This window comes from Mesoplodon mirus (assembly GCF_964341445.2).
Source record: "Mesoplodon mirus genome assembly, chromosome: 11".
NCBI lineage: Eukaryota > Metazoa > Chordata > Mammalia > Artiodactyla > Ziphiidae > Mesoplodon > Mesoplodon mirus.
This window is the reverse complement of record NC_138987.1, coordinates 36,747,638-36,818,687: the sequence shown is the minus strand read 5'-3', so window position 1 is coordinate 36,818,687 and position 71,050 is coordinate 36,747,638. Positions and strand designations below refer to the sequence as shown.

Here is a 71,050-nt window from a genome sequence, read left to right as displayed (position 1 = left end):
ACCCAACACAGCCAAAAATAAAAATTAAAAAAAAAAAAAAAAAAAAAAAAGAATCCACCTGCCAATGCAGGGGACATGGGTTCGAGCCCTGGTCCGGGAAGATCCTACATGCCACAGAGCAACTAAGCCCGTGTGCCACAGCTACTGAGCCTGTGCTCTAGAGCCCGTGAGCCACAACTACTGAGCCCATGTGCCACAACTACAGAAGCCAATGCTCCGCAACAAGAGAAGCCACCACAATGAGGAGCCTGTGCACAGCAACGAAGACCCAACACAGCCATAAATAAATAAATAAATAAATAAATTTATTAAAAAAAAATCTTGTAATAACCTATAATGGAAAAGAATCTTAAAAAGTATATATATATATATATATATATATATATATATATATATATATATATATATGAATCACTTTGCTGTACACCTGAAACTAACACAACATCACAACATTGTAAATCAACTATATTTCAATAAAACAAAAAAATTTTTTTAAAGACCTGGGTTCTAATGCAGCTCCACTGCCTGTTCCGGTCATTTCACTGTGCTAAGCCTCCGTTTCCTCATCTGGAAAATGGGGATGATCCCTGTGCAGTCATCATGTTGATATTAGTGTGGAACCTGGACGTCCCCATCCTCTCCCTTCCCCTCACTCACTTCCCGCCGTGTCTCCATGCCATCAGAGGGATGTGGGGAGGCAGAAGCTCAGTAGGTGGTCCTCCGTCTCCACTCCTCCTCTGGGGCCAGGCTGCCTGACAAAGAGGCTGTGGGAGGCTGGAGCTGAGAGAGGCCAGATACAAGATTAGCCACCCCAAGGCAGGTGTTGCCTTACAGATCTGCTGTCCCCTTTCACCCGGGACCTGTTTGGTTCTGGGAACAATCGCTAGGTCTGTTATCCCTTTTGGCAGCTGCTGCCTGGCCTGTGGGAACTACATTCTCCCCTCCCTGGGTCATCTCACGCCTGGCCCTGGGTCTCCAGTTGAGGAGTCCCCTGACCTGTGATGAGGGCCAAGCACCTGCCCTGCCAAGGCTCCTTGGGGGCCAGGAGCACGGCAGCACCACAGGCGGAGTGAGCTGGCTCAAAGCTTTGCCTTCAGGACTTCCCTGGCGGTCCAGTGGTTAGGACTCTGCGCTTTCACTGCCGAGGGCACCGCTTCCATCCTTGGTCAGGGAACTAAGATCCCACATGCCGCCTGGTGGTGTGGCAAAAAATAAATAAATAAATAAAGCTTTGGCTTCTTCATCTGCAGAATGGACATGAGGTGACTGCCTGACAGCGTGTGGGCTGGCAGCAGAAGGATTCCATAAATGTTAGTCCCCTTCCTTCCTCATCACCTGCCAGATGAAGTCACCAAACTTGGCATCCTCTCCTACCCTCCCCCACATGCTCTTCATTCATTCATTCATTCATTCAGCCATTCCTTCATTACTGAGCCCCTCCCCAAAGCACACAGCAAGCAGCCCTCTGAAAAGCTTGTAGTTTCTCCAACTTTTCTTATCTCTGTGCCTTGGCATATATTAGCCCTGCCCAGAGAGCCTTTCTGGAAAAACTCCTACTCATCCTTCAAGACCCAACCCACATATCCCCTACCCCTGAAGGCCACTCTGGTTCCCAGAGGCCTTGCTCATGCCCTATTTGGAGAGTTCCCACCTCAAGGCCTTTGCTGCTACTGAGGGTCCATGGCTGTTATCGGATTCTCAAAGGGTGGGGGACCAAGCTGAGGGACTCCTAGGCTCTCCTGGCTTTTCAGAGGCCCCTCCCCCAGTTCTTCCACTCTCCTCCCACAGTAGAGGATCCTGTGGGCTCCCAGATTGCCCTCTCACCCCTCTATGGCTCTCACCTGCATTCTTGCCATAGCTTTTCCACTGGTGCTTCTGCTCCTGCCTCAAAGAGCAGTCAGTGTGTTTCTGGAAAGCACAAGTCAGACCCCCTCCCTCCTCTGCTCAAATTCTGCTGTGGCTCCCATCTCACCCAGAGTGAGGCCAGAGTCCTTCAGGAGCCACACGGGCCCGCCTGGTCTGAGTTGCTGCCTCCCTGCCCCGTTCTCCTCAGCGCTCCCTGATGAGCTCATCTGCTTCCTTCGGGCTGGCTGTTCCCTCCTCTGGAATGCTCTTCCCCAGGGGCTGCAGGGCTCCTCCCCTTCCCAGTCTCAGTGCAAATGCGGGGACTCCCCAAGCACCCTGTTAGGTGCAGGCTTCCTGATCGCTCTGCCTGCTCTTCTTTTTTCTTAGCACTTTTTTTTTTTTTTGCGGTACGCGGGCCTCTCACCGCTGCGGCCTCTCCTGTTGCGGAACACAGGCTCCGGACGCGCAGGCTCAGCGGCCATGGCTCACGGGCCCAGCCGCTCTGCGGCATGTGGGATCTTCCCGGACCGGGGCATGAACCCACGTCCCCTGCATCGGCAGGCGGACTCTCAACCACTGTGCTACCAGGGAAGCCCTTAGCACTTTTTTTTAATGTCTTTATTGGAGTATAGTTGCTTTACAATGGTGTGTTAGTTTCTGCTGTATAACAAAGTGAATCAGCTATACATATACATATAGCCCCATATCTCCTCCCTCTGCGTCTCCCTCCCACCCTCCCTATCCCACCCCTCTAGGTGGTCACAAAGCACCAACTGATCTCCCTGTGCTATGTGGCTGCTTTCCACTAGCTATCTGTTTTACATTTGGTAGTGGATATATGTCCATGTCACTGTCTCACTTCGTCCCAGCTTACCCTTCCCCCTCCCCGTGTCCTCAAGTCCATTCTCTACATCTGCGTCTTTATTCCTGTCCTGCCCCTAGGTTCATCAGTACCATTTTTTTAGATTCCATATATACGTGTTAGCATACACTATTTATTTTTCTCTTTCTGACTTACTTCACTTTGGTTTTTTTTTTTTTTTTTTGCATTTCGCGGGCCTCTCACTGTTGTGGCCTCTCCCGTTGTGGAGCACAGGCTCCGGACGCGCAGGCTCAGCGGCCATGGCTCACGGGCCCAGCCGCTCCGCGGCATGTGGGATCTTCCCAGACCGGGGCACAAACCAGTGTCCCCTGCATCGGCAGGCAGACTCTCAACCACTGCGCCACCAGGGAAGCCCCTTACTTCACTTTGTATGACAGTCTCTAGGTCCATCCACCTCACTACAAATAACTCAATATCGTTTCTTTTTATGGCTGAGTAATATTCCATTACTTAGGTTGCTTCCACGTCCTGGCTATTGTAAATAGAGCTGCAGTGAACACTGTGGTACACGACTCTGTTTGAATTATGGTTTTCTCAGGGTATATGCCCAGTAGTTCACCTTCTGGCACACTAGGTAATTTCTTATTTTCCTTTCTTCCTTCCTTTCTTTCTTTCTTTCTTTTTCTTCCTTCTTTCCTTCCTTCCTTCCTTTCCTTCCTTCCTTCCTTTCTTCCTTCCTTTCTTTGCTGTGCTGCATGGCTTGCAAAATCTCAGTTCCCTGAACAGGGACTGAACCCAGGCCACGGCAGTGAAAGCCCAGAATCCTAAACACTAGGCCACCAGGGAACACCCCCTCCTATGTTTCTTGTTCTTTGCTTGTCTCCCCACTAAATATAACCCCTAGCAAGGCAGCGATCTTTGTCCTGACCCTGCTGTTGTCTCCCCAGTACCCACAAGCCTGGCACATAGCAGCTGCTCAGTAAGCTCTGTTCCATAGGAAGGAAGCCTCACCCCCGTGTGGGTTTGGGGGACATCCCTCAGCTGTAAGTGTCTTCTGTGTGGGGCTTGAGGGCTGGTGGGAGCCTAGAGAGGGAAGTGTCAGCCTTCCAGAGGGAGTGGGGTGAGGGAGACCTTTGGATGGAAGAGTCCTCCCATCAGGGCCAGGGCGGCTGTGTGGTTGTAAATGGATGTGACCCAGGAAGCCAGTCGCTTTTTGTACCATGAACTGCACACTTAGTTGGGCCCCAGCAACCTCTCCTAGAAACTTGAGAGCCTGTTCCATCTCCACCTCCCTGCCTTCCCCGGAACCCCCCCAAGCCTCACACACTGGAACGCCAGGTGAGGAAACTGATTGACAGAGCCCACCCGACAGCTGAGGGCAGAGCCAGGACTCAGACTCCAGAGTCAGAGCTCCAGCCACCAGGGGCGGGTCCCCCCCGCAAGTTCTCTCATCCATATCTGCAGACCCCATTGAGAGAGGAAGGAGAGTACATTTGGGCGGGGCTGAGGTTACATCTATGCATTGATTGAGCACCTACCATATGCCAGGCCCTGGGCTAGATGAATCAAACTCTTTCCTGCCCCCAGGAGAACTGAGACATGGGGAACAGGGGGTGAGACAGAAACACAACAAGAGGCAACCGTGCCATCCCCCTGCGGGGCTGGGAAGGTGGAAGCAGCATCTCAGCCAGGCCTCAAAGGTTGGGGCAGATTTGGAAACTAGCAAAAGAGGGGAAAGGGCATCCAGGCTGAGGATGGACAGGGAAGGGACTGGTTAGAGCCAGAAAGTGTGCAGGGGACACAGTGGGAGTGATTCAGCCTGAGGACCCCCACAAGCTCCAAGGACACCAAAGGTGCTGAGAGCTGGACTGTCACCAGCTGAGCTAGTGACCCCCACTGTGGCAGATGCCAGCCCAGGAGGGGGGCCTGCTGGAGTGAGGCTCGGGGGCCAGGTCGCCAAGGGGAACGCGCTGGGTCACACCAGTGGTCGTGCCCACAGAGAGAAATACACACAACCACACCTGCATGCCTATGCCTGGCACATGCATGGAGCAGGTGTATCCGCTGGGGACTCCCCACCCTAGTGTCACTCACACATACACACCCAGCCTTGTACACAGAGACCCACAGACACACCCCATGTGTACACACACAGGATACACACCTTGCACCCACAAAACACTGCTGGGCACTCCCCACAAACTCACCCGACAACATTCCTGTGGGCCAAGGGGCCAGGGCCGTGAGGGCAGGACTGGGCCCCGCCCACCCAGAGCCCCCTCCTCCTGCAGCCGCGGCTCCCATCCATACCACCAGCACCTGCCTTGGCAAATGCGCCTTGAAACGCCATGAACAGAGGTAGGGGCACAAACCTACGATGCTGACGTACGGCCTGTCCACCTGATGGCAGCTTGCACTCCTGGGGCCCATCAGCGAGGTTCCATCCTCACAGCTGCTGAGCCAGGACCTTGTCCACAGCCCCTCGGTCACATTTCCCATGCCTGGAAGGCGACCTTTGGAACGTCCAGACTGTTTTCACTTGTCTGAGCCTGAAAGCCCCGGGCCCAGAGGTGGTCCTCCAGGGGTCTCAGAGGTCCTCTGGCTCAGCAGCCTCTCTGGTCCTTTTGACACCAGAAATGTAAATAATGAGGTGCTGCGGGGAGCCCTGGCTGTCCAGCTGGAGCTGGGCGGACGGGTGGGAGTGGAAGAAAAGAGGAATTCATCCTGAAATCTGTTCTGTGGTTTGGCCACAGAGAAAGGCCCCGGATGGGGCTGGGTCTCCACCTGGGGGCCCAAGCTGGCAGCTGGTAACCTCTCACCCATGTGCACCCCCAGGCTCCTGTGGCTGCCCAGATGTGGCTCGACTGAGCCTCACGCGCAAGGTCAACTCCTCTGACCCCCGTCCCAGGCAGCTCTGCTTGCATGCTTCCTGTGACATGGCGCTCACTCTCTTCCACAGCAGCTCTTTATTGTGGGACAGATTTGGCTGTTAGAAAGAAATCCTAGATCCCGCCAACTGGAACTGGTTAGAGCAAGTCAGTTTCTTCATGAATGCCACGGTCCTTCAGAAATTTGGCAAGAGTCCCTGCACCGCTTCTCCTCCCAGGTTCTTTAGCAGCTACTCTTAAGACAGGGTTTCTAGAAATTTCCATTCCAGCCACTCTCCCACTTGCCCCTGCCCTTCCCCAGATGCAGCCTGACTAGTACAGACAAAGGCCGAGGGCCTCTCCCCTCCCACTATGAGCCGACCCTCCGGTTTACGCTGCCTGTCCTTGCGGTCAGGTTTCTGACCACTCTTGTACACTTCCTGCCAGCTGCTACCTGAAGTTCAGGGACTTGGCACTTGGAAAGGCTCAGGTGCTCACAAAAATTCTGGTTTAAAAAAAAACACCTCAGGGGCTTCCCTGGTGGCACAGTGGTTGGGGGTCCACCTGCCGGTGCAGGGGACGCGGGTTTGTGCCCCGGTTCGGGGGGATCCCGCATGCCGTGGAGCGGCTGGGTCCGGGAGCCATGGCCGCTGAGCCTGCGCGTCCGGGGCCTGGGCTCCGCGGCGGGAGAGGCTGCAGCGGCGAGAGCCCCGCGTACCGCAAAAAAAAAAAAAAAAACAAAACACCTCAGCCACAATATGGTATAGGATCATGGGTTAGAACATAGGTCAACAAGGCAGGGTTTGAATTTTGCTATTGTTGTAGCTTTGGGCCAGTCATTTAACCTCTCTGTGCCTCAGTTTCCTCTTTTGTAAAATATCAGTAGGAATAAGAATCGTATCTACTGGGAATTCCCTGGCGGTCCAGTGGTTAGGACTCTGCGCTTCCACTGCAGGGGGCACGGGTTCGATCCCTGGTCGGGGAAATAAGATCCTGCATGCGATGGGGTGCAGCCAAAAAAAAAAAAAAGAATCGTATCTACTGCATAAGGTTGTTGTAAAGATGAAATAAGTTTACACGTGTCAAAATGCTTGGAACATAGCAAGTGCCATTATTACTACTACTTGTAGGTGGTTATTGTCCAGAAACTCCAGCCACTCAGAGCCCCCCTGACTTCTCCTCCCTTTCTGAAAGTTTAGGGTCATGTAATCTTCCAGATGGAAGGGTCTTTGAAGACCACTGAGTTCCAGCCTACCCCCGTTACACCAGTGAGGAGACAGGGCTCAGAGAGAGGCTGGGGCCTGTCCGAGACCATACGAAGCTGCTAGGACAAGACCCCATAACCATGGCCTTCAACCTACAGCTTGTGTGTGGCCCCAAGGCTCTGAAGCCCAGACCACTCGCCCGGGCTCTGCACTGCCACCTTCATAATGTTTGGCCCCTGCCTCCCGCCAGGACTGGGGCTGCGGAGGTTGGGGTCGTAGGACCCGAAGAGGCCTCGCCAAGACTGGGGCCTATGCAGAAGAGACACCCTGTTTCTGGCACCTTCTCTGGAGGGCAGAGCACCCACCCTCAGCCTGGGACCAGGGCCTTCAATGAGTCCAGACTTTCGGGGGCCTGCTGGCCTTACACCTCTTGAGAGGATGCTGGCAGCCTGGGCAGGGTGTAGAGAAAGCCAGGGTGGGAGCCAGGAGCCAGGGTTCTAGGACAGCCACACCCCTTGACTCACCATCAGGAACCTTGACAGTGAGGGCCTTGGCCTTGGCAGTTCCTCAAGGAGCTTTGCGTCTCTCAGGTCACAAAGCCAATTCTCAGGCTTGTCCCTAAAAGGGGGAGGAGGTAACCAAGGCTGGGGAAGGGGGATGACAGGGTAAAGGGATGCAGCAGGGCAGGGTGAGGCGTGGTTGAGCAGGGACCCTCCTGCCCCAGGGTCTGACTGTCCCATGGCCTTAAGCCTGCCAGCATCTCCCACGTGGGCCCCTCTCATTCCCTCTGCCCTGGGGCAGCCTGGTCTGGCAGAGAGGGGTCAGGAAAGGTCAGAGCCAGAGGACTGAGCCCAGGGCTCAGTATCCACAGATGGGGATGTTGGCAGGACAGGCTTCCTGGTGCCCACCAGGACGGCCAGCATCACTGCCCCTCCCCGCATGCCCCTCACTCAGGAGCTGCTGGACAGTCTCTGCCAGCTTCTTACCCGGCCCTGCCAGGGCTGCCAGCATTCCCTGGGCTTGGAGTCACACTTGTGTGAAAGAAAAAACCCTTGTGTTTTGCTGGTGGGAATGTAAAATGGTGCAGCCACTGTGGAAAACAGTAGAGCAGTTCCTCAAAAAATTAAACATAGAATTAGCCTATGATCCAGCAATGTTACTTCTGGGTATATACCCAAAAGAATGGAAAGTGCGGACTTGAACAGGTAGTTATGCATCCATGTTCACAGCCTCTTTAATCACAATAGCCAAATGTAGAAGCAACCCAGGTGTCCATTGATGAATAAATGGATAAGCAAAATGTGGTGTCAATATGCAACAGAATATTATTCGGCCTTAAAAAAGAAGGAAAGGGCTTTCCTGGTGGCGCAGTGGTTGAGAGTCCGCCTGCCGATGCAGGGGACGTGGGTTCGTGCCCCAGTCCGGGAAGATCCCACATGCCGCGGAGCGGCTAGGCCCGTGAGCCATGGCCGCTGAGCCTGCGCGTCCGGAGCCTGTGCTCCGCAACGGGAGAGGCCACAAAAAAAAAAAAAGAAGGAAATTCTGACAGATGCTACAACATGGTGAAACTTGAAGGCATTATAAATGAAATAAGCCAGTCACAAAAGGACAAATAGTGTATGGTTCCAGTTCTATGAGGTATCCAGAGAAGCCAAATTCATAGAGACAGGATGGTGGTTGGCAGGAAATGCAGGGTTATTAGGTTGTTTTTTTGTTTTTTTTTGGCTGCACAGCATACAGGATCTTAGTTCCCCAACCAGGGCTTGAACCCGTGCCCCCTGCAGTGGAAGTGCAGTCTTAACCACTGGACCGCCAGGGAAGTCCTGGGGAATTATTGTTTAATGGGTAGTTTCACTTTGGGAAGATGAAAAGAGTTCTGGAAATGGATGGTGGTCATGGTTTTACAACAATGTGAATGTACTTAATGCCACTGAATTATACATTTAAAAGTGGTTAAAATGGTAAATTTTATGTTATGTATATTTTACCATAATAAAAAAAAAAAAAAGGAAGGAATTAGGAGATGGGGAGCAGACACTGCAGGAGTGGATGGAGCATAGGCTCCAGAATGATTACTAACTGTGTGAGCCCAGGCTAGTTACTTGACCTCTCTGTGCTTTCATCTCCTCATCTGTAAAGTGAGACTAATAACAGAGCCCCCTGCCCCTGGCCCACATAGAGTTTTGGGGAGGATTAAATGAACTGCTAGATGTAAAGTGCTGAGAGCAGGGCCTGCACAGAGTGGTTACATTTGCCCTCCCTTCTCCCCATTTTTTAGATGAGGCAACTGAGGCACGAGAGGTAACTTTCCCAAGATGGTACAGCTAAGAGTGGCAGAGCCAGGACTGAATCCACAGCCTGTACTCAGGGGCCGCCGTGAAGTTTCTGAGGTCCTCAGAGGCTGGAGGTGGGGGAAGGGCTCGCATGGTCTCCTCCCCACTGGCCCCCTCGGGAACATCACTATCTAGGACTGCATTTGCTCAGAACCTGTGAGGCTAGGGTGGGGCCGAGGTGGCACTGCTGGAAGGAAGTTTCTCAGTATCAGGGAGGCCCCATCAGGGCAGGGCTGGTGGCGGGCAAGGCCACAGCATCTCTCCCTGCCAGCGAGGCACCCCCAGCAAAGCCAAGGCAGGGAGTTGTCAGAGTGCTGTCACCAACAGGAAGAGCAGGCCCGGCCTCATTCCCCACTGGGGCTCACTGTCTCACTCCTTGCGGGGGAGCGGGGGGCAGGGAGCAGGGCCTTAGGAGGGGGAAAGACCCAGGAGACTGGAGAGAGAGGGCTCTGAGACCTTGGGTCCCCTTGGACCTGGCCAGAACTCGTCTACCCTTCTCGTCTCCCTGCAGCTGGGCCTCCGAGATTCCTGGGTGCTCCCTCCTCCGCATTCTCATGAACCACCATCCACTCTCCCACCCCTTGTCACACAGAAATCTGTCAGCCGGCAACAGTGACTCTAAGGCCGGGGCCCTTGGGTGGAAGTATGTCTGCCAAGATGGCTGCCAGCAATTGCTCCCAGCCCTGTAACTCGCCCACAAGGCCCACCATCTCCTCTCCCCTGGAGTCTGGGTGGCCTGTGTGCAACTTGCCTTGACTAATAAGATAAGATAGAAGTGACTAATAGGATAAGATTCCAGGCTTAGGCCTTAAGAGGCCTTGCAGCATACATTGGCTTGGGAGCCAGAGGCCACGTAAGGAAATTGGATTACCTTGCTGGAGAAAGGCCACTCTGCACTGAAGAGAAGCCCTAGAGCCAGGAGGGAGGAGAGTGACCCAGCCTGCCCTTCCAACCGGCGCATTGGACGTGTGAGGGAGACCGGTCAGGCTGCCCCAGCCACACTACACCCAGCAGAGACAAGCAGTCCCTGCCCAGCCCTGCCAAACTGCAGAGCTGTGAGCAAATCCATGCTGGTGTTTGAACTGAGGCACTAGGTTTGGGGCTTGTTTGTTACTCAGCAATAGTTAACCAATACACTTCAAGACATGAATCTTAAGGCCCTGAAATCTCAAGATCACAGCAACATGACAGTCAGACTGGGTTCAAGTCCTGCTTCCACTGGTGGCCTGGGCCAGTAACATCACCTCTCTGGGACTTGGTTTCCCCCACAAACAGGGATAACAACAGCACCGCATGGCCTGGCGTGAGGGTGCAGAGTGAAGCTGGCCCAGAGGTTGTGTTGGAGAGACAAGAGGTGTGGAGGCCCAGCCACTGCTGCTCCCGGGGTTGGGGGGTCCCTGGGCCAACAGCCCTCCCCGCAGAACGATGGTCCCTCCCCACCTCTTCCTGAGAGCACCATGGCTGATACTGCTGCTTCCACCCAACCTGCTGAGGGGGCTGCTGTGGGAGACAAAGGGGGTCATTCTCCTTCCTCATACCAGGAAAGTCATCAGGATCCTGGAGTTTGGGTCTTTTGAATTAAAAAATTCTCCAGGACTGGGACTTCCCTGGTGGCGCAGTGGTTAAGAATCCACCTGCAAGTGCAGGGGACGCAGGTTCGAGCCCTGGTCCTGATGCCGCGGAGCAACTAAGCCCGTGTGCCACAACTACTAAGCCTGCACTCTAGAGCCCGCAAGCCACAACTACTGAGGCTGTGTGCCACAACTACTGAACCCCGTGGGCCCTAGAGCCTGTGCTCCACAACAAGAGAAGCCACCGCAATGAGAAGCCTGCGCACCGCAACAAAGAGTAGCCCTTGCTCGCCACAACTAGAGAAAGCCCGAGCGCAGCAACGAAGACCCAACAATGAAGACCCAACACAGCCTAAATAAATTTATTTATTTATTTATTTATTTTTTTATTTATTTATTAAAAGTTCTCCAGGACTGAATCAGGCAGACCCCTCTCAAGCTGGCCAAAGTCTCCTGGGACCCGGAAATACCAGGATGCTCTCCAGGGCTATTGCCACAGGGACCTATTAGCCGCCATGTCCGCACAGGAACACCACCCCTTCTGAGCCTCCGACCGTCCTGTGAGACGGATGATGGAGCCCCAAGTGACAGAAGGGGAGGGTGAGGCCAAAAGACAAAGTGACTCCCCGACACCACCTAGGCCTGTGTCTCCACGCCTGTCCACCTTCCCATCCACCTCCACCCTTTCCTGCTCTGGGAAAGACGGAGACGAGCCAGTGGCCCCAGCCAGGCTACTCAGGGGCAGCAGACGGCCGTCCACTGCCACACCTCTGCCAGTCCCACCAAGCCCCTGTGGTACCGGGGTCCCTCTTGCGGGGCCAGGTGTGGAAGGGCTGGGCTGAAAGGGCCCTTGGAGGGCCTTGAGTCCACACAGCAAGAGGGCAGCGGCCTGGCCCACGTGCTCCCCCGGGCGCCGCATTCCTCCCCTCGCCCACCAGCCCATTTCTGGCTCTCCTGTTTGAGAAATCGCTGGAAAAAAGGGCACTCAGTCTGCCCCAGACGGACTGTAGGACCACATTTCTACACAGGAGAGGCTTGTGCAAGGGGGGATCTTGAGGAAGAGCTGTGTCTTCAGCTGCTCCCCAGAGTAAGCACATCTACTTGGGGCTGATGGAGTTTGGGGGTTGCCAAGACAACCGTGGGGCCATCTGTCTGTCCCCCAGCCGGGGGTCCACTCGCACCCCTGTGCCCAGCTTTGCCCTCCCCTATCCCTCACCCTCCTTCCTGTGGGCCTGGACACATGCACTGCTCACTGCCTGCTGTCTCCTGAAAGCCGTGTCTCCACACTCCCACCACTTTATCCTGTGGGTCATCTCTGTGCAGGAAGGAGCCTGGGTGGGTGCCAGGGCCGCCTAAGCAGACCTTGCCATTCACCCCGGGCAGCGGTGGGGAGGGTGTCCAAAGAAGCTGGGTCCTGGGGCTAGCCCCTAGGGGGCCGACCCTCGCTACCTTCAAGACCAGCCCCCAAAGAGAAAGCAGAGGCCCAGAGAGCGGGAGTGACCTGCCCACACCACACAGCAGGAAAGAGACAGAGCTGGGCCTGGCCCTGCACCCAGACCCCAGCTTCCCGACTGAATTCTCAGCAGCTCACGGGAAATGGCTCCTCTGGGGCTGAAGGGAGGACTAAGTTGACCCCAGATCCACCCCCCCATTTCCTGTGACCAACACTCCACTGTCAACAAGATGATCACCAACTTAAAAACGCTTGTTCCTGGGACTTCCCTGGTGGTGCAGAGGTTAAGAATCCGCCTGACAATGCAGGGGACACAGATTCGAGCCCTGGTCTGGGAAGATACCACATGCCGCGGAGCAACTAAGCCCGTGCGCCACAACTACTGAGCCTGTGCTCTAGAGCCCGCGAGCCACAACTACTGAGCCTAGAGCCCGTGCTCCGCAACAAGAGAAGCCACCGCAATGAGAAGCCCGCGCACCGCAATGAAGAGTAGACCCCGCTCGCCGCAACTAGAGAAAGCCTGCGTGCAGCAACGAAGACCCAATGCAGCCATAAATAAATTAAAAACAAACAAAAAAATGCTCGTTCCCAGTAGGGGATGGTTTACCTATCATGATCTACTCTTCCTACTACCTCGGGAGGGACCATCTTCACTTTATAGACATGGAAACTGAGGCTGGGAGAGGTTTGGAAGTCCCAGGGCTCGCGGTGCAGAGCAAGCCCTGAACCCAGAGTTGTTAGAAGGGCTTTAGAGCTCCGGCTTTCCCAACCAGTTTCCTCCACCTCCCAGGCTTATCAGTACTTGGGCCCTGAGGGTAGGAGGAGGCGTTGACGGTCACATGGCAGACTCTGAGGCTGCTGGTGGGGGCGTCTGTTACCTGGACTCCTGGCCCACAGGGCGATCTGATGGGAGCTGGGAGCCTGCCAGGCCTCCTACATCTGTCTTTGCAGACAACCGTGAGATTCCGGTGTCTCCAGCCCCGGAGCCAGGAGAGGGGTTGCTTCTAAATCAGGCTGGGATGACAGTCACTCCTCCTTCCCTGGGCTGCTCCTCTTCAACCTCCCTGGAGGATTCCGGGCCCTGCTGATCCCTGCAGTGTCTCTGCCTACCATTCCATGCCCATTCTACAGGTGGAGAAGCTGAGACTCGGAACTGGATGGCAACACGCCCAACGTCACACAGCCACACCATGTAATGTGATGGCCAAGTGGGGTCAGGTCTGGGCCCAGCCCCAGGAGCACACCGCCTAAGCTGCACGGCCTTGGACATGTCACTTCTCTGAGGCCCCCTTTCCTGAGGCCACACCAAGGTGGCTTTCTCACCACCTGTGGCTGGAGCACTCACTGGGGCTGCCAGGCTGTGATCAGATCCTCCAGGAGTGCGGGCTGGATCGTGGCAGGTATCCCCGGAGGGGCCTGGAGGCGCGGACCCACCTGAGGACGCAGGGAAGGTATCATAGCCCCCCTCCCCTGATTCCTTTTGTTTTCCTCTGGCTCTTGTGGCCGCTTGCTGTCGTATGTCACTACATTTCCTTGTTTGTTGTCTGTCTCCCACTGGGCAGGGCCTTTGCTTGGTTCCTAATCGGTGCTGCCCTAGTCAGTGCATGTTTACTGAGGGAATGAGTGAAGGCCTGCTGGACCCAGTACATCCCTTACTGGCAGGGGAGGCTAAAGGTGCAGGGATGTAGGGAAGAAGTGATGGTGGCTGGGCCAGGTGAGGTGGCGCTGAGAGAGGAGGTGAGACCAACAGGACGAGGTAATGTCCAGGATAGGGGGAGGAGGGAGATGCGGGGTGTCTGAGGGGGAAGGCTGATCTCTTGGCCGCCCACCCCTGACAGTCGGGCAAAGCAGGGGCTTTGTTTGGATGCCCTGACACCCTCTGGGCTGGGGCGGGTGCCTCCGCCCGAGATAGGCCCTTCCCCAGCCCCGTCTCCTACTCCTCAAACTCCCCCTCAAGACCCAGGATGCAGCCCCACCCCAGGCTTCCCTGTGTCTCCAGCTCCGCTGCCTCACTGGCCCCGCCCGGCTGCTGGCCCTGTAGGGACACAGAGATGACTGTGCTTCAAGGGAAACAGACCCAGAAGCCAAAGCGCAGCGTTACCCCAACATCCAAGCAATGCCGTGTGGACACTTTCTTAAAGAAAAAAGTTAGTTCCGGGACCCTGGGGTTGTCTTCGCTGGTTTTTATTACAGTGTTTCTTAACTATGCACAGACACAGAGCCAGGTATAAACCTCTTGTGCTTACGTTTGCCTCCCACATTAAAACCAAAGCAAATGTACAAACAAATATAAAGAATATTAGCAAAACCAATAAAAGTACAAGTTGACAGGGGAATTCCCTGGTGGTCCAGTGGTTAGGACTCTGTGCTTCCACTGCAGGGGGCAGGGGTTCGACCCCTGGTCCGGGAACTAAGATCCCACATGGTGTAGCCAAAAAAAAAAAAAAAAAAAACACAAGTTGACCACAGGAAGGGACCTTGCCAGCTCTCACCACAGAAGGTCTGCAGTTCAGGGGACACAACGAAGAGCTGGTTCTCTGGGGGCGGGGGGCCTTGGCCACAGTGTGGGCCGTCCCCGCTCCTTGCACCACCTTTGTCCTCTCCCACCCACCCTGTGAGGCCCCAGCAGGGACAGTGCCGGGACAGCTCCTGGCCATCCTGGGCAGCCAGGCAGGCCTCGCTGGGCACGAAGTCTCCCCGCATCTTTTCTCATTAACCACCAGAGACTGTAAACTCTCAACTGCCCTGGTCAGCACACACCCAACACACTGAGTGGCAGGAACTATTTTTTTAAATTGTGGTAAAATACACATAACATAAAATCTACCATTTAAGCCACTTTTAAGTGTATAATTCAGTGGCATTAAGTACATTCCCATTGTTGCAGAGCCACCACCATCCACCTCCTGCACTTTCTCATCTTCCCAAACTGAAACTGTCCCTATTAAACACTAACCCCCCATCCCTGCCTCCCCTATGCCACAGCACCCACCCTTCTACCTTCTGTCTCCATGAATTTGACTCCTCTAAGTACGGCATATGAGTGAGACACACAGTATTTGTCTTTGTGACTGGCTTATTTCTCTTTAGTGTAATCCTCAAGGTTCATGTGTTGTAGCCTGTGTCAAGAATTTCCTTCCTTTTTACAGTTGAATAATATCCCACTGTGTGGATACATTTCACTTATCCATTCATCGTCAATAGGCATTTTATCCATCGATGGGTTGTTTCCACATTTTCCCTACTGTGAATAATGCTGCCATGGACGTTGGTGTATAAATAATTGTTCAAGTCCTTGCTTTCTCTTCTCCTTTCTCTTCTCCTGAAACGGATTTGCTGGATCATATGGTAATTCTCTGTTTAATTTAGGACTTATTTTTAGGTGATTGCTCAGATGATCTTAAATAGGATTATCATCAATTTGTTTTTAATTCATAGGTTTTTTAAAAATTAATTGATTTATTTATTGTTGGCTGCGTTGGGTCTTCGTTTCGGTGCACAGGCTTCTCATTGTGGTGGTTTCTGTTGTTGCGGAGCACGGGCTCTGGATGCGCAGGCTTTCAGTAGTTGTAGCTCACGGGCTCTAGAGCGCAGGCTCAGTAGTTGTGGCGCACAGGCTTAGTTGCTCCACGGCATGTGGGGTCTTCCCGGACCAGGGATCGAACCCATGTCCCCTGCATTGGCAGGCAGATTCTTAACCACTGCGCCACCAGGGAAGTCCCTAATTCACAGTTTTAATTTGAAAACTCTCATACTCTGCAAATTATGTCCCGAGACTCTAGTTTGAGACTCTCTAGAACTACGCCGTCCTATTGGGGTGACCATGTGCCACGAGTGGCTATGAAGTGCAGGAACTCGGCCAGCCTTCCTGCACTTGAGATGCTTTGTGTGGGTAAAGGCACCCATGTTTCAAAGACTTAGCATGAAAGAGCCATCTCATTGGTAGTTTTTATATTGATTGCATGTTGAAATGATAATATTTTGGCTATGCTGGGTTAAAGGAAGTAGAGTACTAAAATTAATTTAGAAACCCCAGCAATGCGTCTTGGGGGCTCCAAGGAGCTCCGGTTCTTTATGTCTCAGGGCAGAAAGAATTCAGCAAGAGGCAAAGTGATAGATAAGAAGTGACTTATTAGAATAGAACGTTTGTGAGGCTTACAAGCGGGTGGGCCAGAGCGTGCCGTGCCCCGAGAACTTAGTGGGCTACAGTTTTATAATCAAAGGAAAAGTGAGGAGTGGGAGAAGACCACCTTCTTCCTCGTTCTTGAGTAGATGTCAAGCTTCCATCATCAGTTCCTCCTCCACGTCAGGTGGGGAGTTTTCTTGTCCCTCCATGGTCAAGCTGGGACTGTCATGGTGCAACAGAAATGGGCAAAAAGTGGTAACATATACTAAAATATGGTAAATTATCTCAGGTTTCAGTATAATGCCACCCTTTCCTTATATTTTTGTTAGCGCACACAGAGGAGTGTGTCCTGGGAATCATTAACTTACTGAGCTCACTGGGCAGGACGTGGGTCTCATGCCACCATTGTTTTATTGTTTTGGGGCATGTCTCATGCTTCTGTTGCATGGTTTTGTTGCTAAGCAAGCCTGCTTGGTTTTGTGGTTAAGCAAACCTGCTTTCTTATCATTAACTTACAGGGGTCTCCCATACTTCTTTTCTTTACTTACAGTCCCCTATTGGGATTAACTATTTAATCACCTACTTTGCCCCTTTACTCTGTCCCTATCAATTTCACTTGTATCTTTTCACTTTTTGAGTGTGACCACTACGGAATCTAGCATGGCGTTTGTGGTTTGAATTCTCTCTCTGTTGGAAACATAACCCTCGCGGGTTAATCCAGGTGCTTTGCGAGTCTAGAGGAGCCACTTGGAGCTCAGAAGCCTCGGCTGGTTCTCACTTGTTTGTTTTTAATTGAGATAAAGTTCACATAACATACACTCAACCATGTTAAAGTGTACAATTCTATGTGGTCCCTGGTGTGTTTACAACATTGGACAACCACCACCTCTCTCTAGTTTCAGACTTTTTTGTCACCCCAGAAAAACACCACGTATCCACTGAGTAACCACTCCCATTCTTTCCTCCCCAGCTCCTGGCAACCACTAATCTGCTTTCTGTCTCTATGGATTTGCCTATTCCGGCCATTTCATATAAATGGAATTATATAATACATGACCTTTTGTGTCTATCTTCTTTCACTGGGCATAATGTTTTCAAGGGTCATCCATTTTATAGAATCTATCAGGGCTTCGTTGCTTTTTATGGCTGAATAATATTCCATTGTATGCACAGACCACCATTAGCTTATCCATTCACCCACTGAGGGATGTTTGGGTTGTTTCTGCCTTTTGGCTGTTATAAGCAATGTTGCTATGAACATTTGTGTATAAATTCTCTGTGGACATGTTTCCATATCCTGGGAGTGGAATTGCTCGGTCATATGGTAAAGGCTGGTTCTGTTTGTCCTTTTTACCTACTTATTTACCAAAGTCCTAGATACACTGCCAAAGAGACGACTGCTTCCTCAGGGTGTGTTAGGACAGACACTTGATCTTGCTGAAAGGAGGCTTGGGGGGGCACTTGCTGGGGATCCCCCCCATGTCAGTATTTTTGGGACTTTGTTCTTGGGAGGATTTGAATCTCCAGAGAGGACCTTCAGTGTCCTGCCTGGAGGGTAAAGGCCTGGCTGTCGCTGGGAGCAGGACAGGAGACAAGGGTGGGACCCCAGACTCGGAAGCCCCTGACTCTCAGCTCCGTTTTCAGTACAATGCCCTATCCCCAGGCCAGGGACCCCTGGTTTACCATCGCCAGAGAATGCCTCTGGTTTCCTGCTGGGGTGGGGGAGGGTGACTACCTAGCAGCTCTGGGAGGGGATTTGGGGGTCTGACTGCTCCTTATTTCACCCCCATCCATTATCCCCACTTGGGGCTGCCAGCTCAGGCTGAGTCCTTGGTGGTTCTGTGGGGTAAATCATGCTGGGGCTTAGCTGCCACCCTGCTTGACTGGCATGTGGCTTTTGAGTCCTTTAAGTCAGCCGCCACTCTACGTTTACTTTCCAGCTTCAAAATTGCACTGATTTGCCTCCTATCCTGCTTGCCCCATCCTCATGGGTTTATACTTTTTTTTTTTTCTGGCTGTGCCACACATCTTGTGGAACCTTAGTCCCCAACTAGGGATTGAACCCAGGTCCTCTGCTTTCAAGCGTGGAGTCCTAACCACTGGACCGCCAGGGAATCCTATACCTTAAAAAAAAGAAAAAGAGAATCAATTCCTTTCTGTAGTCTTCATGGGGCTTTAGGAGCAGAAGACGTTTGGCGCACGTGTTTAGTCTGCCACCTTTAGGGAGGCTGTCAGGATACGACTAGCCTGGAAGCCCATATCCTTCAGAAGTACGCCAGCCCCCACTCCGGGGAGCTTCTGAACCCATCAGCCGGAAGCGGTCCCCAGCTCAGCCTGGGTCTCGGGGCCTATTCGGGCTGGAGCTCCAGGTGCTGGTTTATCTTCTCTCCAGGGCAGGAGTCTTAACTGGGTCATTTGACTCCCTCCTCTCTCTCCACCCTCCCACCCACAACCTCTGGCTCAGGCCTGCACACTGATGGCACTCAGCGTGTTTTGTCGCTAGACAGAGGAAAAAGGGAAGGGCACACGGGAAAGAAGACACAGCTGGGCAAAGGCTCAGAGTTGCCGAGTGAGAAGTGTGAGGGGACATTCCTCTGCTTTCATCTCCTGATCTCCCCCTACCTGTTCTTGAACCCTTCTTGGATCTTCTTCCTGGGCCTGAGACCCCAGGAGTGCTTGGAAGTTCAGGAAGGCTGGGGCCAGGACCTCAACTGCAGGCCACCCCACTAAAGGGAACTGAGGCCCTGCTGGTCCCTGCGAGGCAGGGCCGACCTCATTAGGTGCTACAGACACAGAGCCTCAGGGGTTGGGACCTCCTGGGAAGGACTGGCGCAGCAACACTCCCTGCCACCCCACCACTGCCCGACTCTCCTCCCAGATCCCTGTCACCTGCTCTGTCAGCCCAGCCCCACTCCCTGCTAAAATGTGCACCGTCTCCTCCAGGACTCTCGAGAAAGAATGGCCTGACCCCCATGGTGACCCCAGGCCCCCTGCGGCCACCCACTCCCCAGGCCCTCCACACCCTAGGCCTGTGCTCCTGCTTTTCTGGCCGCCTGGAGCTGCCTTCTCTTCCTTCCTCCCCCATATGATCGCTACTGCTCCATCAAGATGCAAGCCCACTTCCTCCAGGCAACCTTCCAGGAGCCCCTGAGTCTTGGTCAGGGGTAGTCCCAGCCTGTGAGCTCTGCCAGGACAGGGCTGTGGCTGATTCCCGCCTGGTCTGAAGTTGAGGGCCAAGTCCCAGTGTTGGGAAAGGCTTGGTACCTCCCTTGTCCCCCATCCAGCAGATAAGTCAGACCAGGTGACAAAATTCCAGTGTGACCTTTGATCTCAGAGGGTCCTTGTGAAAGATTCCCTCATACACCAAGGAGAGTCAGGACATGTTAAACTAGCATTGAGAGATTGCTGTCAAATCCCAGCTCTCAGGCCTGGAAGGGCCTTTGAAAATCACGAGGAAACATTGTGGGGCATAGAGAAAAGTCCCGAGTTCAAATTCCTGCTCCTGTGTGATCTTGGGCACCTGGCTTATTTTCTCTGAGTCTTGGCTTCCTTATGTCTATAGTGGGGTCACTGACATCTGCTCCTTGCGGAGTTGTTAACTATCATGTGAGATCACGTCAGGTACATGCCTGGTACGTGGTTACAACTCATTAAATGATAGGCGTGGGGTTTTTGTTTTCACAAAAAGCTGAACTGTAAACCTTCATTTTGAGATGAGACAGGGATCAGAGAGCTTTTGGGCCTCATCCAAGGCCACTCAGGGACACACAGACGTAGGACTCACAGAAGCACCAAATCACGGAAGGGCACACGGAGGAGGCAGGAGGGCAGAAGCCATTCAGCTCGGCCTTTTAGTCAGGAACTCCAGGAGCACGTGGTCTTGTGAGATTCCAGACTCGGGGGGCCTCCCTCTGGAGGCTGTGATTTGTGAGTCCAGGGTAGGGCCAAGGAATCTGTATTTTCAACAACTACCCCCCACCCCCATCATTGGCACATGACTCTGACGTGCACCCAGGCTGGGCCTGCAGCTCAACGCTTCCGGCTCCATCAGATGCTGTGGAGGCAGCTCTGCTCACACGCCATAAAGATAGGAATCTCCCACCTCCCATAGGCAGCCCCTTCCGATCCTGAGCAGAAATCTGTCTCCTGATCACTCTGCGCGAACTCCTTCACCTGTCTGTGCTTTATTTCCTCATCTCCAAAGTGGGAACTAATAACAGGACCCAGTGAACCTTCAGACACAAATCCCTGCCTGGTGGCATGTGGGGGGTGACCACCGTGAGGGCCTCTCTCAGGAGTTAATGCCTTGCAAGTTCCCATCTGGCACATAGCAGTTAGCGGGTTTTATAGGGTCACCTGGGCCCCTCCACCTGGGTCCTGCTGGGTTCCCTGCGATGGGCTGAGACCTACAAACCTATAGGACTGATATGGAGCACTTCCTGAAGCATCAATTTACTTGACAATAAGTAATTTTAAATATTATTTTTGAAAGAAATGTTGCTTTTATACTAAAACAAACATGAGATTATTGTGGATTTGACTGTAGAATTCACCTAGATATTCAAAATAGGTTATGAGACATCTAATTGCTTACAAACTTCCAAACTCTGGGGGTACTGGGGTGGGAGTTTTCTACAGGATAAAGATGTTTCCTGTAGGAAAGTTCCAGAAGTTCTTCTCTGGGCAGTGCACCTACCGTCGTTCACCTGACGTGTCTTCGACCTGCCCAGGGGCTGTGCAAGGTCCAGGGTGGAGGGGCGGGGGGAGAGGGGTAAGCACACAAAGGACTCCAATGCAGCAGGTGCCTCGAGGCAGGACGCAGGAGCTCTGGAAGGTTCTTGAGCTCAGCACCATCTGGGCAAAGGGCAGGCTTTGCTGAAGTGACAATTGCAAGAGGGTGCGGAAACAGGCAGGGGCTCTGGCCTTGAGGCAATGGGTGGGGCCCTGAGGCCCACCCTGGCCGAGGCCCACCCTGGCCCTGGCCCACCAAGTGACCTGGGAGAACAGGGGCTGGATGAGCCAGCTGGTCCACACAGCCTGAAGGCAGGGGTGTCTCGGAGGCAGGAATGGAGTCCCTGAGCTGGTGTCAATACTCCTCAAAGCCGGCTGCCAGACACTGTGCCCCTCCTTGAGGAGGCTGCACGCCCAGGCTCATGGAAATGCCCTTCTTTGCTCTGGGCTGACATCAACTCTGTGTGGGAACAAAGCGCATGCTCGTGCCGAGCCCGTCAGGATTGGCAGGGATCTGTGTCCTTGTTTGGCTTCAAAGCAGGGGGCCCAGAAAGAAGAATCATTAAAGATGCCCTTGCTGGAGGAAACGTTTGGGAGCCCGGTTGACAGCCTCCCTCTGGGCTTCGCCGAGAAGAGGCAATAACCACACCCACGGCCCAGCGTCTGGGTTCCCAGGGGAAGTAGCAAGTAGCACCTGCTACACGTAAGGCCCAGGCAGACTCTTCCTTATACATGACTTTACAGTGTTAGAGGGACAAGGTCTTAAGTCCCGTAAAGCAGGAAGAGGCGCTTTGTGGACTAGTATTCATAGAATATCCTCCACGCAGACGAAACCAAAACCAGGCCGAGGAACCTTCTCAAGGTCTACTAACCAGTGGGGAGTGGGAGTGGGAGGACTGGGTCCTGGTGACCCGCAGCCCTGCCAGCCACACCACACTCACACGCCGAGAACCGGCCTTGCCTTCAGGAAGAGGAGCTGGCACGCAGCAGGGGAGAACTGTCACCCTCTCCAGATGTGCAGGGACCTGGGGGGATGCTGAGCAACCCAGCGCTCTCCCCTCAGGCTGTGAGTTGGCAGCACCGGCCCGGTCCAGAGGCCAGGTTCGCATCCTGGCTCTGCCACTCCCCGGCCTGGTGAGCTGGCGCTTCCAGCTGCTGAGCGGGGCCGGAGGCGGCAGCCACCTCCCAGGGCCGCCGCGAGCTACACGAGACACCCGTAGAAGACTATTAACACCACGACACATTATACCACCCTTTATTATCTCTTTACTGCCGTAAAAAAGTGATTCTATCTCTAGAGACCAAACAGCATACAGAGACATTCTCGGAAGAGAATCCCTTCGTGCCCAAGCCTCTGTGACTGATTTTAAACCTGATCACCTGCACAACGGAGATGGCTTCGTAGTGGAAGGGGGTCAAGGCCCTCTGCTGAGATCCGCTTTTCCTCTGCTCATGCCGCGGCTCCCCTCGGAAACGGGCACCACAATGGGCCCTGCCCTGCCACAGGAAAACATATTCCTGGACCACAGGGAGAACAGGAAACCTCGAACTGGTCTTTGACTTTTCAGAGTCCAAGCACACTGGAGGCCATGCACAGCGGCCAGTCCCCGGTGAGCTGTGTCTGGGGCATCATGGGGCAGGAGGCTGGGCGCCGGTGGGGGGGTGTTGGCAAGAACCCAGGGGGGCCTCAGAGACTGATAAGAAAGTTTGGGTTCTGCTCCACCACTGACTGTGCGACTTGGACAAGGTGTGAGTCTCCTGAGCCTGCTTCCTCCTCTGAAAATACAAAGGGCAATTCCAGGTGACAGCCCTGGTGGCACCCCTTCCCCACTGAAGGCAGTGAACATGCATGAAATGGTCTAACTGAGGGCCTGGGCTGTCCTGATCCCGACCCTAAGTGTCTGTAAACACAGTGCACGTCTCCAAAGCCCTCGACCACCCAGAGCAGCAGGTCTCCAGGAGCCTCTTCCCTTTTGGAACCTTTCTCCACTGTTCTGTTTCCAGTGAGCCCCGAGGCCTGGCCTAAGACCTGTCTGTTACCGTGGAGCTGGCAGAGACTCACAGTCAGTGGTTAAGACTGCAGTCTTAGCAGCTCCCACCCTGGGGCCCTCCCCAGCTCCAGCGGGGAAAAGCAGAGCAGAACTGGCTCACCCCGATTCAGGGCCTTGCCGCTCCCGGAGGGGCCTGACAAGGGCGACCCCTGCCCCCACTCAGGCCGGGCACACCTCCCCTCTTCATCCGGCCCTGGGGAGCCAGCCCTGCCCAGCCTGCCCACTCTGGTGGGCTCCAGAACCAGTGCTCCTCTTGGACCAGTTCTCTCCAGTTCCTTTCCACCTTACTGCCCCCTCTGCAGCCATCCCAGTGCCCCTGGGCCCAAGGAGGCCTAGGGATGGGGCCCAGGGACGGGTGCAGGCCTCGAAGGTGCAGACACCAACTGGGGTTCCACTCTGGAGGCCGGCTGGAGAAGAAAGGCGGGAACCACCCCCCAGGGGCGAGGGGGCGCTAGCAGTGGCCACAGGCTCCTCCAGGGTAGGTGGTGGCGGGAAGGGGGTGGCCTTGGGAAAGCAGTGGCTGCCACTCGGGGGGCTCGTGGACTGCCGCACTTGTGCCCCTTGTTCTGAGAAACAGCAATGGTCGTGGCTGAGGCTGCCCGGAGGACTGCCTCCGGCCCCTGTGCAGCCGCCGTGACAGGGGTCCGGTCTGCACTGGTGCACTGAGAGAACGTTCTCTACAGCACCGCAGACTGTGGAGCAAGAGTGCGACGCAGGCTGAGCACCAGGCCCCCGCTGGCCCCTGGGGCACAGGCAAACGGCAGGAAAAGGCCCGTCCTGCCCAGAGCTGGGCCCCGTCCCCAGGCAAGGTCCTGCTCGGGCTGCACTCCGTGGCCGGGCTACGGCGCCATCACCACACTCTGCTCGCCGTGGTCCACGCTCCAGAGGCGGTAGAACTCTGCAAAGTCCACGTAAGGCTCGACGCGGCCATCCTCGCCGGGCGGGAGCGAGTGGGCGGGCCGGGAGCGGAAAAGGCCCCCGTCAGAGCTGGAGCTGCTGCTCTGGGTGTGCGTGTTGGTGGACTGCAGGGTCAGGGTCGGGCTCTGGCTGGGAGCACAACAGGGGAAAATCAGTCGTGGGCCGTGGCGTCTGGCCAGCCCCTCAGGGCACAGGCCACAAAGGCAACCACAAGAGCCAGCCGGCCAGATGTTCTTCGGGGCAGAGGAAAAGTCAAATGTACTTTTGAAGCTCTAGCTACATGTGGCTCTTTAAATTAACTGGAATGAAATAAAATGGACCCCTCACTTCAGTGCTCAGTAATCACGTGTGGCTAGTGGCTACTGCGTAGGATGCAGAACTTGCCACCCGCAGAGCGGCGCCGAGCTGGACGCCATCCACTCTGACTTCTCCAAATCCATCCCAGACCAAACCCCACTGGTCACAGGCAGGCCAGGGCTCTTCTCCCGGAAAACCTCCTTACTCTCTCCTACTCGTTCCTCTCGCAAGCTGGGTGGGGACGGGCCCCCCACGTTCCCAGAGCTCCCCAGGCACCCACCCTCTGCCACACAGCCTGTAACATCTGGGAATTACCTGCTAACCCACTGTCCTGCACACTCCCAGCACTCAGAGCTGGGCCTGCCCGGCAGCGGGGTGGGGGGACAACTAAGCTCTGACGCAGGATGGAGGGACCCAGGGAGCTGGAGGCACAGAAGAATGGCTGGTTCTCCTGCCTGGTCTGGGATGGCTGCTACACGCCCTGCCTTTGTGGACACAGCTGGTGGCTCCTCTGAGCAGCCCTGCAGGGGTGGGGAGGCCACCCGTACAACGCTCAGGATGCCCATCACTCAGCTGCCTGGCAGGCCCCTCCAGCCCACAGGGGTGGCGGCAGCAGTGGTGGCAGGGAGAAGGAAAGGCCCCCTGCGAGGCACAGGGAAACCTTCCTGGTGGCCCTTCCAACCGGCCAGATCCTGAGTGGGCTGGGTGGGGCACCTCTTATTATTCTGTGCAGGGCTGGAATGTGGAAACCAGAGCCCAGCCCCCTGGTGTGGCAGGTGGGGGTACATTCCCCAGATGTGGAGGGGGCAAGGCAGACACCAGACCTGTCAGGCAGGTCTGCCAGGAGTGAGGAGGGGGCCTGCCCACCACACCCCCAGGCTCCAGACCCCCTGCTGCCTCCACCCCTCCCCCAGCCTGAAACTAGAGAACTCGCTTTAAAGCTAAAATCGGACGCTTTAGTCAGAGAGCACTGGCTCTCATAAGCCGGCACAGGCCAAACAACGTCCCACAAGCACAGATACCATGCGGAAGGCCCCCCAAATCACACATTCCAAGACGGGAGAAGAGAAAAGAACAAGAGGACAACCTTCCCATTAAATGAAAACGAATACATGGCACCTGCAAGAATGAGCAGTAGGCTGCCAGCATGAGCTGCCTGTCTCCACCCCCTCCCTTCGGGCTTCAGGGAGCTGCTGGAACCTGCAGTCCCGCCTGGGAGGCTAGGGAGGCCTCCCCAGGGATGGAACTGGGGGATTTGAGACCCCAGCACATCTCAGGGCGTGTCATCCAAGGTTCCTCAGGCACAGGACGTGGCCCTACGGCCACTCCTGTCCAGGGACCCAGGGCTGTGCCCAGGAAGCAGGCCTGAGATGGCCGGGGCTGGGGGTGGCCGCTTACTTGGTGAGGGTGGGAGTGGCTTCGTCCAGGGTGGAGGCGCTGTGGGCCCCGTTGACTAGCTGGCCCTGGGAGGGCATGACGAGGGACAGGGTCACGCTGGTTTTGCTGGTGCTCTGGGCGCTTGAGTAAGGCACGGATACGGGGTACACGCGTCCTCCTGCAGCTTTGGGAGGAAGAGAGTGGTGGGCTACCGGGCGCGGCTCGGGGGGACCCTGGGGTGGCGGCAACAGGGCCGCTCCAGGGCCTGAGAAGGTAGGCGGTGGCCCGGCTCGGATCCCCTAGCTTGCCCCTCTGCCCCTTAGGACAGCGAAGGAGTATCTGTGGCAGAGACTCTTCCGGGCCAGGCAGGGGCCTCCCAGCAGCAAAGCGCTGCTGGTGCTCAGAGCAGGAAGAGAAGTGCTGAGCTGCCTCACCGAGAGGGCCACTGCCTGGCTTCCCACGGCGCCTTAACCCAAGGGCTGAGCATGCTCCTCGTCGAGGTTGGCCCGACAAAAACACGGTTGCAATGACAAGCTAGAGAAACTCCAGTAACCCCGGTGTCCGTGGGAGAACAAATCCATCTGATGCTTGGGTGCTAGGGCTTGCTTGTTTGAAAAAAAGAAAAAGAAATGCAGCCCCCAGGAATTGATGGTCTTGACACTAAAGCAGCACTGGGAGGGAGAACAAAAGAATAATTCTTCCTGGGCAACATGATTTAGAATTAAAAAGGTAGAGAGTAAAGCGTCTCTCCCTCAACTCTGACATGCCCAACCTCAGCTATGTCCCTTCCTTCTAGGGCCTCAGTTTCCTTTCTGTAAAAGGGTTGTTAATGAGGACGAAAGGAAACATGCGGGCGAGGTGGCTGGCGCACAGCAGGCACTGAGCCCGCAGCTGCCGCTGTCCCCGCGATGTGGCCCGTGGTGCTGCAAAGTGCTTCCCGCGCACTCAGGTCTTTCAAAGGAGGCCAGGGCAGGTGGTATTGTCCTCATTTCACAGACAAAAAGGGAAAACTAAGCACAGCTCAGACAGCTTTAAAGTCAGGGCCTGGCCTGGAGCTGCTCAAAGCCAGGCCTCACGACTCCACTCGGCCCCAGGCAGCAAGGCCCGTGGCCTCCGCTGCTCTGCCCCACTCCAGCCCCGATGGCCCCCGGCACAGGCTTGCAGCACACATACCTGGGGCGGGGGCGGGGGCGGGGGCGGCCTGGCTCATCTCCCCCAGGGGGTAGCCGAAGTTCCGCACCAGCAGGGTCATGTCCTCGTGCCTCGGGCAGAACTTGGCACGCTCCCCGCCACTGGCGAAGGTGTCACTGTGGATGCGCTTCACCCGGTCCACCACGGCCTGGGCCACTGCATCCAGGGAAGTCTGCTTGGCGAACTCCGTGTCGATCATGGCGGCGATCTCCTGGGGGCAAGGGGAGCACAAACCTGGTGAGGAACCGAGGGGGCCCAGGGAGTGTAGGCCACACCTTCACAGCCGAATCAGGACACTTAGGGGTCACCAGCCAAGCAAGTGGACGGCCCCACCAGCCAAGCCTGCAACCTGAGCTTCTCAAGGTATACAGGATAATTCTTTTGGAACTTTCTCATTAGAAAAGGTGTGACCTTGTGATTTCTCTGATTTTTGGCTTCCACACACCAAAAAAATGGGGGATAATATCCACCTGATGGCATTACAGTGAGGATTAAATAACATAATGGATGTGAGGGCACTTCGGAGACCACTAAAAAGCTCAGTACAAATTGTCATTATTATTCAGCTTTCTTTCCTGGAACAAACTTATTGTAGGAGATGATATGTCGATTTTGTCAGAAATTGAGGATACAGGATGAAGAGAGGGTCCCTGCCCTCAGAAAAGTCCACTGTCCAGTGTATTCTAGAACCCAGTAGAAGCCACTGGACAGTCTTATCGCGAAGAGCAAAGAAAGGAAAAAAAAATCGCATTTATCGTAAGATAAAAAATATAAACACAAAATCCTCTACATGATGGCTGGCTGCAGTCTCTTGGAGGTAGGAGGGCAGGGGCAGGTAACAGGAAATGACCTGGGCCCGGTCCGGGGGGCTCAAGCTGCAGCACTGACCAGCTTTGTCACCTCAGGCAAGACCCTGAACTCTGTGAGCCCCAAGTTCCCTAGCTTGACATGGCAGTGAGCCCCTGCCCCTACTATGTTATAAGGCTACTGGAAGGAATGAGATAAAATAGATGAAAAACCTTGAACACAGGTATTAGGAGACAGTTAGGCACCTAAGACTTTCCCTCATTATTTTTAATTAGGACAGAGCAGAAAAGGTTACCTTCTCACCAGAATCACAGATGGAAGGAGAAACACAAGCTGAACTTCTCTGACTGACCCAGCAAGCCCAGGTCAGGTAAAGGCAGCTTCCCTTCAAGATCATCCTCGATGTGACTGCCTCCAAGTCCCACTTTAGTGACGACCATCTGACACGTGCATTCCAAGGTGTAGGAAAAAGCAGCAGCTCCCCCTGGCTGAGAACCTATGTCTACCACGCCCAGCCTTCATCACAACCCCACAAAGGTAGATGTCATCATCCCCATCTCAGAAACAAGGATTGAACTGTATATCATCTGCAGCTCAAAGAGGGAAGCGAAAGAGGCAGTGGAGCCTGGGCGGGCTGCACGACTCCTTGGCCAGCGCTCTATGTACCAGGCCGCGCCCCTGCTGGGCTTTCCTCCGCGGCCCACCCGGGCCCTTCCCAGACAGTCTCCAGAGCCACGTGTGCCTGTGGAAATTCATTTCCCTCACCCTTTTCCCTTAGGCTTTGCTCAGGGCCCTGGGAACTGACACTGCTTCAAGCCCAGATGAGTAAAGCTTTTGGGTAGGATGGGTGTTCTTGGAACTCTGGGCTTTTTCTTCCCCCAACTTTGAACCCAGAGAAGATGTCTGGTGAAAGCATGTGAGAATCAGAGCTCTGGAGAGCATGACACCCTGCAGGGCTGGCCAGCCATGCTCTGCTCAGGCTCAGCTCACCTGGTTGGCCTGCCCAGGCCCGTGGGCTGCCTCCAGGGCCTTGTACAGCCCCTCGGACATTAGCACCAGGAAGCCAGTCACCCCATCCAGGGGCTGTGCACCGTGGATTTCAGGCTCCGCGATGATGGGCTTGGACTTGGCAGCGCTGTGGGAAGAGAGCAGAGGGCACAGCTGTGCTTGGAATGGCCCCCTGGGGACATTTATTCTGGTGAGAAGAATCTACACCCAGAATGTAAAACAAAACACACATCTGACAAGAGGAAAGAGAGAGAGGAGAGAGAAAACCAGAAAAACTGACCTGTCTTCTGAGGGCAGCTCTTAAAATAAAGCTCAGAGGGCCAGGAAAGCCAGGGGGAGGCTGGGGTCACAACGGCCAAATGCCCAATCCTGGTCCCACTCCGCATTTCCTGTCCACAGAGCTGGGGGGTGGCAGGGGGAGGGTGGGCCAGCCAGAGGAATGGGTTCTCTTTTAAAAGCCCACTCCTCTTCGGCTCCTCCAAGCTGACCCAGGCCCCACATACACTCTAGCTGCAGAGGGACAATGAACTGATGCACCATCAGAGCTGGTCAATGTCAGGAAGCTCCAACATGCACACATGCACACAGGGCAAGGATAAGAAGATGTTCCTGGCAACAGGATTTGAAAGAGTGAGTCTGGCAACATCCTGAAGGTTGGTCCATCAGTAGGGGCGGGTTAGGTGAGTGCTGACAGCTACACACTGGAATCCTAGCAACTGTTACCAAGAATGCTGCCAGCCTAAATTGTAGGTGTGCAGGAATGGAGGAGTGGGTGCCTAGACTGAAAAAAGTGAGGTGCACAACACTGGGCGAGGAATGCTAGCATTTGTGGGTGTTTTGAAAAAGCAACTTGCTCCCTCCCCACCCCCAATAAGCACGCGCCATGCACAGTGCATGGGACGCGCACACACATGCACGCATGTACACAGAAACTCCAGGGCAGGATACCTCAGAAACTAGCAGCTTCTGAGGAAGGAGTCTGGGCTTGGGAGGGAGGAAGATTCACTTTTCACTGCATATCCTGGGCACTGTTTGAAACCACAGATGGACCTTTCCATAAAGCGAATGAACCCGACAAATTAGAGATAAAAGGTTCCAAATGTAATGATTTAAACCTTGTGAGGGTAAGGAGCTGTAACACATGTTTTCTAAGACACAAGATGGGCATCACTCACACACACACACACACACACACACACACACACACACGGTGTTCTCGCATACAGGGTCACCGTAGGTCAGGACATGAGCTCTGAAGTCAGTCTGCCTGGGTTCAAGTCTTGCCTAAGCCCACTATTAGCCCTGAGACCAGGCAGGCTACCTAGTGTCTGCATGTGTCAGTTTCCTCACACGAAAATACCTTTGGGGCAATAACAGCACCCACTTCATAGGGCCTGAGGACTGAATAAGAGAATGGATGTAAAAAACTGTGCATGGGCTTGGATGAAGGCTCACGTTATTATCATCGTCTGTTTGCTATGAGCAGTGGGTGGCATCCAGAAGGGACAACCCATCTGGCAGTCCCGCCCTGGCCCCAGTCATGACAATACTGACCAACAGGCCTTCGGTCTGTCTCTATCCACACCAGGCAACTCATGCCAACTCTGGCCTCTCCTGCCAGGCCCTGTGGCACTGGTTGCTGCCCTTGGCTTTGGCCCAGCTGCCCACCTAACCCCTTGCCAGCCTAGCTCTACAGGACCCCAACTCCTGGCCTGCTGCCTGCTGGATCCAGGGCCTGCCCCACACCAACCTCTCCGGGAGAACGAAAGAATCTCCTTGGGCTCCAAACTACCTCAATTGTACCTTTTGTCCCGAGAGCCTAAAATCTGCATCTGCCCCAGGCCTCTGGTCTTACAAATGGGGGCAGCTGGGCCGGCCCCTCACCTGAGCAGGTCGATGTCAGTGTAGCCGTATTTGACCTTGTAGTCCCCAATGCGCCTGGTGCTCTCCTGCCCACAGATGACCCCCACTTGCTTGATCTTTCCTGCATCCAAACCTACCAGAGGAAGAACAACACGACAACCTCAGAGTTTGTTCAAAAAGAAGAACCAAAAGAAGGGGATACAGACATATCCACAAAAACAAGGCACTGAACACGAAGTGAAATCATAGCAGGCACCTTGGAGGGCAGTTAGCCCAAAGTCCCCCAGTGTCCTCAGCCCCCATCCCCAGCAGAACACCCGTGGCTCAGAGTCCTCCCCTACGGGACAGCAGATCCAGCACCGCCCAGCTCAGCTCCCTCTGCAGCCTGGGCTCACAGGGAAGGGAGGGGGTGGCCATGGCAGCAGCTGGAGCCCCAGGACTTCTTTGGCCTCTCAGTCTCCACCAATAACAGTGCGTACCAGAGACTCCTGGAAGCGTTTCACATGTAATAACTCTTTCAATCCTCACAACACCCTGAGGTTAAGTGTTACTATTATCCTCATTACACAGAAGGGGAAACTGAGGCACAGAAAACTTAAGTAAATTCCAAAATCACCAACTAGTAAGTGGAAGGGCTGGGATTCAACCCCAGGCAGGCTGGTCCCAAGCCCAAGGTCACAGCCCGTCCACTTCATGCCTCTCTCTACATGGCCAACAGAAGGCACAGGGTGAGCCACCAGGCCCCACCCCCCACTCACCCAGCTGTGAGAGCCGGAAGAGCTCATCCTCATTCTCTGTGGTGTGGTCCACGTTCAGCTGTGTCACCTGAAGACCATCCACCGTGGATTTGCATAAAAGTGCACGGTTCGTACCTGCAGAAGAATTTGAGCAGCTGAGCAAAGACTGAGAGCACAGCGAAGAACGGGACACGTTGAGAAAAAGAAAGAAACGGCAAGCATCTCACACGTGGAAATCCTTGAAATGAGCAAAGAAAATAGGCTCAGACCACTGGAGCCAGTCACCAGTTAGGGAGAGGTGATAATATTAAGGAATTAGGTTAAACTTTTCCAGTGACATCCGAGGACAATTACGATTAGGATTTTAATAAGAGACCTTTTCTCTAAGGAGCCACACTGCAATATTTACAGATAGCACAACACAATGTCTGGGTTTGCTTAACAACAATGCGGGGACAGAGGGCTGTAGATGAAGTGAGGCTGGCCGGGGGAGGATGCTGGGGCTGGGGGCTGGGCGCACAGCAGTTCATTAAATGCTCTTCACTCTGCTGTTTATTATAGTTTTGAATTTTTTCCACAACGAAATCTTAAGGAAAGGAGGAAGAGAAGCGGGACCGTATCGGTGGGGTCTCTCCAGAGCCCCTGCAGTAAACTGCACCGAGGGCACCGCCTTCTCAGGCTCCCACACGGCCCTTCTTCACCTACTAATCCAAACGCCCCTGTGACGTCTCACCCTCCAGCCCACACCCAGCCCATCCTGCCGCCCTTCATGCCAAGTGGGTCTTCCACAGCCGGGCAACCTCTTCCAGACAAGGAAGCCACTGAGGTAGCCCAGAGAGGGGACACAACTCCCCAAGGCCACAAGCCAGTTAGGGGCACAGCGGGGGCTCAAGCCGGGACACCAGCCTCTCAGCAGGTATTTCAAATGCCCCAGGCTGGGACTGAGACGTCCTATGGAGTTAACGGGAAACACTTAGTGGTCTCAGGACGCTCGAGGTGGAGGTCTTCCGTGTCTGGGAAGCAGACCACCCAAAGGACACACGGATCCCGAGGCTGACCTTCTCCCCTGCTCTCTCGCCTTGGGACAGGCAGGTGGCTCACCGACATTGGCGACATAGAGCCTGTTGTTGAGAAGGACCGCCACCACGGCCATGGCTCCTCCTGAAATCTCCTTCTCCAACGTCTTGAGTCTTTCGAGGATCTTCTGATACTGAGGAGGCAGCTGGTGCTGAGGGGCGCCCTAGAAGCCATCATCGGCGGTCAGAGCAGGCCAGGGCCTTGGAGAGCATCTCACCAACCTCCCCTCCCTTAAAGACAGAGCATCTGAGGCCCGGCTGGGAAGGAAGCTGGCTGCAGCTCCAGGGCAGGCTTCTTTCAGGAAAGCCAGGCGTGACCTAACTCGTCCCGTCGGCCCTGAAGGTACCTGCGCATGACGTGAGCAGGCAGGTGACGAGGCCTGGACAGATTCGGGCCGAGGACCGACCTGGAAGGAGCTTCTCTCACACCCTAGGTCCACCCCAAGTGGAGTCGCAGAGTATGGCTGCTCGTAGCCAGCCAAGGAGGGCCCTAGGAGGGCAGACCTGTTGCCACCCGCATCCCATCAGAAACTGTCCCCTAACGCCTGCCGCTCTGGCCCGGTTGTATCAATGGCCTGGGAGGGACGTGGCAGATGAGTCCTTGCTCCTAGCAAAGCTGGACCTTGATCTGCTTCTCCTGGGGCGCAGGCTGGGGACGTTACCTCAGGCAGCTGGGACTGGAGGCTCGCCTTCTCTGCCAATGCATCATCGATGGACTCTAGGAAGCTCCTCTCCACCACATCGAAGGCCTGGAGGCAGAGGACAAGGAGGCAAAGGCCAGTTCAAACACCACTGTCATCTGATGCTGAAATGTTATTAACCGCAACAAGCTGTATCAGCTGCAGGCTACCACGCGCTGGGGCCTCACACAGCACCGCCAGGCACTGCTGCTCCTGCAGAGCAAGGTCTGATAAAGGTGGCCCCGTGGGGCTGGTGCCTTCCAGGTGGCAGTGCAGAGCGACCAGAGACGCGGGACGCGGCACAGAGGTGGGGCGCACAGGTTCGGAGTCAGGCTGCCTGAGGGTGACAACCAGTTCTGCACCTGCCGGCCAGGCAGCGCAGCCTCCTCACGCATCGACAAAACAGAGGAAGTGCTGTTCTGAGCGTGACTGAGGGTGTCCTCCCTGAGCACCCAGCACCCGGCTCAGACTAAGTCCAGGTCAGTGACAGCTAGTGTCATTGCCACATCCTGAAGGCCCCTCAACACAGCTCATGCTGCCACCTTTCCCAAGGGCACCAGCTGAGAATCACTGGCACTGGGCCTCAGGTGCCAAGGCAGGAAAATGGCTGGGAACGCTGTTTTCGAGGAAGAGGAATCCACACTTCTCATCTAAAGCTAAGTGCCCCTGGACTTGCTTCCAAAAGGCAAAAGGCGATGCCAGGAGGAAAAACTCCAGAACAGCAGCAAGCAGAAACGCAGAAGTGGCAAACAAGTACGAGCCAACCAGGAGCGAGGAGGTGGGGCCTGGGGAGCCCCCATTGACCAGCGGCTGAGTGCCTAAGCCACACGGAGGGAGAGGGTCACCCTCAATGACCTTGTTTCTACCAGGGCTCAGCAGCTGCCACCATACCCCACGTCCAAGGCAATGTCCATAATCCCCTTCCCCAGGAGCATCTCGTCCAGAGCCAACCCTGCCAGGCGTGGGGAAGGACTGCTACTGGCTGCCCGGCCCTGCACCTGGGAAGTGGGGTGCCCCTGCCGCTGGGAGAGGCTCCCAGAGCTGGTTCTTCTGCAGAGGCAAGGAGCCAGCGAGGTCTTCAGACCAGCCCCGGGCTAACCACACGCTCTGCAGTCACAGGGCCGAGGCCCAGGGAACTCAGCCACGGCCAGCCAGCCTGAGCCCCAGTACCTGCAGCAGGACCCGCCGCACGTCGGCCTCAGTGTGCTCGGCGCTGAGCTGGCCCAGCAGGAGCTCCGCGGACAGCCGCTGGGCCACGAAGTTGGTTACCCGGTTGCCATCGTAGCCGTTGAAGACCCCGTACAGGAAGCAGTTGTTCTCACTCCTGACAGAGGGAGAGGGCAGGAGGTGGCCTGAGACCAGGGGCTCATAGAAGAGTGATGCCAGCTCCAGAGTGAGGGGGAGGAGGGAAAGGCATTGGGGAGACAAAAGACACAGCAGCTGTGGCTTCAGGTGCCCACGTGGGTCCCCCACTTTGACCATCATTGCACTCTGGCCATCACTTTCTAGGATACCCCTGCCCCCTGTAGCAGGCCTTCAGCTGGTCTGAGGTCTAGATGTGGAAGGGACAGCAGCAGACACCACCTCCCGTGGGCCATATCGCACTAGGAAGCCCCATGGAAAACAGCTGCAAAACTGCTTTCTCTTGCTTGCAAACCTACTTCTGGTGCCCAGGAAAGCACTGTCAGCACCCTCACCTGAACTTGAGCCAGTTGTCCTCTGGTGGGTGGCTCTCAGTGCCCTTGCCATCAGCAGAGTAGCTGCGATTGGAGGCTGAGCCAACTCCAGAGAGGTGGCAGAGCGGCAGGTCGTCCGTCCAGCTTGGCTGCTGCTCCTGGGAAGGACACCAGGAAACCAAGACGCATTACCTTCTCGCCCAGGGCAGACCCCACCTCATCTTCTTTTTCTTCCCCAACAAAAACTTAGCAGGCCCGGAGCCCCACCCAGAGGGTTCCACTTCCTCCTGGAAAACAATGATGCGTGTATGAACAAACACCTGCAGAAGGGTTTGCGTGGTTTATGGCTAATCCACAAACTTCCCCAGGAAACCTGAAAAAGACTAGAGTTCCCACATGCAAGGCTCAGCAGTGATCTCCAGGAGTGCGCTACGCTGTGGAGCATGAGTGAAACACACATACACAAGTGAAGCAAACTCCTCGTATAAAAACTCTTTGGTGGTCCCCACCTTGCACTGCAATGGCTCTGACTCCAATCCCTTGGGCACTGGTTAAAACCGCAGATTTCCAGGCCCCTCCCACAGAATGTCTGATCCTGGCGGGGCTCAGGATATATGCAGTGTAAACAGCTCCTCCCAGGTGACTGATTCAAGCAACCCAGATCCACACCTAGAGAAAGTGACTTAGAAGCTCAGCCTCAGTCACTCTTCCTGGCACTGGGGTCTCCACGCCCTGGTCCCCACTCCACCCTGGTGTCCTCTCCCATCTGCCCCCCTGCCATATGCTTCTCCACTAGGACCAAATGCTTGCAGTACCCTGTCCACATCCCGCTCTTTCCCTCTGCGTAAAACACCCTCCTTGTCCTTGTCTAATAATTCTCCATGTCCTTCGGGACTCTGGCTCGGGAGTCACCGCCTCCAGGAAGTCTTCCTTCAGGAAGCCCCTCCCCAGGCTTGGTTGCCAGCCCTCTTGCGTATCCCTACTACACTTGGCCCCCCACTTTTGCTTGTGTCTGACCCCCATTCTACCCCATGGATCTCAAAGCAAGCTGTTCAGTATAACCACGACAGAGCTTTAAACACAAACACACGCACATGTACACAGAGCTGTCTAGGAGGCGGCCCAAACACAGACTCTGAATTTCCTAAATCTCCTTGGGCGGGGCACTCTGAGCACCTGCATTTTCTAAGCCCCAGAATCGACCTGGACACAAGGCACAGGTGTGATCCACTAACTCTCACTGAAAGCATCCCCTACACCCAGCCCCCACTTGAGAGCCCTGCCTGGTTCGCAAAGGCATTCCCGTGCCCACCAAGCTGAACTAGAGCAACCTAAAACTGGGAAAATCAAAGTTCAACTGCACAGAGAGTAAAATTTGGATTGAAAGCTTTATTGAAAATTAAACAAGCACGAATACTGTGCACAACTTCTTACAAGTTAGCAGTAACAGACTTCAAAAAAGGATGTGAAAACTACTTCAACAGGCTTTTGCAATCAGATATGTAAAAAAGCCTGTGGTTAGCTTCCATGGCAAATTTCATCTTTTGTTTATTTACATACTGACAGGGAGTGACTTTATAGCTTTTTTATTTTTTTTTTCATTTCAATTGCTTTTATGCTGCATTTATTCCAGTGCTTTAGTTTTGTGCTTTGCACCCTGGAGCAACTTCAGCAGGGTGTAGGAGTTTGTTTTTATTTTTAAATTAGCATATAGTAAAACTGCCTTTCTGGTGGGCAGGTCTATGAATTTTAACACTCGTAGAGATTTGTGTAACTACCGCCACAATAAAGATACAGAACAGCCCATCTTCCCCAAACACGCCCTCATGCTGCCCCTTTGAAGCCACACCCTCCCCTAACTCCTGGCAACCAGTGACCTGTGCCCCATCACTCTACAGTCTTTTCAAGAATGCCATAAATCAAATTATGCAATGCATACCCTTTTTCTTCCTCTTTTTATTGTGGTTAACACATGTAACATAAACTTTATCATCTAAACCATTTTTCAAGCCATCTTTAAGTGTACATTTTACTGGTATTAAATATATTCATAATGTTGTGCAGCCATCACCACCATCCATCCCCATAACTCTTTTCATCTTGTAAAACTGAAACTCTATACCCATTAAACAAAAACTCTCCGTTCTCCCTTCCCTCCAGCCCCTGGCAACCACCATTGTACTGTATGTCTTTAAGTACATAACCTTTTGAGACTGGCTTCTCTCACTCAGCATTATGCCTTTGAGATTCATCCAAGCTGGTGCGTGCATCAACAGTTGGTCCCTTTTTATTGTAGAGCAGTATTCCATCATAAGGATGTAGTACGGTTTATCCATTCATCCCCTGAAGGGCATTTGGGCTGTTTCCAGTTTTTTTTTTTTTTTGGCGGTACGCAGGCCTCTCACTGCTGTGGCTTCTCCCGTTGCGGAGCACAGGCTCCGGACGCGCAGGCTCAGCGGCCATGGCTCACAGGCCCAGCCGCTCCGCGGCATGGGGGATCCTCCCGGACCAGGACACGAACCCGTGTCCCCTGCATCGGCAGGCGAACTCTCAACCACTGCGCCACCAGGGAAGCCCGTTTCCAGTTTTTGGCAATTATGAAGAGAGCTGTTATAAACACTCATGGGCAGGTTTCTGTGTGAACATGACTTTTCATATCTCTAGGGTAAATACCTAGGAGTGAGACTGCTGTTTAACTTTATAAGAAACTGCCAAACTGCTTTCCACGGTGGTGCACCATGTGCATCCCACAGGTAATGAATGCACAACAGTTCTTGCTGCTCCACATCCTCATCACATGGTATTTTTTTTTTTAGACATTCTAAGAAGTGTATAGTGATATCTCATCACAGCTTTAATTTGCATTTCCCTAATGGCTAATAATGATGTTGAGCATCTTCTCATGTGCCTATTTGCCATTCATATATCTTCTTTGGTGAAGTGTCTCTTTAAGTCTCATACCTATGTTTTAATTGTGTTGTTTGTTTTCTTAACTACTGAATTTTGAGAGTCCTTCATATATTTTGGATAAAAGTCTTTTCTTGCATATGTGATTTGCAAATATTTTTCCCAGTCTCTACCTGCTATTTCATTCACTTACCAGTGAGTGTCTTTTGTAAAGCAAAAGTTTTTAGTTGTGATGAAATCCTTCTTTAAAAAATATTTATTTATTTTTCTTATTTTTTCAGCTGCGTTGGGTCTTAGTTGCAGCACACAGGATCTTTGTTAAGGCATGTGGGATCTTTCGTTACAGTGAGCCGTCTCTGCATTGCAGTGCTCAGGCTTCTCTCTAGCTGTGGCGCACGGGCTCCAGAGCACGGGGGCTCTGTAGTTTGCAGCACGCAGGCTCTCTCACTGAGGCACGGGAGCTCAATAGTTGTGGCCCCTGATGAAATCCATTTAATCATTTTTTTTCTTTCATGGTTCATGCTTTTGATGTCATGTCTAAGAACTCTTTGCCCAGTCCCAGGTCAAGATGTCTTCTGTTTTCTTCTAGAAGTGTTATAGGGACTTCCCTGGTGGTCCAGTGGTCAAGACTCCATGCTCCCAATGCAGGGGGCCCAGGATTGATCCCTGGTCCGGAAATTAGATCCCACATGCATGCTGCAACTAAGGGCCTGCATGTCTCAACTAAAGGATCCCTCATGCCACAACTAAGACCTGGCACAGTCAAATAAATAAATTTAAAAATAAATAAATAAAAAATAGAAGTGTTATAGTTTTACATTTAGACCTGTGATCCATTTTGAGTTAATTTCTATATAAGGCAGGAGATTTAGGTAAATTTTTTTTTTTTTTTTGGCAAATGGATGTCCAATTTTTCCAATACTATTTGTTGAAAAGACCATCCTTTCTCTGGACTTCCCTGGTGGCACTGTGGTTAAGAATCCACCTGCCAAAAAAAAAAAAAAGAATCCGCCTGCCAATGCAGGGGACACGGGTTCGAGCCCTGGTCTGGGAAGATCCCACATGCCGCAGGGCAGCTAAGCCCGTGCACCACAACTACTGAGCCTGTGCTCTAGAGTACATGCGCCACAACTACTGAAGCCTACAGCCTGTGCTCCGCAACAAGAGAAGCCACCGCAGTGAGAAGCCCATGCACCGCAAAGAAGAGCAGCGCCCCCAGTCGCCGCAACTAGAGAAAGCCCACGCGAGCAACAAAGACCCAACGCAGCCAAAAGTGAATTTAAAAAAAAAGAGTATTTTAAATACTTCCGGTTACTTGAAAAAAAAGACTATCCTTTCTCTGTTTAATTACCTTTTGCACCTTTGTCAACAATTAACTGGCCATACTCGTATGGGTCTATTTCTTGACTCTATTCTATTCCATTGATCTATGTGTCTATCCTTCCACCAACTCAAAGCTCTTGATGACCATAGCTTTATTAATCTGTATTTAAAATCTACATTATAGGGCTTCCCTGGTGGCGCAGTGGTTGAGAGTCTGCCTGCCGATGCAGGGGACACGGGTTCGTGCCCCGGTCCGGGAAGATCCCCCATGCCGCGGAGCAGCTGGGCCCGTGAGCCATGGCCGCTGAGCCTGCTCGTCCGGAGCCTGTGCTCCACAACAGGAGAGGCCACAACAGTGAGATGCCCGCGTACCACACACACACACACAAAAACTGTTTTGGCTATTCTAGTTCCTTTACCTTTCCATATAAATTTTAGAATCCGCTTGTATTTACAAGAAAATCCTGCTGGGATTTTGACTGGAATTGTTTCAAATCTATAGATCAATCTGAGGAGATGTGACATGTTCACTATATTGAATCTTGCAATTCATCTAACGGTCTGTCTTTAAAAGTCCTTGTGTCTTCTTTACGGGACTTTAAAAATTCACACAACTTCACCACAAGGGCTAAAAAGCTACCAATGCCTACTAGTAGTCTTTGACGACAGAACATATGACTAAAATCTACTAATGGAAAAGGAACAGCGACGAGAGCTGAAATCCTGCTCAGCTCCCGATGACGCTGAGCATTTAACTCTTTCAGGTCAAGCTACAGGGAAATAAAACAAAACAAAACAAAAAACTGCTTCACAGTAACACAAAATTGTTTCTAGTTTTAACCCTGACCTGTCTCATTTTAAAGCAACAAAAATGTCTCTCTTAACGTAAGTGTGAACTTCAGTCTTTGGAATCCACATATGACATTATGCAGTGAGAATATATTTGATTAATACATATATTCATTCAACAAATGTTTACTGAACATTTACAACAGGCTGGCATTACTCCAGGTGCTGTGGACACAGTGGAGAAAACAACCGAGGGTCCTGGCTTGAAACTTCCTTTCTAGGGAGAGAGACTTCAAACATGTAATACAATAAATAAACAAGGCACTTTTAGACAAGGAAACGTGCTATGGAGAAAATACATCAGGGTAAGGGGACAGACAGTGGTGGGGAGGGCTCTTTCAGATGAGGTGGTCAGAAGAAGCCTCTCTGGTGACCTCTGAGACAGACCTGAACGATTATGGAGCAGTGGCCATTTCAGAAATTGGGGAAGGAGCCTTCCAGGCAGATTCAAAGACCCTGAGGTAGAAAATAAAATGACTTAGGTTTAAGGAAGTGTGAGGCTGGCGTGGCCTCTGTAGTGAGTAGCAGGGAAAGTGGCTTGCTCCTGCGTTCACACACATGCACGCACGTGTGTGCCCAAGTAAGGACAGTGTAAGGCCTTTTAGGCCACAGAAAGGAGTTCACTGCCAAGGAATTATATTGCAAGGAACAGATATTGCCAATCATCCCCTATGTCTGAGATCTGATTAATATACCTCCATCACCAAGGACCTCATAAAGGTCTCAGGCAACCTCGCAAGTAAATTTCCAAGAAACTCCTTTTTCTAGGGTCTGCCTCCTGCCTCTAACCAGGATGAAATTAAGCATAAGATTAAGCAGAGGCACAAAAGCATCTCACCAACTAGGAGTGTCTCCTGTCCTGAAAAGATGGGCCAAGAAGCCAGTATTCGGCACCCCAAAATGTCCCAGCTGTTTTAAAGCATGGGAGGAGAAGACATTTATACTTTCTAGAATCCTGTTTGTGATTAAAACTGAGATTAAGATGGATTGAACTTGTCCTCTAATATGAGATGAACAATATGAACGTGTCGCCCACGATGCAAAACCTGTCATCAATGCTGCAATCACAGTGCTTCCTCTGCCATTATCTAACTCCCACAAGGGACAGAGACAGGCTTCCAGGGACTTAAATCTTTCCAATAAATTCATACTTTCCAGAAAAAAAAAAAAAACTACCCGAGCAACTTATGGGCCCACTCGGCATTGAGAAATACACTATGAAAAAGACTAGTACATTAGTCTTTCACAAGGAAGGAGACAAACTCAAATGGATGACTGAGGAACTTGCCACATCAGTGTGTCATGGCAGAGGAACAATTCATGTATAAGCACTTCAAGATGGGAGCTCACGAAGCTGCTCTCAGGAGCGGCTGATGCCACGCTGGCTGCTTCAGCCATGCCCGGCTGACATGAGCGTAGCAAGCTCCCCAAACCAGAAAGACTGTGTGTCTGACAGTGGTCAACCTACTTAACAAGCACCTTATTCTTCAGAAAGTATTTATGCCTAGTGTCTGGATACTTCTACAGGGTTAAGTGCTTTTTCTGAAATTTGATTTTCATAATGTTGAGCTAGTAATATTTTGGAAATGCATTTATTTTAGTAATTGGCAATCAGTGTTTACGTCAGTGGGTAAGGACTCCAGGGCTTAAGGGCAGTGTTTGTCCATTTCTGATAAAAACACTTAAGGAAACAGTAATGGATGGATATTTTCTTAATGTGCCATTATATATATACTTCGGTCAGTCCTAATACCAGCATCTTACTTAGTGGCTAAACACAAAAGGCATTCGCATTAGGATCAGGAACAAAGCAAGGATACCTATAGTCTCCATTACTTAATAATGAACTGGAGGTGTTAGCACATGCAATTAGACAAGAGAAAAGAAGGAGAGCATACGACTTGGAAAAGACGTACAGTTATCTCTATTTGCAGTTGATATGATGGCATTTGGAAACCCTAAAGAATAAATAATAAAACTAACTCAACTGAGATAAATCAGTAAGGTGGCAGGATACAAAATCAACACAAAAAATCAACAGCCTTCATATACTTAAAAGAAAAGATGGGCATCTAGCCTCTACTTACTGTCAACTAAAATAACAAAGTCTTTTTCCTCTGAAGTTCTCTTGAGTCAGTTCCCCAAAACCACACTCCTGTAGAGGAGTTTTTTTTTTTTTTAGAGGAGTTTTTTAAACTTAAATTTATATCGGTTGGATTATATCTTAATGCTTTCATCTCAGCCATCCAGCCTGTTGACATAGTTTTGAATCTCACCCTTTGACAGATTAACAGTCTCACTCAGCTGTCTATCTTGTACAGATAAGGCCTGCTACAGAGTGTTCCAAATGACTTCTAAAAAACTGTGACCAGAACAAAAAGCGTGGGAAGCTAACCCACTTCTGACAGGAGGTGTCTGCACTAAACACAGAAGGGAAGTAACACCTCTGCCAAAGGTTTATGATACTTGAAAAGCCATATGTATTTTTGGAACCTCAAATAAAGAGGCTACTGACCCTAGAGGTACAGTCACAGAAACAAGCACATACTTTAAAACAAACCAACTATTTATATATGAACCTTGCTGAGCAAAGTTCTCCTATTTCACACTGACATTCTTTAAACAATGAGTTTCTAGCCAACTTGCCTTGCTATTTAAGAAAGAAGAAGTAAGAAAAAAATTACCCAAAGAGCATATTAAATAGTATCTATGGTAAAGCAGAGCCTCCCCCTTTCTGTCTTTCCAAGTCCTATCCACCCACAAAAGCCCGGCTCAAATCCCACTGGTGCCAGAGGCCCGTGTTTCCCAAACCTCAACCATCCACTCACCATCTTCAACAAATTATCCATTTCATGTTTTTTCTTTAATCTGCCATTTTTTCTTTTATTCAAATGACTTCATTTTGAATGTAAACTCTTCAGTATTATAAGTGGAAAATCATTATTACCTGCCAAATCTTGATGGTAATAAAAAAGGAAAACAAAACAAGGTTATTAAATTCTAGCTTAACTCATGGGCTGCTGCACTCTGAGCTGAAGCCCTGTTCTCTCTGTTGAAATAAAGGGAGATAAGCAAGAATCAGAAAGGTGTTACATACATACTAGGACCAAACCAAGTTTATCTCCTGATATCATCAGGAAGTTTCAAAGAGAACTAAAGAGCAAATAACCTCCATATGTAAGGATGCGTTTTACATTGGCATACACCTAACCATCTCACTGAATGTGTTCCAGGTTCTGGGAAAATACTGCCCAAGGCCATGGGGCCCCTTCCCTGAGAAATCCATTCCGTGGCCTCACCGTGCATTCTGGGTACCTACTCACTGGCTATTAACTATTTGGCAACTTGTGGCAACTCTCAGGTTATAGCCTGGTATTGTTAATTGGCTACTTTATTTCACCGATTCAAAGACACGTATTTTCAACATTTTTAATATTGCTGAAGTTAGTGTGTTACAAGTTAATTAGCAGGGCACTTTCTTTCTTAGTAGCATATAAAATAATGATGTGTCCTTATAATCCATAGTGTCTTAGACCCAATGACATATGGGCAATTTCTCAGATACTCATGAGTGCTCCTTCAGCGATGGCCCTGCATAGAGTGCAGTCCCCACAGCAGCTCAAACATTCAGTAACAAGCTGCCAGCGAGTTCCAGGAGGTGCTACCCGTGTGGGAGTGGGAGAGTATCTGGTCCTCCCTGATTTCAGCAGTGGCCCTCAAATCATTCTCACCCTGCTGTGGCCGGGTAAGCTTCAATTGTATTCTCCCCCTTCTCTCCACCGCCATCGGGGATTATCCATACCAAGCATTCATTGCTGATTCTATTAAAACCCACCAGACTGCCAACACTCTTGCTTCCTTCCTCCACGTTTCTGAACAGTTTTCGGAAAGGTCATGTATTTTCTACTCACACAAACCACCCACCCCTCCACCCCTGCACACACTGATGCACACTTTCTCCCACGCCCGCAAATGCCAGGCCCACAGCACCAGCAGCAAGCGGTGCTTAGCGCCTGAACATGAGTCGTGAGAAGCTGAGAAAGGGGAGTCTCAGGCTTAGAGCCTCGTAAACACATACAACAGTGAGTATGGCTCACTTAACTCTGATGGGTTACAAATTCATTTCTCACAAGAAAGAATCTGTTTCGGGCTTCCCTGGTGGCGCAGTGGTTGAGAGTCCGCCTGCCGATGCAGGGGACGCGGGTTTCTGCCCCGGTCTGGGAGGATCCCGCGTGCCGCGGAGCGGCTGGGCCCGTGAGCCATGGCCGCTGAGCCTGCGCGCCCGGAGCCTGTGCTCCGCAACGGGAGAGGCCACAACAGTGAGAGGCCCGCGTACCGCCAAAAAAAAAAAAAAAAAAGAATCTGTTTCAAAAAGCCTAATTTTAACTTGATTTTCTGAGGGAGATTCCAAAGTTCATATTTTGGTATAAATTTCTCTAGTTATTCAATTGTATTTAACCCATTAAGGGGGTCACACCTTGCACACATATATTTCAGCATTAGCACCTCACGTACACATGACCATATCACATAAAAATAGTCCATAAGGGCTTCCCTGGTGGCGCAGTGGTTGCGCCAATGCAGGGGACACAGGTTCGAGCCCTGGTCTGGGAAGATCCCACGTGCTGCAGAGCAACTAAGCCTGTGTGCCACAACTACTGAGCCTGTGCTCTAGAGCCCGTGAGCCACAACTACTGAAACCCACACACCTAGAGCCTGTGCTCCGCAACAAAAGAAGCCACCGCAATAAGAAGCCCGCGCACTGCAACGAAGAGTAACCCCTGCTCACCACAACCAGAGAAAGCCTGAGCGCAGCAACGAAGACCCAACACAGCCAAAAATAAAATAAATTTAATTAATTAATTAATTTAAAAAAAAAAGTAGTCCATAAAAATCCCCACAGAGACTCATCTCAAACTCCTGGGCAGCAGAAATAGACAAAAGCATGATTCCAAGTTCAGGCCACAGCTTGAATATCAAATTATAGTATGAAAAGGCCGAGTGTTTTTGTGCGAAAGCACCCGGATTCCTTAGAAGCAAAAAGGAGGCTCAGAAAGGGAGAATCATGCCCCCAGGAAGATGGCTCTGGGTGGGGGCAGCAGTTCTTTCTCTCCAAAAAGCCTAAAACACTCTGATGCCTCCTGCCATCTCTATCTTTGAGAATGACCCCCTTTTCCTTCCTCGATTCCCCGGGACCGACCCCACTCCTGGCCCCCACCTCTTTCACTAGGGTTTCCATCAAAGGTTCTCTATGTTTTCATCACAAATATAGCACTAAAACATTCTTAAAGGGGCTACTAATAATTGTGGAGCTTACCGTGTGCTGGAGCAGCTGGACCACATTCTGACGGCATATGAGACGGTTGTAGGTGATGGTCTAAAGGATGTTTTTATTTTTTATTTTATTTTTTTTTGCGGTACGCGGGCCTCTCACTCTTGTGGCCTCTCCCGTTGCGGAGCACAGGCTCTGGACGCGCAGGCTCAGCGGCCATGGCTCACGGGCCCAGCCACTCCGCGGCATGTGGGATCTTCCCGGACCGGGGCATGAACCCGTGTCCCCTGCATCGGCAGGCGGACTCTCAACCACTGCGCCACCAGGGAAGCCCAGGATGTTTTTATTTTAAGGCTATGTGTTTATTTTAACATACATTAGAAGAAAAATATATGGCTAGGACCTGTGATTTCATAGATATAATTGCTCAGGAAAAATTTGATTTCAAGTTGACTTTTTAAATAATTAAGTAAATAGTAGTTTAGGCAAAATTAAGCTCTTGATTCTCCCCGCCCCCAGGGCACGCCTCCTCCAGGGCTCCCCACCTCAGTAAATGGCACCACTGTTGTTCCAACCAAAACCTCGTAGTCCTTCTCGACTCTTCTTCCTCTGTCACACACCTCACACTTGATCCGTCAGCAAACCGTATCAGCTCTTCCCCCCAGACACAGCCAGAATTGGGTCCTTCTCACCACCCCTCTTCCGTCACTCTGACCGAGCCTCTGTCGTCTCACACCTGGGCAACGGGGAGCACCACGCAGCAGGTCCCAAGCTTCCACTCTCGCCGCTCAAACGCCTGCCTCTCGACAGAAGGCTCTTTCTCCAGCCACGAACCAGATCACTTCACGCCCCTACTCAAACCCACCCTAGAGTTTCACATCATACTTAGCACAGAATCCAAAGCTCACATCAGGATCCACAAGGCTCCCTCGGACCTCGGCTTCTACTACTCCCCCAACGTACTCCACTCCAGCCACGCTGGCCTCCCTGACGCTCCCCTAACAGGGGAGCCTGTGCACCCGTTCCCTCACGCAGGAATACTTCCTCCCACATCGCCCACCTCATCTCATCAAACGTTCAACTGTCTTCCCCGACCACTCCGTCTGAAACAGGCCCTTCACCCGCTGTCTGTGAATCCTGCCTATTCTTCCTCACGGCACCCCCTATGTTATATTCTGGATATTATTATATCATATATAATCTGCACTTCTTTCTGTTTCCTATCTCCCTTACTAGAACATAAGCTTCAAGAGGGCAGGGTCCCCTGCACCTACACAGTGCCTGCCACATACTGAGTACTCAGTGATGTTTAAGGGAATGAACTGTAGACCTTCATTCACATCAGGACTGAAGGTGGAGCTTCATGGCTGGAGGGTAACCACACCAGGCCAGGAGTGTAACATGTTCATTTAATACTGACAACACTCCTGGGAGTCCTCTCGGGTGGGGAAACCAAGGTTCAGGGATGTTAAGTGAAAAATCAAGGTTTAGGGATGTCAGTGACTTGCCCAAGGCCATAGAGGACCCGTGAGCTGTTTTATCAGGCTGTGAAGGGCCCAAGTTTTTTTGAAGCTACTTCAAAAGCTCATCTTTTCTTCAAAAGTCCTTTTAAGGTACTACACTACCTGGGGAGCAAAGGCAAAACTCCTCAGGATGACATTCCACGAAGCGCTCTGCCATCTTGTCCCTGGCACTCCCTCCCAGCACCATGACAGCAGATCCCCAGCCCCTCCTGCAAGCGTCCACTGACCTGGTCAAATCAGGCCATCTGCAGCCCCTCAACACATTGACACTAGAGTGCCTTACACATCACATTAGTGATACAGGCTCCTTCTCCCACGCAGGACTGCAAATGCAGTGGGGGTGGACACCTGCCTTATTTATCTTCGTATCCCCAGGCCCAGTAACTACAGACCAGCAGCTCTCATAGCCACCTGCTGAATGACGGTGTTTGAGCTACTCTCACCAGATTCAGGACAGTGAAGGGCAGGCCAAGCCCAGCACACCGCGTGGACCCTGTGAGCAGAGATGTCTTGATCATCATTAGCGTGGGAGGGGTCTGGTGTGGACATCCCTGCCGTCCCTTTGCCTTTCGTCACAGTGCTATGCGCTTAAAGCTAACCACCCAACTTTAAAAGACTGCACACATTCTGGAGCTAGCAAAGCCCGCCTCTGTCTAACCCGAGGCCCCTGGGCTCCATCACACCGATAAGGGAGGGAAGCTGGCAGCCACTCTCCTCAGCAAGCCACGTCAGCCTACGACAGTTAACCACACAAGCATCTGCCACAATCCACCCAGTATTTCTGGAATATTTACTACACTGGGGACGTTTACACAGGGGCCCTGCCCACCTACAAAGCAGAGGGCCAGGCCTACCTAACCAACTCAAGGATAAGGCCCAACTGCCAGGCAGTAGTAAAATAAAGGGACAGCCAAAGGTGTGGAGGGGAAGAGAGCATTCCCCACTGGGAAAAGCTGGGCATCGTTTTCCTGGAGGAGCAATTTCAAAGGGAGTCTACACAAAGCCTCTCATTAGACTACAGCAGTGAAGGCCACCCTTACCCTCTGGTTCCAATGCTTCACGACCCCTTAGGGCAGTAGGGCCAAGATTTGCTGCATTTCTGTAAAGTCAGGGCTGAGCACTGGACCTGGCCTCAAATGCTTTACTCATTATTTTATAAACAATTTATTGAATGCCCGGCACCTAGTGGTGGGAGGTGCTGGTAACGCTATTCAGTGTTACCCTCTCTTCAAGTTCACTTTCCAGTACAGGAGGCAGACTAGTCCACAGGCAAGTACAACAGACTGCCATGTCTGAGGAGGACCCAGGGGACCAGCAACCTGCCCTCAGTCCATGGTGCCAACACGCATGTGCATCTATGTATATGTGTGTCAAAAGGATGCAGGGGCTGGAAGACACCAGTGACAAACCCATGAGGGTCCAGACTGGGGAGAGGTGGGAGGGGGGAGCCTCAAGACAATCCTCCCACTGTCTGCTCTTACCTAACGGATAAGGAAACTGAGGCTGATGGAAGCACAGTGAGTTACAGCCAGGACCAGAACCCAGTCATTCCCTCCGTATAGCCTAGAGGTTAAGAGGGTTTCTGGAATCAGAATCCCTGATTTTAATCCTGCCTCTGCCACTTACCAGCTGTGTGGCCTTTGGCAAATGACCACCTCTCTGTGCCTCAGTTTCCTCATCTGTAAAACAGGAAGAATTACAGTACTTGTCTCACGGGGCTGTTATGAAAAATTAAACTTAGAAATGTAAAGCTACTGGCACAAAGCCTGGGATACAGTAAGCGATACACAACTGGCTGCTGCTGCTGCTATGATTATTATTATCGCACGACCCGCCCAGGGCCCGGGGTAGGCTCGCTACCCCGGCTCTCTCGGCGGCCGCGCGCCACTGTCCCTGCAGGCTCCAGAACGCTCCCACCCTCCACGCGCCCTTGACGCTCGCGGCCGCTGGACCGCGAATCCGAGCCCCCGACGGCCCGGCCGGCAACGCGCACGCGCGGGCCTTGCGGGGCCGCACGCACCCGGGGTCGGGAATGAGCGGGGGGAGGGCGGCGGCCACACCCCGCCAGGGACGGGGAGGCGACTAAAGGCGGAGAAGGAGCCACGCTTGCACCCGACAGGTCCCCCCGGGATCCCAACCCCCAGCCCGAAGAGCGAGTGGGTTCTCACACTCTGCAGCAGGCTCCTCCTCTGCGCCGCCATCTTGGAGGGACCCCCGCGAGCGCGCCCTCCTCCCGGCAGAGCAGGCGAGAAAGGCGGCTAGAGCGGCCCAAAGCCGGCCAGGAGGACCGCGCTGCCAGGGAGCTTGCGCCCAGCGCCACCCTACGGCCGAAGTAGGATGAGGCCGTAGGGAAGCGAGCGCGCAGGCGCGCTCTTCTACTGTTTCTCCCGTAAGAGATAAAGGGAAGGACGGCTTCCTCATGTGGTAGCCTCTCTTCATCTTTATTTACAGAACTTTCTTCAGGATCCCTTTCAGGTGGGGCTCCTAAGACCCTGGAGTAGGGTACTTTATGAGCACTATGGGGGCGGGAGAGGGCGAATTATTCATTCACTCAATAAATATTCATTGGGTGACTGTGCCTGGCCCTTTGGTGTGAAGCAGCAAGTAAGACAGGCCCTCCAAAAGCTAACATGTTAATTGGGGAGGACAACATTTACATACGTAAGTCATTTCGAATGGTGCTGCTTACTGGGAGTTTATGGATGTGGCAGTGTGGCAGGTAACTGATGACAAGGAAGGGCTGGGGGGGGACAGCTAGTGCACAAGGCACGAGGAAAGGAAGCGGGTGGGTTCAGGAAGCATGGGTGTCACCGAAGGCCGCTGTGGCTGGAACAGAGATGGAGGGGGAGTGAGGTGAAGGGGGTAGGGAGCAGGCTCTGACCTTGCTAGCCCCAGGCAGGAGGTGGGCTATTTGGAGGACAAAGGAAAGTTGTTGACTTCTGAGCAAGCCATCGACATGACCCTGTTGGTAGAAAGATCCCTTTGACTACTGTGTACAAAATTGGTGTTTAGAAGAGGATTGGCGTGGAGACAGAAAGACCAATTAGGAGACTGTTGTACCAGATCCAGGCAACAGTCCCTAGAGTGGTTTGTGTCAGCTGATGGCGGTGAACTTTATTTAGGAGATGAAATCGTCAGGGCTTGACCATGGATTGCTTGTGGGTGATGATGGGAAGAGATGTGTCAAAGATTCTCCCAGATTTCTGGCAAGAACAACTAGGTGTGAGGAGAGGGAGAATGTTCATTTTCGACCTGTTGGGGTTTTTTTGGGTGCGCAGCGTGGCTTGTGGGATCTTAGTTGCCCGACCAGGGATTGAACCCCGGCCCGCGGCAGTGAAAGCGCAGAGTCCTAACCACTGGACCGCCAGGGAATTCCCTGGATATGTTGAGTATGAGTTGCTTTTGAGACATGCAAGAAAAGTCAGATCATTCCTTAGAGAAGACTAGAGCTCAGAGCAGCAGGTTAGTAAGCAAAGCCAACAGAGAGGGAGCAGCTGGAGAGGCAGGGGGAGCAGAGGTGGCACAGAACCCAAGATGAGGAGGGCATGGGCAGCAACATGACATGCTTTTGAGAGATCCATTTAGAAGGTAACCGAAGACAGCCTGTTAGATTTAGCCATCCGGAGGCCCTTGGCCCAGGCAATTCAGATGGAATGGTAGGGCAGAAACCCAGATGCAGTGAGTTGAGGAATGGCTGGGAAATGGAGACACAAAGACCTTGAGAATAGGTGGTTCTTCCTGGTTGGTGGGAGGGAACATGGGTTTGAGAAGAGTTTTTTCTTTTAGGTTGGGAGAAACTTGAGCCTATTTAAATGCTGAAGGAAAGGCTTAATAGAGAAGAGCTGATATTCAGAAGAGGGAAGAGGGAGGCAGTCTAGGACGGGGATGGTGATTCACCATCTTGCTGTCCTACCAGCACAGCTCCACATGGCCCAAGATGACTGCTTGAGCTCCAGTCATTTAGTCTGAGTTCATCCAGCAGGAAGGAAAGAGAAAGGTAGGAAGATGACATTTGCTTCCTCCTTTTTTTTTTTTTTTTTTTTTCCAAATCAACATTTACATGCAAGCAATCTCCCTTCCCTTTTAAGGAGACTTCAGAGGTTCCTCATGATGCTTCTCCTTACATCTGAATGGCTGTAACCTAGCCCCATGGCCATATCTCACTGAAAGGGAGGTCAGGAAATGAAGGCTTTGGACTGAGCTACAAAGTGACCAACTACAGTTTCTGTTACTGAAAAAGGATTGGGAAATGGATACTAGGAGCTTATGTGCAGTCTCTGCCATGAAGGGGGTTGCTGAGGCCTGGTGGTTTGTCTGTTGAGGAAGAGTCTGGAAAGAATTAAGATTTGGAGTCCAGCCCACTCCATTCTAATTCTGGCTCCATATCCTGTCGCCTGTGTGACCTTGAACAAGCCACCTGCCCTCTCTGAGCCTCAGTATCCTCCTCTGTAGAATGAGAGTGATAATCTACCTGACAGAATGACTGCAAGGATTAAATGAGATGCCATGGGAAGACCTGACCTGTGGTAGGTGTTGATGTTTATTACATTCAGAGTAAACTTTAATTTTTTAAAAGAGAATAAACACGCATTGAGCACCTACTGGATGCCAGGAACTTGTTGGATGTTTTTTCATCATACACTTATTTACTTCTCACTCCAACCTGGTGAGATAAGTATTGTAATCATCCTAATTTATAAAGCAAGAAACTCCAATTCAGCAAGTCATCCAACATAGAAATGTCAGGATTTTGAACTCAGGTCTTCTGACTCTGCGATGTTGTGATATAATAAGAAATGTATTTTCGTCTTCGTCCCAGTTCCTAGCACAGAGCTTCTGAAAGGGTTTTGAAATTTCCTGACAGAGGTGATAGGAGCATCTTTTGTTTTTCATAACAAGCAGCTTTCCACTGTACTGGAGTTTGCGGTTAATGAATGACTGGTGTCTGGAGGCCCCTAGATAACTTCAGGTTGGGGGTTAATCGCAGAGGGACCAACCTTGTGATTAGAGGATTGGAACTTTGTCCCCCCCCCTCCCCTGCCCCAGGGAGGGGAGAGGGGCTGGAAATTGAGTTAACCACCAGTGGCCAGTGATTTCATCAATCATGCCTATGTAATGGAACCTCCATAAAAACCCTAAACGAAGGGGTTTGGAGAGCTTCTGAGTTGTGAGTACATCCACTTCCTGGGAGCGTGGTACACCCCAAACTCCATGGGGACAGAAACTCTATTCTTTGTGGACCCTACCAGATCTTACCCTATGTACCTCTTCATGTAGCTGTTTGTATCCTTTGTAATAAACCGGCAGAAGTAAGGTGTTTCCCTGAGTTATGTGAGCTGTTATAGCAAATTATGAAAGGTGAGGAGGGGGTGGAGGGAATCCCTGATTTGTAGCCAAATTGTACAGAAATGTGGGTAACCTGAGGACCCTCTACTTGCAAATGAAGAGGGGGACGGTCTTGTGTACTCGACCCGTAACCTGTGGGGTCTGCACTGACTCCAGGTACTTAGTATTAGAATGAATTAAATTACAGGGCGCCCCACTGGTGTCTGCAGAGAACTGGAGAATTGCTGGCTGGGGGAACCACACACTTGGTGTCAGAAGTGCCCTGCTGGGACTTCCCTGGTGGCACAGTGGTTAAGAATCCGCCTGCCAATGCAGGGGACACGGGTTCGAGCCCTGGTCCGGGAAGATCCCACATGCCGCAGAGCAACTAAGCCCGTGTGCCACAGCTACTGAGCCCGCGTACCACAGCTACTGAAGCCTGTGTGCCTAGAGCCCATGCTCTGCAACAAGAGAAGCCACCGCAATGAGAAGCGCGCGCACCGCAATGAAGAGTAGCTCCTGCTTGCCACAACTAGAGAAAGCCTGCGCGCAGCAAGGAAGACCCAACACAGCCATAAATAAATAGATAAATAAATAAAATTAAAAAGAAAAAGTGTCCTGCCATTGTGGGTAAAAACACATTAATAGGAGACACCAAGGCCTTTCCTGGCAACCAGTGAAGTAAGCAGACCCGCCAAGGCCCTTCCCAGCTAAGCGTCTGCATAACTTCTTCAAGTTTCTCAGACAACCACATGTTTCCTGCCTCCGTCTTTGTCCCTGTTGTTCCCACACTTGCCTGTCCCGTGAACTTCTGCTCCATCTCCAAGGCCCTTAGCAAATGAAAGCCCTTGACATTTTTCTTGATCCTGTAGGGGAGGAAAAATTTCCCTCTGCCCTTCTAGGTTCTCTTTGGCTGGTCTAATATAATTAACTTGGCATAAGACAGATCAACAGGAGAAAAACAATCAAATTTAATTTCAAACGTACAGGAGCCCCAAACATACGAAGCTCAAAGAAATGACTAAAGCAGGCAGCTTTTATACCTTGTAGGCAAAGAAACAATTACTTGTGAAGATTTGACAAAACGGAAGCCTTTTTGCTTGTGGTAGCAAATTAATGAAGAAGTAACAAAGTTTGTTTATACAGGCTTCTTGGCCTTGAGACCTTGAATTTGCTGTCTCTGGTGATAAGGATGCCTCCTCTCTTCCTGGTAGAGGGTATCTTCACATGGGAGATTTATTTCCTGCTTTTTCAGGGGGACAAAGGAGGGTAAGCATGTTCTCGCACTAGCTGTTTCCCAATAAACTTTAATTCAGACTAATCAATATGCCAGAGTGGCATGTTTGGGGGTGGCCTGCCCTGAACCCCATCAATTCCCTCACCAAGAATCACTCCCTCAGTCATTTTTTGATCATTTAAAACCACAGGGCTTCCCTGGTGGCGCAGTGGTTGAGAGTCCGCCTGCCGATGCAGGGGACGCGGGTTTGTGCCCCAGTCCGGGAAGATCCCACATGCCGCGGAGCGGCTGGGCCCCTGAGCCTTGGCCGCTGGGCCTGCGCGTCTGGAGCCTGTGCTCCGCGACAGGAGAGGCCACAACAGTGAGAGGCCCGTGTACCGTAAAACAAAACAAAACAAAACAAAAAAACCCGCACAGTTATTGTTTGGAGTGACCTTTCCGAAGACAGGAACTATGGCAGTTCAGCTCTGGGTCTCCTCGTAGGCCCTGGGGAAGCTGCTCAGTGACCGTGTGTGGCATCAAATTGATTGAAGAGTCAGAGATGAATGGATACATTGGTAGATGAGGCAAGTGGGGGACAGGCAGTCCCAAGGTCCCCAAGTGACTTATAGGGGAGCTGGGACTAGACTTGGGGCTTCTAGATAACCCCCCAATGCCTCTTTCCACCCCTGACCCCCTAACCAATGCACTATGATGGGTCCTTTTTCCAAAATTCCTCAAGTCTGATTTTCCAGGGAGCAAAAAGACACTGGGCTCAGCATGGCACTTGGGAGAACAAGCATTAAGTCAGCGCCTCCTGTTTGCAGGACACTGAGCTCCCAAGGAGTAGGGGTGGACCCAAGGAAGTCCACTGGGGACAGGCCCCCTTCTCCTCTGGGGTCACCGTGCCTGGGAACCAAGCTGTGAAGTGGATCCTGTTTTCCCCAGGACAACGCTGTGGGTCAGAGTTTGCCATCAGTCCAAGTGATGCTTCTGCCAAGGAACAAAGATGTCACAACTGCTGACCTTGATAACTGTTTAAACAGCCAGAGCAAGCTCCAGGTGCCCAGGTGGGCAGGCCATCTGGCGGGGACAAGGGCCCCGATGCACTGTGAAGCACACACATGGCCCGGGACATCAGATAACTCCATGCCACCACACCGTGGCCTTTCCAAACCCCCAGCAGCAGAAGAACAAACAGCCATGAAGCTCGTTGGCCACCTTCTGGGAACTGAGAAGGGCTGTGCCTGGGGGTTGGATCTGCCCTTTGTCATGAGGTCTGCAGCAAGGCTTTCTATGGCTCCAGCAAGCTCCCCATGGAGCCAGCAGATGCCATCAGTCCTTTGTTCAGCCTCACACACAGCCCTGCAGCGAATCTGGTTTGCAGGTAACAGCTTGGAAAGGTGCTGTTAAAGACGCTGAAGAATATTTGGAAGAGAGAATAGCATATTCGCCCACATCCCACCACCCTCATCCTCACCTTCCTTTCTGCCTTCTCCATTCTGGCTGGGAACCCAGGCAGATATTTTGGCCTGGTTGCCAAAAGAGAATGCAGAGACCACCTTGGACTGGGCTCTCTGCCTTTCCGGGCTTTTCTTGGTCACAAGCATTTTTCCATGGGGCTGTGTGGTCTTCATACTGACCATCTGAAAGGATGCATCAGAGTCCTTTGGGAACCCCCTCATTTTCAAATGTTAGCTGATAAGTGTGTTTCCAGTTGGGGGCTATTATAAACAGCTTGGCAGCAGTCATTCATATGATTAAAAACTATTGATTAAATTTCTTAGAGAAGCACAGTGAAATACATGGTGGGGGGGAGGGAATGATTTGCTTTACAATTTTAGCAAAGGGGAAAAAAGAAAACAAAGAAAAGGGGAGAGAGGTAGAACCAGTGGGACAAAATCAGTATAATCTGGGGTGATGGGTGAATGGGATTTTATCGTGCTGTTCTCTCCCTTTTTTGTGTATGTTTGAAATTTTTCATAAAAAATTAAAAATAGAAATGTAAACACAGTTCCTGCCCTCAAGGAGCTCACAGTCCTGCAAGGAAACAGACAAAGAACCAGACCCTGGCAGAGCAGTGTGACAGGGCTAGCATGGGGCTAGGGGACCCAGAAGAGGGCCACCTCCTCTGACTTAGGAAATCAGGGAAGGCTTCCCAGAGGAAGTGACATCTTAGCTGAGGCCTGAAGGATACATAGGAGGTGGTCAAATGATATGGAAGGGAAGGGTGTTCCAGGCAGAGGTACCTGCAAGAGCATACACCTGGTAGAGAAAGAAAGGTGGCAGCTAAAGCCTGAAGCGATGGTCTGTCTGGCTTCAGTGTTGGTGAGGCTGAGCCAAAGCTGGAGCAGAGGCAGGGGCAGGACCAGTGGTGCTTCGTGACCCGTAAGTGTCTGGGGGCCTCCAGGTGCCTGGCAGCTGGGGAAGGATGTGATCAGATCTGGATTTGAGGATGATCGTTCTGATCTCTGTGATTCCTGGGCACAGGGTGGATTGTGGGTGGTGGAGAAAGCCCCAGGCATCCTCACGTTTGCATCTTTACTTTCCCCTGAATTACTCCTTTAAGATCATTTCCAGAATGCTCGCCCCCACGTCGTGCTCTCAGTTTCTCTGTGCACTACTGCCATCTTCACTTTGGTTTACCTCTTCAAAGATGCTGTGACCTCTTTGAAAGCAGGGACTAGGTTTTACTCATCTCTGCAACCCCAATGTTTAGCACACAGCAGACACTAAATAAATGCTTTGTGAATGAATGAACTTTTATTGAGCACGTACCAAGTGCCAAGCACTTTCCTCAGTGCTTTACCCATATTACTTCGTGTGCAGGGTTGTCATAACCACTCCTGTGGAATGTGTTACTATTACCCCTGTCTGGGATATGCCATCAGACCATGATGCAGGTCTGAAGGTCTGACTCCTAGGGGTGGGGGGGGTGGGGGGTGAGTAAGAAGGGTCTCAGATGGCAGGTAGTGCAGTTATAGGAAAGTGTCAGTCAGGTGACCTGGAAAGTCCTGGTTAAAGGCGTCCTGTGTCTCGTGTGGACCAGCCTGAGTTTGCTCCCCTCTGCTCAGTCACTAATTGGGAGCAGCCCATTCCTGCAACCTCGGCAGGAACATGAGGGTGGATCCGGAAAGGCAGCAGCTGGAACCGTCTGACAGTGATATGCACAATCCCTATTTTACAGTCATGAAAACTGAGGCCCAGAGAAGTTAGGTCACTTGCCCAAGGTCACACAGCTAGGAAACAGTGGAACTCCTTTGCTTCAAGGGCTGTCTTTGTGACCCCCCTACTTCGTGGCAGTGTTGTTATGGGTTGAATCATGTCCCCCCAGATTCATAAAGTCCTAACCCCCAGTACCTCAGAATGTGACCTTATTTGAAAATAGGTCGTTGCAGAGGTAATATGTTTTGTTTTGTTTTGTTTTCTTTTGGCCGTGCTGCATGGCATGTAGGATCTTAGTTCCCCAATCAGGGATCAAACCCATGCCCCCTGCAGTGGAAGCACGGAGTCTTAACCACTGGACCGCCAGGGAAGTCCCAGATGTAATATGTTAATATGTGATCATACTGGAGTTAGGTGGGCCTCTAATCCAATATGACGGTGTGAATTCCTCTCTAAAGTGGAGCCATAATACCTACTTCACAGTGTTGTCGTGGGTTCATAACACACGGGGGAATGTATGCAAAGATGTCCAAACTGGGAAAGGCAAGGTGGTGCTCTTATTACAGAGAGGGAGACTGAAGCCCAGGGAGTTGAAGTGACAGCTAGAATGTGGCAGAGCCAGGATGTGAACGCAGGCCCCTCGGAGCCCCAGGTGGATCTGACTTCCTCTGGTCCCTGCCAACCCCTGGAAATGGCCCAGCGTGACAAGAGGAAGCCAACTCAGGCAGGAATGTGCCCCGGCCCCCAGCCAGCAGCATGACCGAGGCTGGGATCCTTCCCCGGCTCCGTTCCAGCTCCTGACCATGGTCGGGTGCTCGCGGACAACACCATGTCCTGTGGCTCCTGCCCCTGCCTCCTGTGGCTCAACCCTCTGGAGGATATCTGTGCGGGGGACTCCTCTGGCCAGCCACCCCCAGGGCCCAGTCGTGACCTCCCTCGTGCATCTGCCCCTCAGCTCTGTCTGTGGAGACTCCTGGCTTCCGAGCCGTCCAAGGGAAGCAGGTCCTCCTTGAGTCCAGCCCGGTGCCACCAGGCTGCCCATCTGCCAGGCAGGCTGTTTCCCCACCTGGCAGCTCCTAGAGACAAGGCCTCTCCTTTCCGGCACTCCAGACCCCTCCCTGAGCATCCCAGACCCCCAGTGCCCACCCCAGGCTTCAGGAGCCCAAAGGAAGGGGAGTTTGCTGGAAGATGGTCAGAGCTGACAAAGAAAAGGGCAAAAGGTGTCTTTCCTGAGCATCCAGAGGGCTATGGAAAAAGAAGGACCGGCGTTTGAGTCTCAGCTAGAACACTGCTAGCTGCGTGGCCCTCCATCCAGCCACTCATTCAACAAATACCTACCTAGCACCTACCATGCATCAGACCCTTAGAGAAGGCGGTATGTGCACGACTCTGGACACAGACAGACCTGGTTCAAGTCCCAGCTCAGCCCTTTACTGTGTGACCTCAGATGAGTTGCTTAACCTCTCTGAGCTTTCTTTGTCTCGTCAGTTAAATGGAAGGAATGTTACCATCCTCTTTTCAGGATTGCTGGGAAGATAGAATAGACATCGATAAGGAGTTTTGCACGCACCTGGCACCCAATGAGTACTCCATAAATGGCCTTGTTGCTGCTATAGAAGGTGCTGGAGGTTGAAAGGTAAGTAACATGGATCCCCTGCCCTTGAGAAGCAAATGGAAAGAGAGAGATGAACCTGAATCAGTGATTAGTAAAAACACACCCTGGGTTTGGCGTAGAAGGACAGACACGCTGGATGGGGTGGGGGCGAGGAGGAATAAAGAGGATGGAGAATCCAAAAGGCTTCCCAGAGGAGGTGCCCAACCTTAGGGAGTTCAGCTAACTTCTCTAAACATCTCATCAATTGTTTATTTTCTTTAATGAGTAATTCTTAGGCAAAACTATAGTCACCAAAAGCAGGTCAGTAGGTACCAGGGGTGCAGGGAAGCAGTTGGATAGCACTGTACATATTATTTTATAACCTGTTTTTCCCACTGAATATAATTTTAATGTTTTATTTCATTATTCTTCTACAATAAAGTTCTTATTTCCCTCATGGTATTCCATTGTAAAGATACAACCAAGATTAATTAACCAGTTTCCCTTGCAAGATGTCTTGGTTGTTTCCTGCTTCTCAGGATTCAACTCCAGGTTGCATGGTGTATCCCTGTAGACCAAGATTTCTTAACCTTCTCTGTGCAAGAGAGCCCCTGCCACCAGGAGAAGCCTCCCACCCCCAAAAAATATTATTTTAAAATGCATAAAATAATATACCAAAGTTTGCAAAGGAAACCAATTATCCTGAAACACATTTATCAAAATATATTTTAAAATTGGGCTACAGCGGTCCAGAGAAGGTGTGAGACCCGTGGAACAGAGCAGCCCACAGATCTTCAGGCTGCAAGTGGCCTGAAGCACCCAGCCCCACCCAGCCCCACCCAGCCACGATCAGCTGAACCCCGCAACACCCACAGATGTGTGAGTTTATTTTAAACCACTGAGTTTTGGGACTTCCCTGGTGGAGCAGTGGCTAAGACTCTGTGCTCCCAAGGCAGGGGGTCCGGGTTCGATCCCTGGTCAGGGAGCTAGATCCCGCATGCATGCTGCAACTAAAAGTTCGCATGCCACAACTAAGGAGCCCACGTGCTGCAACTAAGGAGCCCTGGAGCCTCAACTAACGAGCCCGCCTGCCGCAACTAAGACCCGGCGCAACCAAATAAATAAATAGACATAAATATTAAAAATAAATAAACTACTGAGTTTTGGAATAGTGTGTTACACAGCAAAGGCTAACTGATAACAGTGGGGGAGGATAGTCTTCCTACAGAAAGCATCACCTAAGCTTATGATTAAACCTGGAGCAGAAATGGCAAATAAGCATATGAAAAGATGCTCCACATGTCTTTGGGGAACTGCAAATTAAACAACAATGAGTTACCACTACATACTTATTATAATGTCTAAAATCCAAAACACTGACACCACCAAATGCTCGCAAGGATGTAGAACAAGAGGAATTTTCCTTCATTGCTTGTGGGAATGCAAAACGGCATAGACACTTTGGAAGACAGTTTGGTGGTTTCTTACAGAGTTAAACATAGTTTCACCATATGATCCAGCAATTGCGCACCTTAGTGTTTATCTAAATGAGTTGAAAATTACATCCACACAAAAACCTGCACATGGATATTTATAGAAGCTTTATTCATGATTGCCAAAACTGAAGCAACCAAGATATCCTTCAGTAGATGAATGGATAAAGAACTGTGGGAATCCAGACAATGAAATATTATCAGAGATAAAAATAAATGAGCTATTGGGACTTCCCTGGCGGTCCAGTGGTTAGGACTCTGCACTTTTCACTGCTGTGGCCCGGGGTTCAATCCCCAGTCAAGGAATTAAGATCCTGCAAGCCGCATAGCATGGCCAAAAAAAAACCCAAAAAGAGCTATTAAGCTTCATGAAAAGACATGGAGTAACCTTAACTGCATATCGTTAAGTAACGAAGCCAGTCTGAAAAGGCCACATGCTGTATGATACCAGCTATATGACATTCTGGAAAAGGCAAAACTAGACACAGTAAAAAATCAGTGGTTCCAGGGGTTCAGGAAGAGAGAGGAAGGGAGGAATAGGTGAAGCACAGGGCATTTATAGGGCAATGTAAATATTCTATATGGTACTGTAATGGTGGATACGTGACATTATGCATTTGTCAAAACCCATAGAATGTGCAACATAAAGAGTGAACCCTGATGTAAACTGTGGACTTTAGTTAAGAATAATATATCATTCATATATACAATGAAATACTACTCAGCCATAAAAAAGATTGAAATAATGCCATTTGCAGCAACATGGATGGGCCTAGAGATTATCATACTAAGTGAAGTAAGTCAGGAAGAGAAAGATAAATACCATATTATATCACTTATATGTGGAATCTAAAATATAACACAAATGAACTTATCTATGAAACAGAAACAGACTCACAGACAGAGAACAGACTTGTGGTTGCCAAGGGAGAAGGGGGGTGGGGGAGGGAGGGATTGGGAGTTTGGGGTTAGCAGATGAAAACTATTATATATAGAATGGGTAAACAACAAGGTCTTACTGTATAGAGCAGGGAACTATATTCAATATCCTGTGATAAACCATAATGGAAAAGAATATAAAAAAGAATATATATATATATATGTATAACTGAATCACTTTGCTGTACAGTAGAAATTAACACAACATTGTAAATCAACTGTACTTCAACAAAATAAATTTCTTAAAAGTAGTAATAATAATGCATCATTATTGGTTTATCAATGGTAACAAATGTATCAGTAATGCAGGACATTAATAATAGGGTAAACTCTGGGGGCAGTGAGATGAGAAGTATGTGGGAACTTTCTGTATTTCCTATTCTATTTATTTATTTATTTATTTATTTTCCGGTACGCGGACCTCTCACTGTTGTGGCCTCTCCCATTGTGGAGCACAAGCTCTGGACGTGCAGGCTCAGCGGCCATGGCTCACAGGCCTAGCCACTCCGCGGCGTGTGGGATCTTCCCAGACTGGGGCACGAACCCGTGTCCCCTGCATCGGCAGGCGGACTCTCAACCACTGCGCCACCAGGGAAGCCCACAGTTGCCTTTCTTTGGCCTTCGGATAAACTCCAGGAAATGGTTTTGTCGGGTCAGAGGATGCACATTTTTGAAAGGTTTTGCTGCAATTGGAAAATTGTCTTCCAGTTTGCAGGTGCAGTTTCCAGTCACCCAGCATATAAAGGGGCCTGTTCTCCTGCCTCCAACCTGCAGCCAGGGGTCCTGGGCTTCTGCATCCCCTGGGCCACTCTGCTCTTTAATACTCAAGTGACAATCACCTAAGCGTCAGCCCGGGAGACCAAGCCTTCCGAGGCTCACTTTGCCAGTGACTTCCAAGCAATGCTTCCTGTTTCCTGCTCTGACCTGGTTGCCACTCGTCACCTCGGCCACCTCCCTTCCTCTGGACCACTGCCCTTCTCCCCAGAAATGGGTCACCTCCTGCCATCTGGTGACATCTCCAGGCTTCAGCTCCCAGGATGGATTCTCTGGGCTCAGCACCCTCCCTGAATTCCCTAAAACACAGCTACCACCAACCTGACAAAACCTGGCTGCAGGTTTGGGGAGAACAAAAGGCAGATTTAAATCGGAGATCAGGGACTTCCCTGATGGTCCAGTGGTTAAGACTGCGTGCTCCCAATGCAGGGGGGCCCAGGTTCGATCCCTGGTCAGGGAACTAGATCCCACATGCCGTAACTAAGAGTCCACATGCCGCAACTAAAGACCCAGCAAGCCAAATAAATAAATAAATATTTAAAAATTAAAAATAAACTGGAGGGCTTCCCTGGTGGCACAGTGGTTGAGAGTCCGCCTGCCGATGCGGGGGACACGGGTTCGTGCCCTGGTCTGGGAGGATCCTACATGCTGCGGAGCGGCTGGGCCCATGAGCCATGGCCGCTGAGCCTGCGCGTCTGGAGCCTGTGCTCCACAACGGGAGAGGCCACAACAGTGAGAGGCCCGCGTACCGCAAAAAAGAACCCCAAAAAACAAAAAACTGGAAGTCCACAGTCGGGGATTCTTCATGGGGGCAACATGCCTGCTTTCTTCTTAGCCCCCACTGGCCTCTGTGCAGGGGCTCAGTGCCCTTGACTGGGTCCCTATTGCCCAGCATGCAGACCTCCCCAGCCCCCCACCCCAGGGGAGAAGAAATCCTGGCCTCCCGTCTAAAGCTTGCTTCACCTCCTTCTCCTGCACCCTCCTGCACAGAGCAGTCCAAAATCGAAATTAAGGAGGAAAAAAAGTTCTTTAACTAGCTGACCCAGTTTATATAACTGAATAGAATACTTAACACCTTAGTCTAAAGCAGCTGGCTTTGGGCGTCCCCAAGTACAGCAGGAGGCTCTTACTTCACAGCTGCCTGACCAAGAGGGCTCAAGAAAGTGGTCTTTCCAAAACAATCCAGAACAAAGGGAGGATCATCTCTGTAAACAGGTCCCCTCTGCTGCCCTAGAATGCAAAAGATGTTTATAACCTTTAAGATTGTCACAGTTTCTATCATCAGCAGTTTTATGCTGCATTCTCCCATGGCGCCCCATGACACTCTCGTTTTATTAAAATGAATGTTTGATAATTTAGTAAAATTTATTTTTTTAATTAATTAATTTATTTTGGCTGCGTTGGGTCTTCATTGCTGCACATGGGCTTTCTCTAGTTGCGGCGAGCAGGGGCTACTCATCTTTGCGGTGTGTGGGCTTCTCATTGCAGTGGCTTCTCTTGTTGCGGAGCACAGGCTTTAGGTGCATGGGCTTGAGTAGCTGTGGCTCACGGGCTTTAGAGTGCAGGCTCAGTAGTTGTGGCACACGGGCTTAGTTGCTCTGTGGCATGTGGAATCTTCCCAGACCAGGGCTCAAACCCGTGTCCCCTACATTGGCAGGTGGATTCTTAACCACTGTGCCACCAGGGAAGTCCCTAATTTGGTAAATTTTAAATGGTACCTCAATTTGATTTAATTTATATTTCTCTGATTACTAGAAAAATTGAACTCTGGCCCATTTAAATTTCTTCCTATGTGAATTGTCTGTTTAGATTAGGAATCTATATTTCTCTCTGGTAACATATAGGAAATATTTTTCCCAGTTTTCCATTGTCATTTTAACTTAATTTGTTGACATAAAACGTTTACACTTTTACCTAGTCAAGTCTCTTAGTACTTTCCTTTCTGGTGGCTGCCTTCTGTGTTATGCTGAGAAAGACCTCCCCTACCCCAAATTCACATAAATAATCACTTAAATGATGGTGTTTACTCCATTTGGAGTTTTAATTCAGTGTAAGGGATCCAACTTGATTGTTTCCATGTATATAGCCAATTTCACATTAAAGTCTTCTATTGAATAGTCTCTTCTTTCCCCACAGCTTTGAAATGCTACCTTTATTAGTTTTGGAAATCCTATACACCAGTTCCTTTGTTTTTAAAATCCCTACCTCCCAGGGATGTTTTGATGATTAAATGAAGTAGCATCTTCAGAGCCTTTAGCACTAGAACATAGAATCTGCTCCAAACATGTTGGTTCTCGTCCCTTCTCCTTCTCTTTTCCAGTCCCATTTCCCTCTTCTCATGCCATATGCATCTACCATTTGACCTTGGGATTCTGGGAACAGTTCCAGATTCACAGAAGGTGTTTACTAAGGCCTTTGCCATTTGGGCCCCCAAAACTGCTTTTTAGCCTGTTAATCATCTCAGCCAAGGTGACCTTGCTCGTGAGGACTGGATGAGTGAGCCCCCGGTGAGGAAGGTGGTAATTACACAGTGCTGGGGAGGTGGGAGGGGGTGGTCAGGGAAGAGTTCACAGTGGAGGTGACCTTGGAGCTGGGTCTAGGAGGGGAGAGGAATTGGGCAGGCAGAGAAGGGAGAAGTCATTTCAGGCCAAGGGAACAGCATGACCAAGGGGTGGGTTGCGGGGTGTTGGGCAATGGCTGAAGTTGAGTGTGGCAGGACGCTGGGGATGGCAAGTCAGGGAGGGTGCACGGGAAAGAGTAGGGCTTCATCTAAGTGGGAGAGTCACGTGATCATGCTTGTGTTTTTGGAAGATCACCCCAGGCCAGGCAGCAGGCAGGGAGACCAGGACTAAGAGGCTGCTAAGAAAACCCAAATAAAAGTCCAGGGGCGGTGACCTGGACTAGAATGGTGGCCATGAAGAGGAAAGGAAATGGTCAGTTTTCCAAAATATCCAAATAGGTAAAATAGAAAGAATGGCCTTAGACTGGCAGAGAGGGGAGCTGAGGATGCCTCCCGGGTGCCTGGCTCGGGCAGCTGGGCCTATGGTGGAGGGTTTCCTGAGACAGGAGGAGCAGGTTGGGGCCCAGGTTGGGAGGACTTGGGGATGGATGGGGAGAGGCAGGGGTGGAGAAGACACGGAAAAATTCAAAATATGCAAACTCAGTATATTACTGTGTGCATTCCTGGCATCTGCTGTGGAAGGGCAGAACCAAGGAAGTGGCAGAAGGGATGGTGGGAAGTGGACAGTTTAAAAAATACTTAGGGGGCTTCCCTGGTGGCGCAGTGGTTGAGAGTCCGCCTGCCGATGCAGGGGACACGGGTTCGTGCCCCGGTCCCGGAAGATCCCACATGCCGCGGAGCGGCTGGGCCCGCGAGCCATGGCCGCGGAGCCTGTGTGTCCGGAGCCTGTGCTCCGCAACGGGAGAGGCCACAGCAGTGAGAGGCCCGCGTACAGCAAAAAAAAAAAAAAAAAAAAAAATACTTAGGAAGTTGAGTCAATAAGATCCGGGGGTGGATTTCTGCAGAGAGGGATAAATCTCGGATAAGACCCCCGGCAGGAACTGGAGACTGATGGCACCTTTTTCTGAGATGGTGAACACAGAGAAAAGTGGAGGTTTGGTGGGAAGATCAACTCAGTAACTCAACAATTCTCAATTAAGCACCTAACTGCTCTATGCCAAGTACCTTTTTAAAAAAATTTTTATTGGAGTATAGTTGATTTACAATGTTGTGTTTCAGGTGTACAGCAAAGTGAATCAGTTATACATATATATACATATATCCACTCTCTTTCTTTTTTTTTTAATGCCAGGTACTTTTGTATTTGGGATAGAGCAATGACAAGATCTCTGCCCTCATGAAATGTACGTTCAGTGAGGAGAGCCAGACAGTAAAGAAATAAACAGGCAAACATGTTAAATGGTAAAAAGTGCTACGGAGGAAAATAAAGTGGGGGTGGGGACTGCTGTTTTTAAAGGCATGACTAGGGAAGATGCCATTGAGAAGGTGTCATGTGGGCAGAGACTTGGAGTGGGGAAGAGCATTCCAGGCAGAGGAAACTGCAAGTGCAAATGTCCTGAGGCAGGAACGTGCTAGGTGTGTTCAAGACACAGTGAGGAGGCCAGTGTGGCTGGAGAACATGCGATGGGAGAAGTGGCAGAGGCAGATCCTGTGGGGCCATGTAGGTTATGGTAAAGACTCTGGCTTTTATGCTCAGAAGGACAGGAAAACTTTCTGGAGAGTCTTGAGCAGAAGAGGACCATGAGCTAACCTGTATTTTATCTTTTTAAATTTTTTAATTAATTAATTTAGTTTTGGCTGCATTGGGTCTTTGTTGCGGTGCGCGGGCTTCTCATTGTGGTGGCTTCTCCTGCTGTGGAGCACAGGCTCTAGAGCGCAGGCTCAGTTGTTGTGGCACACAGCTAAGTAGTTGTGGCTCACGGGCTCTAGAGCGCAGGCTCAGTAGTTGTGGCGCACGGGCTTAGTTGCTCCGCAGCATGTGGGATCTTCCCGGACCAGGGCTCGAACCCGTGTCGCCTGCATTGGCAGGCGGATTCTTAACCACTGTGCCACCAGGGAAGCCCTAACCTGTATTTTAAAAGCTTAGTGATTAAGAATTCTTTGGTCTTTAGATTCCCAATTCCACCATTTTCTAGCTGGGTGACCTTGGATAAGTTTTATGTATATATATATGTATATATACATATATGTATGTATGTATTCTTTTCCAGATTCTTTTCCATTATAGGTCATTACAAGATATTGAATATAGCTCTCTGTGCTATACAGTAGGTCCTTGTTGTTTATCTATTTTATATTTAGTAGTGTGTATCTATTAACCCCACGTTCCAAATTTATCCCGCCCTTCTTGGACAAGTTATTTAATTTCTCTGTGCCTCAGTTTCATTATCTGTAAAATGAGGATAATAATAGTACTCCCTCTGGGGAAGCAGCTGCATAGCACAGAGAGATCAGCTCCGTGCTTTGTGACCACCTAGAGGGGTGGGATAGGGAGGGTGGGAGGGAGGGAGACGCAAGAGGGAAGAGATATGGGAACATATGTATATGTATAACTGATTCACTTTGTTATAAAGCAGAAACTAACACACCATTGTAAGGCAATTATATTCCAATAAAGATGTAAAAAAAATAGTACTCTGTATGGATATTGTGAGGATTATATAAAGTTAATATAAGGAAAGCACTTAGAACAGTTTCTGGCACATTATAGCACTGTATAGTGGGAGCAGTGATTATGATAATATTGAATAGTTATATCTTGGCTGCTGGCGTTGAGAACAGACTGGAGGGGGCCACGGTGGAAGCAGGGATGCCATCTGGGCAGCTCCTGCCGTGGTCCAGGAGAACGATGAGAAGGGCTTGGACTAGAGGCCATAGTGGAAATGGAGAATTAGGAAGAGCTGACAGCATTTGCCAATGGATCAGATGTGAAATATGACAGAAAGGGGAACGAAGGACAGCTCCAAGGATTTCGCCCTGAACATGTGGAAGACGGAGTTCACTGAGCTGGGGAGTCTGGGTTTCAGGGAGGAACATCATCAGGACTTGGGCTTTGAGTATGTTACATGGGAGATGTCGACGAGGTATCTCCGCGTAAAGATGCTTGGATCTACAAGTGACCTGAGCTGGGGGTGTACGCTTGGGAGTGGTCAGTAAACTGTGGATATTTAAAGCCAAGAGACCAGATAGGCTCACCCAGGAAGCGAGTATGGATTGAGAAAAGGGCCAAGGATGGGCCTGGGAGTCTGCCATGTTGACGCTAGGGCTCAACTGATGCCACCACCAAATTGATGCGACTTGAAAAGCCTGCAGACTTTGGAAAAAGCTTGAGTAAAAGGTTTTTGGTTTTGTCGGAGCTCTCTCAAACGTTTGAAGTAGCACTTCTAGGATATGTATTGGGACAGGCTTGGGAAGACAGCAGAGGTGGGTAAGCCCAGAGGATGGATGGGTACCAAAGCTGAAGCCTTTGCTGATCCAGAAATATTCAGAGCTGGGGAAATTGTTGCATAACACAGCCTTTAAGGATATGTGAACTACTGAAAGTGTATAAAAATATTTCAACAAAAAGCAGCAAAGTGGCCAAGAGCATTTTTTTTTTTTTTTTGGCTGCACCGCCCAACATGCGGGATCTTAGTTCCCCAACCAGGGATCAAATTTGCGCCCCCTGCAGGAGAAGTGAGGAGTCTTAACCACTGGACCACCAGGGAAGTCCCAGAGCATGGGTTTTTTGTTTTTTATAAATTTATTTATTTATTTTTGGCTGCGTTGGGTCTTCATTGCTGTGGGCGGGCTTTCTCTAGTTGCAGCGAGTGGGAGCTACTCTGCGTTGCGGTGTGTGGGCTTCTCATTGCAGTGGCTTCTCTTGTTGTGGAGCAGGGGCTCTAGGCACGTGGGCTCAGTAGTTGTGGCTTGAGGGCTCTAGAGTACAGCAGAGCATAGGTTTTGAAGGTGGGTGCACTATGGTGCTTCAGGCTCTGCCCCAGTGTGACCCTGGCTCTACCCAGCTCCTCCTCAGTAGAATGGGGTCAGCTTAGTGCCTCTATCCATAGGCGCTGGAGAAGTGAAATAGATAATACAAAGTACCTAGCATACATAGCACTGGCCCTAAAAGAAAAAAACAAGGGCTTCCTTGGTGGCGCAGTGGTTGAGAGTCTGCCTGCCGATGCAGGGGACGCAGGTTCATGACCCGGTCCGGGAAGATCCCACATGCCGCAGAGTGGCTAGGCCCGTCTGGAGCCTGTGCTCTGCAACGGGAGAGACCACAACAGTGAGAGGCCTGCGTACCACAAAAAAAAAAAAAAAAGAAAGAAAAAGAAAAAAACAGTTTTCTTCCTTTTTTTTTTTTTAATCGGGGTATAGTTATTTTACAATGTTGCGTTCATTTCTACTGTACAGTGACATAGAGTTCCCTGGACTATACAGCAGGTAAACACTGTTTTCTTCTATACCTACTCACACTCACACTTGTGACACCAAAAGTGTGGGGTTTCTCCCACACTGACCAATTCTCTGACACCAGCTGGGTGTCCTAACCGAACCCTATTCAGTTCTGACACTATCCACCTGGAGTTAGGGTCCCATCCCACAAGTTAGGGGATCAGTTTCACAGACTGCCCTCACTTCAGAAACTATTTCTGACCTACCGGATATAAATCAGAGGTTCCCATGACCCCCTCCTTGGGTTCAATAATTTGGTAGAATGGCTCACAGAACTCCAGAAAGTGCTTTACTTATTTTTACCTATTTATTATAAAAGGATACATCTCAGGAACAGTCAGATGGAAGAGATGAATAGGGCAAGGCATGTGGAAGGGGGTACAGGGCTTCCATACCCTCTTCAGGCCTGCCATCCTCCCAGCACCAACCTAGAAGCTCTTGGAACCCCTTTGGTTAGGAGTTTTATGGCGGCTTCATGATGTAGGCATGCTTGATTAAATCATTAGCTGTTGGTGATTGAACTCAATCTGCAGCCCCTCCCATCTCTCCAGAAGTCAGGGGGTAGGGCTGAAAGTTCCAACCCTCTAAGCACATGGTTGGTACCCCTGGAACTAATCTCCCATCCTTAGGGGCTTTCCAAAACTCACCTCATTAACATCTGCTCAGGTGTGGTTGAAAGGGGCTTATTATGAATAATAAAAGACATTTCTTTTACCCATATCATTCAGAAATTCCAAGGATTTTAGGAGCTCTGTGCCAGGAACTGGGACTGGATGAAGACCAAATATGTATTTCTTCTTATAGCACAATATTACAGGCCCACAGTCAAGTGTAGCTATGTAGTTGACAAAGAGAGTAAAAGGAGAAGGAAAAAAAGATTCAGAATAGAATAAAGGGGAAATGGAGAGGGGGCCAGAATCAGTATTCTGGGTAGGGCTGAACTCATGGGCATGTGACCTGTGCAGTCACACAGAGCCCTGCTCTCAGAATGGACCCAGCCTTTGGTTTAATGCCAGCATGCGCCATCTTGAAATTCTTAATAATTTTCTCCTTGAACTTGTTTTTTTTTTTTTGTGGTACGCGGGCCTCTTACTGTTGTGGCCTCTCCCGTTGTGGAGCACAGACTCCGGACACGCAGGCTCAGCAGCCATGGCTCACGGGCCCAGCCGCTCCGCGGCATGTGGGATCTTCCCGGACTGGGGCACGAACCCGTGTCCCCTGCATTGGCAGGCGGACTCTCAACCACTGCGCCACCAGGGAAGCCCTCCTTGAACTTGTTTTGTAAGAGAAGTCCAAAGGGACGATGATGCATGTGTATGAGCGGAGAAGATACACCAGGTGGCAGCAAGCAGGCTCTGGCCATCAAGAACAGCAGGCAGTGGGCAGTATGGGTGCTGAGCAGTTGGCCTGGCCACCCCACGTGCACCCATTTGGCTGGGCAATCTGGGACACCGTGGGGCTGTAAGGGGCCAGGATCTGAGCCCAGATCGACAGCAGTAGAAGATGGTAGCAGTCCACCAAGGCCGTGGTGAGAGAAGGAACCCCATATGGAAGAGCCCGTTCTGTAGCATCTACACAAATATAAGCTCTGCGACCTAAGTCTGGGACAGGAACTGCCAGCACTCACACCGTAAGATGTCAGTAAATTATCACAAAACTAAAGCACACACATGGATGTTGCAATAAAGCATATCAGGGAGTCATCAGAATTCATTAGAGCTAGAACCTCTGGCTTTAAAAACCGCTGCAGGGCTTCCCTGGTGGCGCAGTGGTTGCAAGTCCGCCTGCCGATGCAGGGGACATGGGTTCGTGCCCCGGTCCGGGAAGATCCCACATGCCATGGAGCGGCTGGGCCCGTGAGCCATGGTCGCTGAGCCTGCGTGTCTGGAGCCTGTGTTCTGCAACGGGAGGGGCCACAACAGTAAGAGGCCCGCGTACCGCAAAAAAAAAAAAAACCCAAAACCGCTGCAGCATTGCAAAGCAAGTATTCACAGGCTTAGAAATACAAATTAAATTTAAAGATCATATACTTCAGAAAAGAATTCTATTTTCACTGAAGTTTCATTATTAATGAAGAAGGCAATTTAAAACTAATTTTTCCTTGTAATCAAAGATAGAGCAATCAAATGTATAAACAGGTTATTAAAATTATATACAGGGACTTCCCTGGTGGCGCAGTGGTTAAGACTGCATGCTCCCAATGCAGGGGGCCCGAGTTCAAACCCTTGTCAGGGAACTAGATCCCCCATGCACGCTGCAACTAAGAGTTCTAATGCCACAACTAAGGAGCCCATGAGCTGCAACTAAGGAGCCCGCTTGCCTCAACTGAGACCTGGCACAACCAAATTAAAAAAAAAATTATATACAAATCATGAAGTCACTCAATTTCTTATACAACTTCCACAAGTTACAGAAAATGTTAGGGGAAACATTAAAATGTCACTGTATAACTTTACATATAAAATTAAATTCAGACATATGAAACTGGTTTGTATGAAGAGTTAAATCTTTTTAGAAAGATTGTTCCACAAGAATCATAGTTCTAGATGTACTAATATTTGATACATTTTGAAGTAGTTTATCAGAAATTTCTCCTAATGTGACAGCCTATAAAATATTCTTAACAACTCCAGTAACAACTGCATCAGCAGAGCCTCAAAATTAAAAATTATAAAAAATTATCTGTGATCTTGCATTTGCCAAGAATGACTGTCATAGCTTTTAATTATGTCAATTGAAATGAAGTTGACAAAAGTATGTTTTGATGACTTAATAAATGAACTTACAAAAAAGTAAGCCAGAATAGTTTAATGATCAGATATCATATTAACAAGGTATTATTATTTATTGTATTATATAAAATTATGACAATAAAAAATTTTTATTTTGCAATTTTAGGTTTATGGTGTTACTCATGTATCACTATTACCCCTTACTTATCATTATAAGTAATAAAATGGGCTTCCCTGGTGGCGCAGTGGTTGAGAGTCCGCCTGCCGATGCAGGGGCCACGGGTTCGTGCCCCGGTTCGGGAAGATCCCACATGCCGCGGAGCGGCTGGGCCCGTGAGCCATGGC

The 71,050-nt window shown here is 51.0% G+C and overlaps 1 protein-coding gene across 1 annotated transcript; it reads right to left on the bottom strand.

Annotated features, from left to right (window-relative positions):
* Nucleotides 1-22,181: 22,181 nt before the first annotated feature.
* Nucleotides 22,182-48,759, bottom strand: TAB1 (TGF-beta activated kinase 1 (MAP3K7) binding protein 1). The gene is made up of 11 exons (XM_082635012.1): nucleotides 48,678-48,759; nucleotides 34,657-34,793; nucleotides 34,130-34,283; nucleotides 32,942-33,028; nucleotides 32,290-32,443; nucleotides 31,225-31,338; nucleotides 30,488-30,599; nucleotides 28,586-28,730; nucleotides 26,771-26,999; nucleotides 25,619-25,775; nucleotides 22,182-24,052 (listed from the first exon to the last, which is right to left on the bottom strand). The coding sequence occupies exons 1-11, from the start codon at nucleotides 48,708-48,710 to the stop codon at nucleotides 23,845-23,847; spliced, it is 1,530 nt and encodes a 509-aa protein (XP_082491138.1). The 5' UTR covers nucleotides 48,711-48,759; the 3' UTR covers nucleotides 22,182-23,844.
* Between the last annotated feature and the right edge of the window lie 22,291 nt (nucleotides 48,760-71,050).

Bases quoted from the DNA above. Each gene is read 5' to 3' on its own strand.
- TAB1 (XM_082635012.1), bottom strand. From the start codon at position 48,710: ATGGCGGCGCAGAGGAGGAGCCTGCTGCAGAGT. The intron at 34,794-48,677 runs GTGAGAACCCAC...TGTCCTTCCCAG, and splicing joins GGAGGAGCCTGCTGCAGAGT to GAGCAGCAGCCAAGCTGGAC. The intron at 31,339-32,289 runs GTCCCAAGGCGA...ATTCTTCTGCAG, and splicing joins TGTCGGTGAGCCACCTGCCT to GTACGAACCGTGCACTTTTA.